This window comes from Rhinolophus sinicus, linkage group LG14 (assembly GCF_036562045.2).
Source record: "Rhinolophus sinicus isolate RSC01 linkage group LG14, ASM3656204v1, whole genome shotgun sequence".
NCBI classification, from domain to species: domain Eukaryota; kingdom Metazoa; phylum Chordata; class Mammalia; order Chiroptera; family Rhinolophidae; genus Rhinolophus; species Rhinolophus sinicus.
The window spans coordinates 42539469-42610020 of record NC_133763.1 but is presented as its reverse complement, the minus strand read 5'-3'; the positions used below and the strand labels follow the sequence as shown (position 1 = coordinate 42610020).

General features: G+C 50.9%; 2 protein-coding genes and 1 pseudogene across 2 annotated transcripts; 1 reads left to right on the top strand and 2 right to left on the bottom strand.

Moving 5' to 3' along the window:
* Positions 1-37548: 37548 nt before the first annotated feature.
* KCNA10 (potassium voltage-gated channel subfamily A member 10) lies at positions 37549-49755 on the top strand. The gene is made up of 2 exons (XM_019730567.2): positions 37549-37743; positions 44069-49755. Exon 2 carries the CDS (start codon positions 44126-44128, stop codon positions 45659-45661), a length of 1536 nt encoding a protein of 511 aa, XP_019586126.2. The 5' UTR covers positions 37549-37743; positions 44069-44125; the 3' UTR covers positions 45662-49755.
* Positions 49756-50084: 329 nt separating this feature from the next.
* On the bottom strand, positions 50085-51472 carry LOC109446794 (small ribosomal subunit protein eS27-like; annotated as a pseudogene).
* A 7964-nt stretch (positions 51473-59436) lies between these two features.
* Positions 59437-70346, bottom strand: LOC109446802 (chymosin). The gene is made up of 9 exons (XM_019730566.2): positions 70221-70346; positions 67331-67481; positions 66310-66427; positions 65333-65451; positions 62990-63189; positions 61635-61748; positions 60700-60844; positions 60443-60541; positions 59437-59680 (listed from the first exon to the last, which is right to left on the bottom strand). The coding sequence occupies exons 1-9, from the start codon at positions 70280-70282 to the stop codon at positions 59543-59545; spliced, it is 1146 nt and encodes a 381-aa protein (XP_019586125.2). The 5' UTR covers positions 70283-70346; the 3' UTR covers positions 59437-59542.
* Positions 70347-70552: the final 206 nt, after the last annotated feature.

Here is a 70552-nt window from a genome sequence, read left to right as displayed (position 1 = left end):
GGCTAGTGTGCTATTGCTTCCCAAAGCCATTAATTGCAGTTCCCGAACGTACCACCCTCGCTCGGGTTTTGAAGAACATGCCGTTTCCTAGATACCGAGGTACCCCTCACCTTCTTTATCAAGGTATTCCTTCCTCAAGACTCGGGTGTCAATCAGCTCCTCCAGAAGAGCCCCCCCGGCCCACCACCATCCCTCGGCGCTGTCTACACCATTAGTCCAAACCTATCATAGCTTTTACCAAAGTATCCTATGATCAGGCATTTCCCTTGTCTTTGCAAGTGAACCTCTTTGTCCTCTGTGTCCCATCACTCAGGACAGCGTCTGGGACACAGTGGCTTGATAAGTGAATGGATGGATGAGTGAATCCAGCACAATGGGTGCTCCCGCCGAGGCATCAAAACCTAAGGACAAATAGCCCAAGTTCTGTGGCCACATCTGCGTGTTCAGTATCTTTGGCATTAAGTCCAAGCTCTAAGAAGCTCTGCATAGTGGGTGCTTCTGAGGTTTTCTAAGCAGAGCTGAACTTTATAACCTCAGTTTGCTCAAGGGTGAAATGAGGAGATTGGGTTGACGAGTGTACAGGCTTACAGCGCCGTCATACTGGGCTCTGTGCTTGGAAGAACCCACACTTGCTTTAGAGTTCTGCTGTCCCATCTTGAAATGCTGCATTGTTGAACAAAGGACCCCACATTTTCACTTTGCACGGAGCCCTGCAAATTGTGTAGCTGGTCCTATTCATCTATGAGTATGAAAGAACCCATTTTATTTTTACTGTAAGTTTAAGCCATTTGATGAATCTTAAAATCTATGCCAACTTGCATCTAAGCTTTGCCAGTTTACTAAACAAATATAGGCCTATGCTTTGTGTCCTTTTCATCTGAAAATATATATTACTTAGCCCTTTTTCTGCTTATCATTATTTTGCATGTATGTATTTGTCCATGTCTTCACATAGTTCCCATAGTTGTCATTTTTAATAGCTCTGTCATATTCTAGAATGTAAGTACACCATGGATGTTAAGCCAACCCTGATGGCTGGGCATTTGGGTTGCTTCCAACTTCTATAAATAGAATTTCTAAGAGCAACTAAGTACAAATTACTTTCTTTTTTCTCTTTGAGGCTATTTTCTTGGAGTATATTCTCAGAAGTGGAATTATCAGGTCAAAGGGTAGAAATAATTTTGTAACTCTGAAATATTCCTGGATTGTTCTTTTTGAAAAACTGGACCAATTTATGGAGCCATCCGCAATATATATGAAACTGCTTCTCAAGGTCCGAAATAATTATTTTTCACTAGTTTAACAGGCATATAATGATATCTTAAGATGGAAAATAGCCTAAATGTTCAAATATTAAGGAGTGAGTTTTAAAAGCATGGTAAGTCTGTGTACTTCTATATGGTCAGTAAAAATCAGTTTTTTAAGGTAAGTCTACTGGCCTAGCACACGGTCAGTCCTCTCTCCCAGCCTCGGCTACTTTGCACTCTGCAAGGTGACCTCAAGCTTGGGTCCCCCAGGAGGCAGACCTGGATCACCGCAGACCTGCTACAGAGGCAGTCAGGACAACCTGGGTCCTGACACCACCATTCCTGGTTGTGTACCTCTGTGAGCCTCCAGCTTTTACCTGTGAGCTCAAGGTAATCACCACCAAGTGCCTCCAAGGTCGAGAGAGGATTCAATAAAACAATGTAGAATAGAGAGCAGGCTCTTTGAAGGCATCCAAGTTAGTTATTGGCATTCTTTTCTGGAAAAGAGAGTTGGCCATGCAGAGCCTCTTGTCAACCCTGACACTCCCATGTAACGATGCCCCAGGAAATCTCATCTATGCTTCGAGAGGAACACACAATTGTAAGTACCTACTACGTGTCATGAGCTGTGCACCTTCTGGGAAGGAGTCCAATCTCATGCCCACTCCTGCCTTCCCCCAAACGTAACAGGAATACATAGCTACCTCACACACAACTAGAAAGCAGTTACTATGTACCAGGCACTGTTCCAAGTGTTTCTCCAAATTAACCCACCGAGTCATCCTAAGTGTAGTGAGGTAGAGACTGTCCTCATTGTAGAGGTGGGGACATAGAGGCAGAAGGGGTTGAGTGACTTGCTCTTAACAAGTCATGCAGATGCGCACCCAGGCAATTTAGCTCTAGCTCCAGAATTCACACACTCGTCCTATAAGCTATACTATCTCTAAATGAATCAAGGGATGCCAGAGCCAACATCATCTGGACTCATCTACTCAACCCCCTCATTTTGAGATAAGGAAACTGAGAGTTATGAGAGAAGACAACCCACCCAAAAGCACACAGTCTGCAGTGGCCAAGCTGGATGGAAACACCGGCAGACTGACCCCCCCAGAGAAGTGCCTTCCCTGCCACATCTAACTGTGGCCCTTCTGCTGCCCCAGGGTCAGTGGCTGGGCTGAGGGGGAGATGACCCCGTACCACCCCCATCCCTGAGGGCCCACACCAGGGAACTGAGCAGTCTCAGTGCTGCTGGAAAATCAGGCTGGACAGGTCAGCTCTGGAAAAATCAAGCTGAGACCAGTGCTTTCTGGAGAAACACCAAACTTACCATTTGCCCTAGCCAACAGAGCAGTTTCTTTGAGGTTATTTCTGTCCAGAGCAGTCAAGGGCTGCAGGAGAGAGGCACATTTCTTTCAAAGAACGTAATGCAGAAGGACAGAGGAAGGAGGACTCTCCAAGGCCAACCCATCATCCCAGGAGAGGCACTTCCTGCCAGGACCTGTGCCAGCCTGAGCCCTCCCATGGCGCCGGTCTCCCAGCCTCAGGACATCTCTTGGCTCCTTCTGAGGTGGGTTTCCTCCCCCTCCTCCACCCCTGCTGACGCGCACCTTCTTTGATCTTCTACAGTTATAAATAAATGATGTCTGGATTGATTAGAGAATTGGTTTTTCCTCCAGCAACAACCCTGGCCTCTCATTTCAGAAATCTTGCTGCCAACCAGTATCTCTCAAATTTCCTTTTGCACCGAGGCATTAGCAGAAAAAGTCCTCACCTGGGAAGGCCGGAGCAGTGGCTCTGGAGTCAGGAAAAGAGGGTTCCATTCCTGGTCCTGCACCTGATTCTGTCCTTGGCGAGTTACTCAATTCTCCAAGCTGAGCCTGTTTGCTCGTCAGTAACGAGGATGGTAATTCCTGGCTGCCTTCCTTACAGAATTATTGAAAGAGGTGAATGCGACAGTGTGAAGGTACAGTGGACTGTCATGCCCAATAGGATGTCGGCTACAGATCAGTTCCATTCTGCAGCTGGCCAGCTCTGTGACCCCGAGAAGTCCCAGAAATTGCTTTGAGTGTCACTTTCCTCCTCCCCACAATAAGGCTGATCACACCTACTCTTCTCCAATGCTGTTTTGGGATCAAAAATGACATATTCATGTGAAGACACTTTTAGACAATAAAATGTCCCTCCCCACTGATTTATAAACGATGCTTATGGAGCATATTTAACGAAACAAGGAAATAATTAGGCTGTAAGTGAAAAATTCAGGATATAAAATTGTGTGCATAGCATATAAAGAAAAAACACATAGAAGAGACTAGAAGGAAAGGTGACAAACTGCTAATAGTCTGTTATTAGGATACTTTACCTGCTTTTCTATAATGAGCATATATCAATAATTAACAGGGTGGGGGAGAGATTAGAATGGTTTTTACTAAGGTTTTATAAAAGTTGTTGAGAAGTGCTGTTCTCAGGTTGCCCAGAGAGAGACATAGCACTAACAGCCAGATCAATACTGTGAAAGCTGCCGTGTACTGTGTGTTAGGGAGGGAGAGACAGAGGGGTGCGGACGGACAAACAGCCAGCCCCGGAGCCACAGAAACACCTGCCTGGGACTCCCATGGGCCGTCACAGGACAGCAGAGCCAGCAGGAAACTCAGAAATCCCTAGTCACCCACCAACCCCCATCCCCACTTTCCAGATCAAAATCTGGGGCCAAGATTGGGAAAGTGACTTATCTAAGATGCCAGGTCCCTCATCTCCTGCTTCTGCAGCCGTTCTGTGTCATCTCTGGGGGACTGTGAACTGTTGCCCCCCCTCACCTGGTGCCTTTCTGCTCTTTAGCTGATTCTCAGCCCCATCCTAAGTTAACCTGTCCACTAAGGAATCAGAGCCACTAATATGGCCTTGGGCAAACATTCAGGGTATGAATCTGCTGTGCCCCTGTCCAGAAAATAAGGCCATTGCAGATACAGCAGCTGAAACAATAAACATCACAGAGAGCTTAACACACCATCTTGATCCTACAGGCAACGAGCCTAAAGCACAAAGACCTTGAATGACTTACACAAAGTTACACAGCTGGTTTGTAGATGTGCCAAGTCACAAGCCCAGCTCATTTAATTCCTAGGTCACTGCTCTAAAACATGCCACCCCCTAAAATGAATGAATGAATTAATGAAACAAAAATTGATAACAAGTGCTGTGATTTAATAGATAATCATTACAAAAATAGAATTTCCAAAATATTTGAAACATATAATAGCCAAAGACTTAATGTCTTAATACACAAAGAATGCTTCCAAATCAATAAGAAAAAGATAACCCAATAGAAAAAAAAAGGATGATGGATACAAACAGATAACTCATAAGAAAAGAAATACAAACAGCCACCAAATATGTGTCCTACTCGTATGAGATGTGTTTGTCATAAAAAATTCAATTCACTCAAAGAAAAACTGGATGGGGAAGCTTGAGGGACTTTTATGTTTTATATTATGTATTCCTGCATTTAAATTTAAAGTTATTATTATAAACATTTTGAACTTTTCAAAAGCTGGCCCTCTGAAATATAAAAACATATCATCACATGATTTCAACGTTAGACATTTCTTTGCTGTTTGGAATTTTCTTTGCCAGGATTTGCCTTTGTCCGCCTACATCACAGACATGCTCCAACAACAAATAAATAATAGACTCACACCACTGACCAAACACAACCCAGGTAACATCCCTGAGGTCAGTATAAAGGCAAGCAGAAGCAAAATTAATTCCTGGTATGTCAAAACGCCAAAAGTGAGAAAGAACTTTAAAATATCATGTGAAAATAAAAGAGAACGTAATCTTGGGCCGAGAAAGGACTTAAGCAAAACATAATACCCAAAAGCCATAAGGAAAATAGTTGATAGATCTGACTACTTACAAATTAAAACTTTTCTATAACCGAAAAAGACAAATGAGAGGATGGAAGAAAATATTTGCAATATATACCCGTATACCACACAAAAGATTAATGACTGAACTTTAGGAAATAATCTAAAATCAATTATAAAAGACCAAACATCCAATATAAATAAAAATGGGCAGAAAATATGAATAGGCAATTCAGTGAAAAAAAAAATTTTAATCATTAATAAACAATTTTTAATATGTTCCACCTTGTTTGTAATCAGAATAACCATCAATATCCATTAAAAGTGGTTACAAATTATAATCCATACTATGGAATACTACAGAGAGATTATTTTTTAAATTAAGTCCAATTTATATGTAGAAACATGCAAAGATCTCTAAACATATTTCATAGAAAAATGTCACAGAACAATGCAAACAGTATGATCCCATTCATGCTTCAAATCTATTTTTGTATATGTACATAGACCTGTAAATGCGTGGGCAAAATTCTGAAAGAATACACACCAAACTGTTAACAGTGGTGTCCCTCTGGACAGAAGTGGAAATAAAGGAGGTAGCTTAGAAAACAAGGGGACATTCACCATTGACTTTATTTGCTAATGTGTGTATTGTTTGAATCTTTTGCAAAACTGTATTCCTCTAGGACCCACGTATTCTAGAAAGCAGTAAAATAAAACAATAGAGAGGTCCTCCTGGCTGTTTTCTCCTGAACCAGACTCACAGGAACTGCCTCGATTTTAGGAATAATCTCCTGAGATAGCAATGAGACAGCCAACTTTAGAGGCATCAGGAAATTTCTTCTCAGTGTACCCTCAGTCTTCGTGACGCATAAGCTTGTTTCTGCTGGTTCGACCCTCAGAGTCGAACAGCTGGCAAGAGGGACCTCTTCAGACCACCTCTTTCAACCCTTCTCCACCGCCCCTTCCCTCCCAAGGCAGGTACCAGTCTCTGTCTAACCAGGTCCCTTTGCCCTAGGAACCCTCCTGCAGGAAGCACAGCTCCAGGTCTTTTGCCAGGAAAGCTCAGGCTGCAGACATTTCAAGAGAATAAACTTTACAAAGTGAACTCATGTAACCCCAAAGAGAAGGTCTCTCAGAATCCCTGGTCATGTCCATGACCATCACCCAAGAAATGAGAATTTCTCCTCCACACCGTTAAAACATGGCCGACTCAGGAAGTCATTCATTCGCAGCGTGTGTGAGCATCCTCGTAAGTGCCAGATATTAGGCAGCACCTTTCATTACTGATGTTTATTTCATCCTGGCCACACCACAATCCCAAGGTGGGCACTAACTGCTTGTCTACATTTTACCAATAGGAAAAGCGAGATCTGAAAGGTGACATCACCAAAAATCCAGTTCAGTTTTACCGACATGTATAAATCAGGTGCTCCAAACACAGACACAGGTATTTGGGACTCGTGGCAAAAACAGAAGTGGTTCCCACCCTTGAGGGGTTCATAGCTCTAACAGTGAAGAAATCTTAGGGCACAGATGACAGGTACAGAGAGGCCCCCAGTGTCAGGCAAAGAGACTCATCATGAAAACTAGCTTGACAGCGTGACTCAAAATTATGTCATTTTGCCACATTGTGTTGTGTGGAGTTCAGAAATGGAGATCAGAAAGAGCTGGTGCCATGGAAATACATGTCAGGTAGCGTGGGGGTTCAGCAAAGGCTTCCCAAAAGTGGCAAGCCAGGATTTAAGCCCAAGCCTGTGTGACGCCAGGCCTCACGCCCTTTCCACTGTGCCACACTGCAAAATCTATTTCTCAACAGTGAGGAATTCTCGGGGTGCAGGTTATACTCAGCAAGACAGGTCCGTATCCGGCAAAAAGATCATAATGAAAACCTTCTCGACAGAGTTGCACTCGAACTGATGCCCCGTGATGGGCTGTGCCTTTGGGAAACTCCATCAAGGAAACCAGCTTTCTCCTTTAGCTTTGACCTTGGGAAGCACAGCCCTTCCTCACTGGACCTCAAGCGCAGTTTGGGAGCTGCAGCTACTCTCTGCCTGGACTCCATAACCCCAAATTCCGTGGTGCCATCTCCCCTTCCTTCCAGGCCCACTTACAGACATCCCCCTACACACCTCTATCTTTTCTGCTTTCAACTTTCGAGCCAATCTTAATGGCCACTTCTTGTAACCTCAATCTGTTTATCAAATAGTCTGATCTAATTTCTCCGCTCTTCATCCCCGCCTCTGGGACCACTCCCAGAATCCACACAACTAGTAGCACTCGCCACATCCTGGCCGCCCCCTCTGATATTGGCTGGGCCTGTCACATAACTCTCACTCAGCACACACATTATCCCAGCCAGGGGGCCTCCGCAGGGGCCACCATGCCACCTGTATCCTTGAGTTAACTCAGCATGACTTACTTCGCTACCAAACACATTTCTGGTTTCTCCTGGCTCGGAGTAGGCACACCTTTCCTCCATGTCAAGTTAAGGCCACCACCCCTACTGTGCACTTGCCATACCAGTGCACAGTAGGGGTGTTTCTCCAAATACAGAGCCCTCAAGAGTGGGTCCTCACCATTCTGGAGACTTATGGGATATATTTCTCTATTCCCTCTTCCTCTGCACACCTCTCAACACACATACACACAAACACACACAAAACACATGGCTGCCTCACGGACACAGCTGTTTAGATAGAGGCATTGTGCTTTAAAACAATGGAAAGCAGAGCTTCCATGGAGGTCCCCTCCCGCCAAACGCAGACACCAGCCCTTGGCTGCCTGCCCAGGAAGCTCCCACCCTCTCCAGACCCTGCCCCTGGGTCCTCCAGGAAAGGAGCACCTCAAAAGCTGACAATAGCCACAGGCCACCCCACATCCCCCTACCCAGCCCAGAAAATCCCATCCAACACAGGCAGGGCTTTTTAACAGACAATTAGTTTGAATTTTTCATTAGCTGCCTCTTCCTTTGCAGTTCCTGCCTCTGCCCCTTTCACATCGCCAAGCTATGTATAGCTGGGGAGGCCCGAGACATCACAGAGGAGAGCCCAGCGGATGTACCGTGCAAGGCTCCCGTGAACCCAACCCACCTCTGAAGTGAACCCATTATAAATTCAATCCATTTCCTCCGTGCAGCCCACGTGTGGCCTATTTCAGACAGGCATTTCCGAGTGCATCAGCAAAGCCTGCTGTGTGAACTTTTACTGTTTCCTTATGAAGAGGACGCGATGACGACAGTGATAAAGAGGGGTAGACGTCTTCCGTGTGTAGAGGTCCTCGTCTGCAGTGCTCTGCCCCATCCAGACCCTCCTTTTAACCTCCTGACAACCCTGTGAGGTCACTGTGATCATTACGGTCAGCTTCTCGTTTACAGAAAAGGAAACTAAGCGTCAGGGGCAAGTGACTTCATCCAAGGATACAAACCACAGGACTGGGTGAGGCAGGACGGGGGTTGTCTTCCGATGACAACTCTAGGCTGGAATTTCAGAACGAGGAGACCAATCCGTTCCCCTTTGCTCTCTGGGCCCAGTTCTGGGCAACATTGTCTAGATGAATGGATAGATAGATATTTGAATACTGCTGTTCACACCAGTCTTTTTGAAGATGTTTCAGGGGAAGGAGAGAAGAGAGAAGAGACCCTTTCTCAATTCCCAATTACACGCAGACAGCAAGGGAAGAGCTGCCACGCACACCCTAGGAAGTCCGCCTATGGGCCTCCGGTCGTGGCCTTTGCCACCACTGCCCAGGAGGCCTGCCACCTGCCAGGAAGACAGGGCTCCCGGGTTGTGTGCCTGTCCCTTTAGACCAGCAAGAAGGCAGAGCTCCCTAGGAGGAGGAAGAAAGGCCTCTTCAGCCCTGAGGGAAGACATCTCCCCACAACTTTCCACAACCTGAAGACAGGGCCGCCTGGCTGCTACCCTCCTGTCAGCTCTGCCTTATGCCCTGATTTAGCTTCAAGAGACTTCTGAGCCCGGGGTAGGAGCAGACGAGAAGCTGGTCATGTTTAGATTGATCTCGTTGTTCCATGGCACCCAGTGGATGTCAATAAATGACCACTGATGAATGAATGAATGAATGAATGAATGAATGAATGAATGAGTGAATGAGTGAATGAGTGAATCAATGAGTGAATGAATGAATGAATGAATGAATGAATGAATGAATGAATGAATGGGAGAAGTAGTTCACAGAGGAGGCTAAAGCATGGCCTTCCGCTCCGGACCACATGCCCTCCTCCTGCATTCACCTCTACATTACTCTAGGGCTGCCCCCGGGTGGCTGCACCCCCTGCCACCTCTCCCCAGGACCAGAGACAGCACATAGTCTGTAGAGGGTGTACAAGTCTGTAGAAGACATCCAGGTCCACAGAGGGCGTGACCCAGTACCATGTCTCCATCAGAGACAGCAGGGCTAGTTGTGTCAGTGTCTCTGCACAGCCCTCCGATTCCCCCAAGCCGGGGGCTGGGTCCTCTCCTGCCAGGGTAAGGTTGGGAGTCTCCGGGAAAGGGTGAAGTTTCCTCGAGCCCCTCCTTAGGAGCCTCTGCTGGGCCATGTCTGTCCCCTGCAGCCCGTGAAATAGTTACAGCTGGCCAAGCAGGGGAAGGGAGGTGGAGCCAGAACATGAATCATTAACAGCTTCACTTTCATCCTGGCCCAGGCTGCTGGGCCAAGCAGAGACCCAGGGGAGCCCCAAGACATCTATGGGCATTAAGCAGAGTTCTTAAGGAAGCCAAGGTTAGAGGTTCCTGACTGTCAGGGGGACCAGGGGTGGCCTGAGCAGCGTAGCCCCTGTCCTGGCCCCTTGGTGTGCCCAGTGGGTGAGGGGATAGTGAGCAGGTGATTGGTAGGGAGCCCGGTGGCCCCAGACCCCACTTCACCAAGCCCATCCAAGCCACCCCTTCTCCCTACTGGCCGCCTCCTGGACTCAGGAATATGGCTGGCTAGTGCTTCACCAAGTCCCCTGCCAGCCTCTCAGATGTCTGTCATTACAGATGTCTGCGGACCCCTCTGAGACGACTGCAGATGTTGTCCCCAGTCCTGCAGGGTACCAAACCCAGTGCCAGCCACTGGAGCAGCCCAGAAGGGCAGGCCTCCTTGGCTTACAGACTGTCTCCCCTGGGCTGCAGCAGAGGAGGCTGAGCCCTTCACACAAACCTCCACACAATGTCCCCTAGGGCAAGGTCTCCAGTGACTGTTTCTTACTCCAGTTCCCTGCCTACAAGGAAAGAGCTGGATCCTGCTGTTAAGGAGCAAACAATAGAGCAAGAGTCAGCAGACATGGGTCTGAGTCATGGCACCATTAGCCAGCCATGGACCTGAGCCTCAGTTTTTTTGTCTGAGAAATGGGTGTGAAGACGGACCCTCCCAGCCTATCTCATGGGGCTGGTAGGCATCTCCGGGAGAGTGAATGAGGAGAGTGAATGAGGATGGACTCTGCAGACAGAAGTATTGTTCTAACCAAACCCAGTCCTTCCCCCAGCCCTGGCTGCAGCCAGTGCCTCAACCTTCTCAGACAGCGAAAACCTGACAGCCAGGGTGACAGGCCACCCAGCCGTGTGATCTGTGTGATCTGGCCCCAGGACCAGAGGCTTTTTATATTTTTACATTTGTCCTTCCCGGACATGTGGTGTTGGGTGAAGCATCCTCCCTCCCTGCCTGCCTGCACATGACAACCCAGTCCTGAGGTTGTCATGGGAAGGAACAAGGTTGGGATGGGGGTGGCACATATCTGGCACCCACACTGGAACAGGCAGCAGCTGGATCGCCACCCTCCTTCATCGCTGAGCCAGGGGCTAGCCCAGCTCCTTTGGGCCTCTGATTTTCCACTGGGAGCCTCTGGAGTCCCTGAGCAAAGTACCTAGTGGAGCAGCCCCCAACCCCCGCGGCCCTGTCTTGTGTTTCCCAGAAGCCCACCTCCTCTAGCTGCCTCAGGGAGCCAGACCCACAGGCACATGGTGTATCCACTTCTCACTTGCTTGCCACCTCCCGCCCCACAGCGCATGGCACTCTAAGAACTTTCAAAGTGAGAAACATCTGTGTCTTCCAGAGGAGACGAGAAGGAAGAGAGAGTGAAAGGGTCACTAGAGGTCTGGGTGTATGGAAGGAAGCAGGGCTGGAACAAACCCTGCAAATCATTTGCGTGAAATGTTCCTTTGACTAGACACAGTATTTTCTCGAAGGGGACACTCCCGGCCTTTGGAGTGAGATCTTTCTTGGTTGTGTAGGATTATCCTCCTTTGCAGGACACCTGACCTCCCTGGCCCCGGACCCTTTATGCAACACCCACCCCTTGCAATACTATTACATACAACCAATACCCCACACACACATTTCCAACGGTCTCTGAGGGTGCAGTGCCGCCCCATTGAGAACCACTGTTAGAAGCCCCCAGAGCAGAGACTGGGCCTCTGTCTCCTCTTTCCTGACTCCCTCTGCCCACGGCACTCATCTCAGCCAGCAAGGTGCACACAGAACCTGCTCCTACCTGCTGACCCAGTGTCCCATCCAGGTGACTGTTGGACAAACTATCTCTCTTGCCAGACTGACTGACCACCTAGATTATTGCCTGATCAATTGAGCTGACCAGTTGCCTGTTCACCTGATCAATAGAAAAAAGCAAGGTTTTTCTAGAAGAATTCCCTGAAATCGGACACACATCTGCACTCAGCCATGCTCTCTGGGGTGAGCGACCCTCCACTACCCCTTTCAGGGGATTCTCACTTGCCCTAATTCCCTTCTATGGGCGTTCTCTGACCAGGCCCTTTGAGGAACAGAGGCCATTGGCCCTGGCCCCAAGTCCCCAGACTTCCTCCAATTAAGCCCATTCCCCAACAGCCCATCTCTTCGGCTGACTCAGAGCCTTGCAGCACCTCTATTCTGCCTGCCTTTATACTGACCTCAGGGATGTGTCAGAATGAGTAATGGCCCCCTAGCACCTTCCCTGCAGGCGGAAACATGCAAGAGCAGCACTTCCCCAAGCCTTACCTGGGCAAGAACAGAAAGGTCTTTCTCCTACAGCCCACCCTAATTCACACCTAGCTGGCTTGGCCCACATGAAATTCAAAAGCCCTCTCCTGCCCACCCTTCCTCCCAGCCACACTCTTCCAAGTCCTGGCCTCCTTCCACACAGGGTACCATCCATCCATTAATCCAGCTCCTCACCTTCTTCCTGCCCGACCCACACTCCATCCACTCATGCACGAAGTCATTCACTCATGGGTCAGTCCTTACTGTACAATGATGGTGCCGCACCTTGCCAGCGTCAGCTACTCTCACCCAACTAGCCGCTAATGAAAAAGACTTTAGTGTCGGTTTTCCAAGCTGTCTCCCTAGGACCCTAGTTCTTCCACTCATTTCACATGCGTTTATTGAGCACCTAGTATGTGCCAGGCACTGTATTAGCTGCTGTGGCTAAGGATATGGTACCTGCTTGCCAACAGCTAGCTTGGCACTGAGGAGACAAATAAGGAAACCAGCAGAGTGTCAAAGGAGAAGGGGAACAGCAATACCTGGCGTCTATTAGGACCCATCGTGTGTGGCGCTGTTCTGAGCACGTACAAACTCATCTAATGAGAAGGGGGCTTCCTGTTCCAGGAGGAGGCGAGGTGCAACACAGAAGGAACAGTCTGTGCAAAGGCAAGGAGGTCACAGTGCCTGCAGCATAGAAGACAAATGATCCCAGTTCCACCGCCCCTCTGCCCTACCCCCCAGAAGGGTTTCTATCCAGTGCCTTCCGCCGTAATCCTGCTGGAAGCCAAGCTCTGCCTCTGAGTCTGTTTCCTTGGGAAACTGACCTATGACAATGGGCCATGCTGAGCTGGGCCCTAGGATGGTGCTGTCCTGACAAGCCTACCATTCTTCCACCCGCCCATCTAAACTCCAGTTCCCACTTGACAGTCTCACTGAAGAGACCTGTTCACCACATCTCACACGTCATTCATGCTCTCAGTACCTCTATATGCTAGGAGCTGCTACCAAATCTCTGCCATAAAGTGATTATAAATTTAGTTGCCCTAGCCTGGACCTCCATCACCACCACCACCCACTACCCTTTTCTCTCTACTCCTTTCTTTAAAAAAATAAAATAAAATAAACAAATCAAACCCATATCTTCCTCCAAGAAGCCTTCCTAAATTACCTCCCCACCAAGTCTCATGAATCCAGAATCCTGCTGCCCTGGAACTTCCAGATGTTGGAGTTTGGAAACTTTTGTGTGTTTATAGATGGATATTTAAAACCATGCTTGTGGGTTTCTTTGAAGTCTATATTTGCACATTTCTCCGCCCTGAGGAACATGTGTTCTGCTTCTCTAATAAAGGGGGAGTGGAGATACCTTAAGATCAAGGAGGTCCTTTATCTGTGTCTCCCCCACCCCCTCTGCTTGGCAACTGCTCCGCTGCCCACAGAAACGACCAGTAAGAGTCTGAGGACAGCCCAATAACTCAACGGGCACTAGAAATAGGAGTGCAACCTACTTCTAGCCCTTTATTTCCATCAAAGGCCTGTGTGCGCAGTCTCTCCAGAACCTCGGGGTGGGGGATGGGAGGCAAGACAGCTATCATTGTCTCCAGTTTATAAATAAAGATCCTGAGGCCAGAGAGGTGGAGTGACTTGCCCAAGGACACCCAGCCAGCCAGTTGCAGTGTTCTAGGCTAGAACTCGGGCCTCTGGACTCCCAGGGCTCCTCCTGGCACACTCTGCAGGAGGGGTCAGCCCAATGTTGGGGAGACTGGCAGTGTGCGGGAGCTTGGGATCTGGTCTGCAGCTGAACAGCATGCTTCTGGCAGGCAAGATGGCCCATACCCACCCAGGAGCTGCGAAATGCTGGCAGGCGCTTGAGGCAGCACCCCAACTGCCACCCTTTTCCCAAATGGCCATGTGCAAGGAGCCCTGTCAGCAGATCCAGTCACCAAGGAGGCCTGGGGAGCCGCAGCCACAGGAGAAACCTGCAGAGGTTTGCAAGGACACAGCCAGAGGCTGAGCCCATCTGCAGGGAACAGGAGGTCCCAAATACCAAGGATTTTATCGTCAAGGCTTCTGTCCCTCCTGACCTCGCCCAGACCCTGGGGAGAGGCATCGAGAGGCACCAAGGGCTCACAGCATCATTGGAAGTGAGACCCCGAAGCCTTATTAAGCAATGAAGGGGGGCAGGAGAATGTTCTGTCAGGACCATGTTCTCTGACATGAGGCCCGGGAGCGGGTGTGCATCAGCGCTGGCTTGTGAGGGGCTCACAGCACCATCCCTGCTCAGTGAGCACCACAGCCAGCTCTGTGGCCAGCCCTGAGCTTGACTAACGGAGCCTCGCCTCGCCCTTGAGGACTTTGTATGTGCCTAGAAGGACCCTGGGGTTAATAACAACAATAATAGTTAACACTTATGTTGCCAGGCTCTGCCCTAGCACTGCACAGGTAGTGGTGACTCACTGAGGTTCACAGCCACCCCACAGCCAGGTCCCATCGTCATCCCTTGTACAGGTGAAGAGACAGGCAGCCAGACAAGTTGGGATCCCTAACCCAAGGTGACCAGCTAGAAGTGGAAAGAGCAGCGCTCAACCCCTGGTGGGTGGTAATAGAGTCTGCACTTACAGCCTCCAGGCTGTGTTCTGCGGTTCACCCTAAAATTCAATCCCTAGACCCACAGAATTGAACAGGAAGAGATGCCTCCGCTCTCTCCACCCCTTACATACATACATACACACACGCTTGGGGACGGGATTCACACAGCAATGTCCACGCCAGACTCCTGGGCAGCAGAAACCCCTCGCTGGGCGCCTCTGGCCAGGGCCGCCCTGCTGGCAGAGGCCCCGCCCGAGGAGAAAAGCCCCAGCCAGGCCACTGCAGAGCGGGCAGCGCGGCCCGCAGCACCCCCCACCCCGCGCAGTCCGGCTCTGTCTGCACCCACAGCGGCCCAGCCAACATCACCCAGCCTCCCTTCTCTTCGATGCTGAGAACCAGGACCTCCTCCAGCGGCCCAGCCCGCAGACGGCCGCGGGGAGGTACCTGTGCGAGGACGCGGGGCTGGCGGCCGCCCACGGGTTCTGCGCGGCTCTTACGCCACATTGCCACCCGAGCAGCGCCCTCTGCTGGTCGCGCTGGCTCCGTGCGGCTGGGAAGGCGCCTCCCCTGGAGCCCAGAAAGCGTCTGCACCTTCTTCTTCAAGGTAATGTTTTTTCCTGTTCCTGTGACTCCTCCGGAAAACTTAGGAAAACGGCCCCTGGTTAGCACATGTTCTTGGTTACATTCCTGAAATTCATTTCTCTTGCCTCCTTGGTAAGAGAACCCCAGTTTTGTTCAACTATCCCTTAATCAGAGAAGGTGATGGTAATTCAGTTTCATTTCACTCAATTCTGGTAATCCCGTTTCCTTACCAGTTATTTATCCAAGAAGCATAAATATGAACTAGTTTTAGCCAAAGCAATACGACTGGACATTTGTGGGGTTGAGTAGAGATTGGGAAAGGTTAGTTAAGAAGAGATACAGAAACAAACACTCCCTCTTCTTCCCCTGGATATAATCATGACTAAATGTGACGTCCGGAACGTCAGCAGCCATATTGTAATGGTGAGGGGATAGTTTGAGGACAAAACCCCCCAGGGCAGAGTGGAAAGCTTGAAAAAACCTAGTTCCTCCATTACATGGTGAATCTCCTGAATCAGCCCACTCTTTTTTCCAGCAATTAGGTTCTCTGTGACTTACAACAGAAAGCATCCTCAGATACTCAGCTCCTCTCAGCAAAGGAAAACCTTTGTACAGTGAGTACGGGGCAGGTTCCCTGTACTAGAAATCACCCTTCTTTCAACCCATCCTGTTCTCAAGGCCTGTCAATTTTATCTCCTAACTAATTCTGAAATTCATCCATGTTTCTACCTCTTCACTGCCACGATCCCTATGGGACTATCGCATGTACCTTTGAACTGGTCCCACCCTCCCCTCCTCCCACCACTGTCACACGACTCTCCTGCTTCAAACCCTTCCATGGCCCCCTTCCTCCCACAACAGAGTCCATATACTTTCCATGGCCTGTCCCTACCACTTCGGTGTCACCACCATGTTTCATTTCCCTCTCACTCTCCGCTTTCAGCTACACTGACCTTAGCACATCCGGGCTTCTCTCCACTAGGAGCCTCTCCCCACAAGGATCTCTCTGCCTGAAATTCTCTTTTCCACCGCAGTCTCATTCACCTACCTGACTGTCCCTCGCCTTCGAGCCTCCTCTCAAACATTACTCCCTCAGGAAAGGAACCCCCACACCACCCTGGTGGGCCCCCTGTTCTCCCTACTAAACCTTCTCTGAGCTTCCCAAGTTTTGCCTTTGAAACACTCATCACAGTTGGAAGTTATACGTCTGTAAGATTGTTTGGCCAAATCCTATCCCCCTGACTAGACTATAAACTGCATGGGGTCAAGGTCCGCACTTTCCTTGCTAATCATTGAGCCCCAGCACCTCACACAATGCCCAGCATCAACCAGGTGCTCAAAACATCATTGTCAGAGGAAGGAATAAACAATCTCTCACCTTCCCAGACAAGGTGATGCTAATTTTTAAACTCCACCCTCAGAGCTTTAGGAAAATAAATTCATCTTCAGAACAACTGTCTTCCGTGAAATCAGAGAATATTGGTGCTAGATGAGACCCAAAGATTTTTCAGATAAACATACCAAGGCCTCTGGCATTCACTGGACTGTGTGTCCTCTCTGCCTCGTGCTGTGCTGGGTGCTGAGAGCACAGAGTTAACTAGGACAGGGTCCCTGCCCTCCCAGAGCTCCTGTCTGGTAGATTTTCCCAATGGTTTCTCCCTTCTGTCCTCCCCTGACCTAGTTCTCCATCTGTCTTCTGAGGCACCAAAGGCAAAACAAGTATGACAACAGGACATCACGGGGCCCTGCTCCTGCCTGGGGGTGACTTAAAGACTTCCCAAAGCTCTGGTCTGGAATAGAAGACTCCTGGCCAGTCCTTACCCAGCAGCCCATGGAATAAGGTACCATCGAAGGTTTTTAATGTGCAATGGATAGCTGTAATTGCCTCGTTTCCCCAGGGTGACTTCCTCCTTCAGAAGTAAGCATTTCCGGGACACGGAAAGAGGAGAATTTCAAGCTCCATCTCAGAAGAAGATAAAAGTCCTATGGAATGCTCCTCAGCTCCCACTTTGGTGACTTTTTTGCTCCCTAAGAGGACACCAACCCCACTGACCAGGGTGGAGCTGCCAGAAGCCCTCACACCTGAAGTCAGGACTGGCAAGGAGACTAGAAAAGAGCTCAGGTTCTGGTGGGGTTGGAGAGAGATGCCAAGGTCAGAAAACTCTCATGGGGAGCACCAGGAAGTGAGTTTGCAGAGCGTTCTCCAGGCATGTGCTCAAAATGGACTCTCCAGCGGGGCACCAGTACCACCAGACGGGCATGACAGTCCAAGCTTCTGGGTCCCCCAGTGCCTCTCTTTGCCTTGCTCCCTCACCTCAGATGCCCGCATGGAAGATGCTCCATTATCAAAGAACCCTTCTACAGACTGGCAGGCATAGAGCGCTGGAACCAGAGGGAATGTGACACTGGACAGAAAGCCCCAGGCTTGTTTCTCTGAGACCGCAAGTGGCCTGTTTCAGCAAAATGGGCCGGGGGTAGCAGCAGACCAGGGAGAGAAGAAAACTGGAAGAGAAAATTCATTTAAGGAAAGAGTTGTTCTTTAATTGCTGAAATACATTCTCTCTTTGCTTTCCCTCTCCTCCCTCTCTCACTCCTTTCTCTCCCACCTCTCTCTTCCCTCTTTTCACTCTCCTCCATCTCTCCTTCCCCTTGCTTCTCTCTCGTCCTTTCTCATTCTCTCACAGCTCCTCTCTCTCTCTCTCTCTCTCTCTCTCTCTCTCTCTTCCCGCCCCCCCCCATCTTTCCCTTCCTGCACAAAAAGTCTTTATACAATTAAACTAGGACAAGAATGTTTTCCAAGGCTGTAAAATATTGTTGTTAAGGAAATTCACTGCAAGGAAAAAACTGCTTAATTTCTTGGAAAATAAAAAGCATGTGGTGGAAACCCCTGCTGTTTCCCCATCCTCCAATCCCCTCCCGAGGAAAGCACAGCTCTGGCTCACCTGTCAGGCACACCAGGCAGGTGGGGCCTGGATGGTGACAGCCAAAGCCAAATCTGCAGTCTCCCGTCTGGCTCCTGTCCTGAGCTCTGCTTGACACGTGAGTTTAGGGACCAAGAAAATGCCTTTGAACATCTGTTTGGTAGAGAAAGAAAGTCACAGCTCCTCCCATCTCCCTCGAGTGGTCCTTCTTTCCACACTGCAGGCCAGAGCTTCGGTTAACCCACATGGGCCCCCGCTGCACCCCAAATAGTCACCGCAAAGGCTCACTGTGTAGGCACAGGCCAGCTCAGCACTGTGGGGGCACACCTCAGAGATAAGGCGGCATTTCTATCCTTGTGGACTGAAAGACACACAAATGACCCAGAAAGGGCTAGTTTTGCCCAATGAGAGTAAATAGAATGGTCAGAGTGGTGGTACTTAACTTTTCTGGGTCACTTTGGAGATTTGATGAAAATGATAAAACCTCTTCCTCCCCAAAATGTACATACACACAAAGAAACGAGATTTTGCACATGATTTCAGTGAGTCCATTGAACTTAATACAGTATCACCCTTAGACCCAGGCAAGAGGGGACTCTACCCTGTGCCTCACGCTTTAGAGGGCTCCACTCTGGTCCTGCTCCATCCCTGTCCCTCTCCACAGAGCAAGAAGTTCTCACATGTGGAGCTCATGCCCCTTCTGTACCTCTCTCCACGTACCTGGGACCCTCGATCCTTTGTCCAAATAGACTCAAGACTCAAGCCCACTCCCAAGTCCTGCATGTTACCTTCCCCTGATTTGTCCTTTCAAGGATGGACCTTGCCACCTGTGTGCTGATCCCAAGGCCCCTCGAGTAGCTGTGTGCAGGGGAGCCTGGACTATTCACATGGTGTGCACAGGGGCCCTGGGGGAGGTAATAATGCCCCCCCCAAAGATGTCCACGTCCAATCCCAGAACCTGTGTATGTGTCCCCTTACATGGCAAAAGGACTCTGTAGATATGGTTAAGTTAAGGCTCTTGAGATGGGGAGATTATCCTGGATTATTCAGGTGGGTCCAGTATAATCACGAAAATCCTTCTAAGTGCAAAGGGAAGCAGGAGAGAGAGAGAGAGAGAGAGAGAGAGAGAGAGAGAGAGAGAGGAGATTGATTTGAAGATGCTATGTTGGGGCCTTGAAGAAAGAGGAAGGGCCACCAGCCAAGGGTGTGGGCAGCCTCTAGAAGCTGGAAAAGGCGAGGAGACAGATTCTCCCCTCCAGCTCCCAGAAGGGAACACAGCCCTGCCAACACCTTGGTTTTAGCCCAGTGGGGCCCAATTAGACTTCTCTCCAGAACGGTAGATAATAAATCTGTGTTGTCTTAAATGACTAGCTTTGTGGTAATCTTCTACAGCAGCAACAGAATACAGACCTGGGCGGGTTAGAGAACCAGGAGTGGGAAGAGAAGGGGAGTGGTTTGCAAGCTGGGGAGAGGGGGACAGAACATTCCACCATGTTATGACAGAACGTCGAGGAATCTGGGGTTTCTGAATTTGAACATGGCCTCCCAGGATGTGATAAAGGCTCACGTGTCAAGGTAAGACATGAACGTATTTTATGTAACAGTTCTTAGCTTGCTTTATAACTTTAAAATATTTAGACATACGGTTCATGGGCCACCATTTGCACTCCTGCCCCAGACTCTTCAATCGTTTGCAAGAGTCCCTCAGAGGAAAGGCTCAGGACTAGCTCCCTTCTGGTCATTTACATTTAGGCCACCACCTGCTGTTACAGAATAAATGCCCAGCACCAACAATGTATTATTTTCTGCAGATGACCACACGAGAGGGCTCTGTCCTACTCTGAAAGGTCCCTTTGTCTAATGCAGTAATCACACTAAACTTAAGAGTCAAGCAAAATGCGTATGCAGTGATCGTCATTACCATTGCTGGGAAACATGGGAATGAAGCACAAATGGCAGTGTTTTATTGTATTTTTCTTGTATTTATACAGCCACTCACTTCTTACAGTTCTCATCTTCTTTGATAGAGTATCTCCAAAGTTTGTAACAGGCATCAATGGAGATGTGATCGTCTCATACCACGCGTAGTGTGGCCCTCATCCTAAGATGACACGCAGCTATATGACGAGACAATGGTCCTTTCCATCTTCCCAGCAGCCATGATTGTCTGCGTCCACCAGTGCCTTTTTCCTCCCAGCTCGAACACATATTATGGCCAAGTCCTGAAGTTCCTGAGCTCCCTGTCACTCGGTCCCAATGCTGAAGTGCCTCCCTCCTCTGTCCCACAGAAGTCCACCTGCTTCCACTCTCCACCTCATACCTGGTGACCTGGCTTCTGCACAGTAGGAGGTGGGGTAAACGCTGAGCCCTCCTCGGGACTCAGAATAGCAGCAGCAACATAAGAACCAGGGGGAGAGGCAGAGCCACCCCACATCTTGCCTTCTCCTGTGTCCCACTTCTTCCCTCTTGTTGGGATGCTTTCCTCCCAGGCCCTTCCAGGTTCTTTCTCTACGGCTTTCTGCTCTTTCCACTAAACACGGCATCCGCTAATATTTATTAAGCACTTTCTATTATATATGCCAAGTGGCTTGTACGTACATTGTACCTTTTGATCAGTATAGTAAGCCTATGAAGTGCGTCTTATTCTTTCCACTCAACAGGTGAGGGAGTGCACAGGTTTGCGAAGGTTCGCGAAGTTTCTGCTCTCCCACACACAGCTAACCGAGGGCAGTCAGATTCCCACTCAGAGCTTTTGCTTTCCAGCCCAGTCAGCTTCCCACTACTTTTTATTCACTGACCAAAGACTGACCGTGGAGTTTCAGGCTACAAGCTGCCAGATGGATAAAGCACTCCCAGGGCAAAAAGGTCTCGGAGTCTCTCTGCAAAGGCGGCCTCCTCCCTCTGCTCTGTGAGGGCCTATGCAAGGTCAAGGGCGCCTGCCCAGGCTGTCTGGGAGAAGCAGACCCGTGAGAGCTCCTGGGACGGTCCAGGTAGTATTACCAGTCTCACAAATAAAAATATAGGACATCCGGTTCAATTTGAATTTCAGATAAACAAAGAATCATTTTTACTGTAAGTATTGTAGGGCATACTTAGAGTATACTATACTAAAAAAAATCTTTCCTTGTTATCTGGAGTTCAAATTTAACGGGGCATCTATATTTTATCTGGCAACCCTGGGCCGGGGCCATCCAGGTGTGGGTTTCAGCTGGGTCAAAGGAAGGGCACTTGCAGTTCCCTCCACTCACCACAGGTGGGCAAAAAAGGTCTGGAAAGGCAGGTCCAGCGGGAGCTGCCAGGAGAAGGAACCGGAAGCCCTTTTACTCTAAGCTGCCCTTTCCCTCCTGTGCTGGTTCTCTGTGCCCACCTCCTGACCCCCCTCTGGCCCTCTTCCTAGTCTCCACTCTCCCCCCACTGCTCACAAGGCTGCCTCAGCCCATTGAGCTCTTTGCTGACTCCAGCACACCCAGGTCTGTGAGCCAAAAATGCAAGTCAGCCCAGGGCCACCTTTTCTGTGACCTAAGATGGCAGCAGTGGGAGCGTGGCCAGATCCCTGGGCCGGCACAAACTCCTTCCAACACTGGAAAATCCCTCTATGGCAAACTCATTCACCAGAGCCGCTGTTCTTGTCCCTGAGCTGGGGGCTGACCCTGGTGGTAGCCGGCTTGGCTCAGAAGCCAGAGCAGGGAGGTCAGAGGACCCAACCGCTGATATTCTCACATTCTCACAACCCTGGTCCCTGGGGAACTGGGGGAGGGGAGCGAGGGAGTGGGGGGAGAGACCCAGGACATTTCCTATTTCACAAAGAAAACTGTTAGCTCATAAAGCAAGTGTTTTTCATGTTTGTCTTCATTGAATGAATCTTTCTACTGAATGCCTACTCTGTGTCAGGCACTGGGGCGGGGGTGGGGGGGTCTAGCAGACAAAACAGAAAAGAAAAATATCCCTGCCCTCATGGAGTGCAGGAAATGGACGATGAGAAGATAAATGTAATAGTTATGAGTGCTAAGGAGATACATTGAGACGAAGGCAGGGATAGGGCTGGGGTGCGGGCTGCAGTTTTGGGTAGGGAACCAGGATGGCCTGATGGAAGTGGCCCAAAGCATTCCAGAGGGAACAGCAAGTGTGAAGGCCTTGAGGTGAAAGCACGTAGCTATGTGTAAGGAACAGCAAGGAAGTTGATGTGGAACAGCATGAGTGAAGAGGGAGAGCATTGGAGCAGAGAAGTCATGTGGGGCTGGACTACTTACAGCCATTGAAAGGACTTGGACCTGAATTCTGACGTGTGAGCTCTGGAGGGTTTGGGGAAGAGGAGACATGAGTGATGTTTTCATGGGATCAGCTGATGTTTGGAGAATGTATTGTGGGGGGGGGGGGGGTGGAGAGCAAATGCAGAGAGACCAGTTGAGAAGCTACTGGAATAATCCAAGAGAAAGGTTATAATGGCTTGAACTAAGGCCAGATCAGTGGAGGTGACAAGATGAGGTCAGATACTGGATATATGTTATGGTGAAGCAATACAAGTTTGGACAATTAAGTTTGCGAACTCATGCTAGAAAAATGCTGCATACCTCATTGCTGAATATCACTGTGGTCACCTTGAAGTACTCCCTTTGGGAAGCTATGCACCAATGCCAGTGCCTAGTCTACCCTTCAAAGCAATTTTGGAACTCTTTTTCTGGAATGGCCATCAGAGCTGTCATTGTATTACCCTTGATGTCCTGAATGTCATCAAAATGTCTTCCTTTCAATATTTCCTTTATCTTCAGGTAAAGAAAGATGTCATTGGGGGCCAGGTCAGGTGAGTAGGGAGAGTGTTCCAATACAGTGATTTGTTTACTGGCTGAAAACTCCCTCTCAGACAGTGCCATGTGAGCTGGTGCATTGTCGTGATGCAAGAGCCACGAATTGTTGGCAAAAAGTTCAGGTCGTCTAACTTTTTCACGCAGCCTTTTCAGCACTTCCAAATAGTAAATTTGGCTAAATGTTTGTCCAGTTGGTACAAATTCATAATGAATAATCCCTCTGATATCAAAAAAGGTTAGCAACAGCGTTGCAACAAGTTTGCACACTTAATTGTCTGACAGCGTGTGACTTGCTGTAGATTGGATGTGGAAAGTGAGAGAATGACGTTAAGGAGAACACCAGTTTCTTCTGGGCACCTGAAAAAATGGAGTTAGCATTTCCTGAGACTGGAAATCTACCAAGAGAAGCTGATTTGATGGGAAATCTCAGGAGAGCAGTTTGGGACATGTTAGGCTGAAAATTGACATCGAGTGGAGACCCAGGGTAGGTAGTTTGATAGACAAGCCTGGAGTTCGGGAGAGAAGTCTGGGCTGGGGAGAGTGTTGGAGTCATCAGCGCATAGAGGATATTTAAAACATGAGCGTGGATGAGATCACCAAGGGAGCAAAGGCAGATAGAGAAGAGGAAATCCAAGGCCGAGTCCTGGGTTACTCCCTCAGGAAGCGCTCAGAGAGCCTGGGAGCAAACAGCAAAGGAGGGTGAGAAGGCGTAGCCAGCACTGTTAGCACAAATCCAGTGTTTGTAACTATTATTGTTTGTTGTTACTGCTGCTGCACCAACGCGGAATGAATCCTCAGGACAGAGTGATGCTGTCTAAAGTGTACAGAGGGTGCCTGAAGGATCTTAAGATTAGATAGAAATGCTCCCAGGTGCATTTTTCATCAGACCAAAAGAAGAGCAGGACTCAGCTGTATCGCGATAAAAGCTAGCGTGAGAAGGAGGAAAGATCTTGCCAGGGAAAGATGGAAACATACATAAAAGGAAAAAGGGAAGGAAGGAGGAAGTCATCCCACTTCCACCCCCTGCAGCCGCCCTCTTCCTCCTAGCCGAATGACAGAATAACAAGAGACAATGAGAAGACAGGAGAATTTTTTTTTTTTGAGTCACTGTCTTTATTTTAAAAGAGCAACTATAATCACACGATTAGGGTGCCTTGTTTGATTGAAGTATAAAAAGTCATACTTGATTAGGACAGGAAGTAATTAAAGAGGCCTCTTTAATTTCATAACTAGCTGGCCTCTTTCACTCACATCCTGAGGGCACTTAGGAAATTGTGAATCTTTGGCCAGCGCATGAGGGGTTGTTAGATGCCCAGAGGATGGCAGACATCCTAAGGACTGCTCTGCGATGGATGTTGAGACAACCCTTAGGCTGGGAGCCCAGCTAAGCCTCCAGGTACGAAGCCAACAACTCAAACTGCACCAGGTAAGATGTGGAGCAAATACCTAAGCAATTCATGTGCAACCACCTGAAAGATAATAAGATGTGACAAGATTGCTAACGTATCCTAGAGGGAAAGCAGAAACTGCAAGACCAACTTCAACAACCTCATAGCCTACGGAGGCGGGAGGGAGAGGGCAGAGCATGGATCGTAAGTTAACTTGGCAATTGATCTCACGCTAACCACACATCGTGTATACATCACATGTATGTAATAAAGAGAGCTGCCTTTTGTGAAGCGTTCACGGGCACTGAACTAAACCCTTTACCTAAACAATCTTATTTATTTCCAACAACAACCCTGTGAGGTAGGGGTGCTATTTTTACCCCCTCCCTTTTACAAATTAATGTGTTGATGCTTAGGAGGGTCCATCGCCCTCCCCAAGGGCACCCAGCTAGATATTAAGCAGCTAAGTCCGGACTTGAACCTGAGGCGGACTAGCTCTAGAGTGCAGTCATAGTCCCATACCATTGCCTCCCTTCCTGAAGTTTCCAGGCAATCCCACTCCTCTTGCCTCCCAGCCCTCCTCCACCACTTTCTTTATGGCTTCCTCCCTGCCAGGAAGCCCTCAGCTTCCACCTACCTCCTGGTCAACGCACAATGCTAGTACATGGTAATTGCTCAATAAATACTTCCTGACTTAAATATCTGGTATCCACTTTGAATTGGGTTCCCCAACATGGAGAGTGAGGGAACTCAGTTCCAAGGGAGACAGGGAACCAAAGCCTTTGAGGAAGACAGAGGCAGGTTGAGATGGGACCTTTTCCCACCGGGCTTCCAGAAGCACTCTAACCATTCCCATAGGTTGTTCTTGGGCTGTCACTGGCCTCCTGCCATTGTCCAGTTTCACCAGCATTAGGAGAGGAACTTATTAAGTGTGTGACTATCCCCATTCTGTCACTATTGTGTCAACACAGTGTCACAGCAACTGGTCAAGTAAGTGGGAACGAGAGGACGACCACCCAGGCCTTCTGGTGCTGTGTAGACACCCAGACCTCCCTTCTCTTGTGCTTTATCCCTGTTAACTCGTATGTGCTATGGTGTAGACACGACCTACTCAGAAAGGCTTATTCCTTCACCTTCTTGTCCCGAGTTGGGGAGCTCCTGTTATCACATTATACATGCCCTCTAATCACAAAATATTTTTATGGAAAAGAAGAATCCTGGCAATTCCTTATCCAGTGGCTTTACAATCTCAACATAAGAGATATCAGAGAGACGATATCTATGCCAAGGCCACATTTCAAAGCCAGAAATCTAGAAGACACGTAATTGGACAAAAGATTATTAAACTACTTCCATAACCAAGGGACCCCATGGAGATGTGGGCTAGGTGGCAAAATATTAGAATTTCAGGGACATTGCCATGATTTATGGGAACCATATGATAGCACATTTGAAATTGGGACAGTACCAGAAAATCCAGGATATATATGATCCTACCACCAAAAATACAGACTGTTCATGTAAGACATTTTGCCAAACCATTCTGGAGGCCTGGAGAATATAGATCAAATTCTACAACAACAGGTTTATGACAAATCTTCAAGCCCCAGGTCTGTAGCCTACTTATCGGAGAAATATTTTAGGATCCAAATCCTACTTGTCAAAAATTTCAATGGCACCCCCATTCTGAGAAACTGATTCTTCTTTCCTCAATCTGACCAAGAGGCAATACCCAAGACCTCGGCACCAAGGACAGAGCTCACATAATCGGGGAGACGTAGTTCCTCAACTCTGCAAACAAAAAATGTTTGTGAGTTCAAAATGAAACCACAGAATAGTAGCACTACGAACAATTAAGGAGCTGAACATTTTTATTTTACAGATAAAGAATCTGGGGCCCAAAGAAATCAAATGACCTACTTAACATCCCAGAGCCAGAGTGTTAGAACTGGGTGGTCTGACTCAGGCCGGTGCTCTTCCCCTGCCCTATACCGAGACCTGGAGTCATATTACAGAAATCTCGCTCCTCTACAGAAATCTTCCGTGAGCTGTCAGGGCGCAGTCAACTTTAGTGCTAAGAGTGAATATATGTGGGGGGAGGGAGAGAGGTAGAAAATACAGAGGAAAGAGAAAACTCCCTAACTTCTTCTTTTCTGGGAGTGCAACCAGCTGGAAAGAGAATACAGGTAATGAAGCACAAGTAATGGGTTGCACCGGCCAAGATCACAGCTTGAGAGAGAATGGATAGCAGATGGGAAGCCCCAGCCAGCCAAACCTCGGACTGAGACCATTCCCTAACCCCAAACCTCAGCAAGTCAGCAGCACATGGTGAGACCCCAACGGAAGTACACAACCCAGATTCTTCGCGTTAAACGTCACTCCTCAGAGATGCACTCACACCAGACCTCTGCTCAATCAGCCACGCCATGGAACAAATCTGTGGTTCTCCCAAATGTGAAACCTCCCGTGTGGAGGATTCATGGGGTTATGTGAATCTGGACAAGTTATATAAACTCTCTGAGCCTGAGTGTCCAATTGTATAAAGTGAGGAGGTTACACTAGACGGTCTGCATCACCACCTTCCTGAGTCACCATCCCAGGATTGTCTTTTCAAAGAGAGACATCAGGGACTGGAAAGATGCTGTTAGGTAATGAGTCTCTGAATCTACAGGTCAAGTTCAGGGCCTCCCTCCCCCAACTTCCCCTGCCAATCAGGAGTGACCATCCCTCTGATCTCACCGAGATTTGTATGTGCCTGGATAACAACATCAGCATAGAGTTGGAAGGGAAGGTGGTTATTAATGCAGAGGCTACATGAGGCCGATTGGCTGGATTGCAGAGGTGGCTTCTAGTCAGATGAGGTTGCTGCTTACAAGGTTGTAGCCCTCAGCCTTACAAATTGATAAACTAAAGTTCTATCAGGGATCCCAAATAAAGTCTGTCAGATTGGGGGGTCGTGATATGCACTAACAAACCTTACATGAAACCTAAGAAAGACCAGAATGCCAATTAAATCACCGTGAGCAATATAACTGTCTAATAGATTGGAAACTTAATCAAGCTGGCTGCCATCTCTCCATGGGAGCCAAATTATAGAAACATTGAGGGGCCAGCCAATGTGAGTTAATGAAATTATTTGATTGCTTAATGGCACTGGGCTCTCCTGCCCTACCACACCCCTCGCTACAACTGGGGTTCACCTGTCAGCAGACTAGCTGCTTCCAATACCGGCCAGACAAGCTCCATCCAGACAGGGGTTAGATGGCCTCTGCTGCTTTCACCTGACTGATTCTCCTGCCTTCCGCTTTTGTTTCTGACTGATTTTTCTTCTGCTTGATATGTTCTTTGTGTGCATATGTGAATTCATTTACTATCAAGTCTCTTCGGCCTCGTTGGCCTTCTCTTTCTTTAAGGTTGTCTCTGTTCTGATCCATCTTACATTTGGCCAAGTAGTTTGACTGTGACCTCTTTGCCAAGTTTGGGAATTAGAGGAGGGACCCTGTATCAGCCAGATATTATTACATCACAGACTACGCTTAAACTTGGGCTTAAAACCACACTCATTTAGGATTTCTCATGCATCTGTGGGGTGGCTGATCTTGGCCAGGCCTGCTCCGGTGTCTGTCTGGGGGTCTGCTGGAAATCTCGTGATCTGAGCTGGGCTCAGCTGAGGCAGCTCTGGTGTCCATGACTCCCACTCCCCTTGGACTAGCAGGTCAGCTGAGCCAAGTTGTAAGGTACTGACAGCTGAGGGAAACCAAGCAGAAATCCGTAAGACATCCTAAGGTTGAGGCTTCGCACCACCACGCTGACACTTCCACCTCCTTTCATCGGCAAAGAAGTCACATGGTTGAACCCCAATCAAGGGCCAGGAGGAACTACAAAGTCACATGACAAAGGGCATCGACATAAAGAGGGTGAAGGCCAATGGCACAACTGCCACAGGCACACGTTATAGTTTGAAAGCACTTTAATGGATTCCGTCTCGTGTGATCTTCACAGAAACCTCATAAATTAGGACTTGGTATGATCTTCCCTACTTTACAAATGAGGGAAGGAAATGCTGAAGGATTTGGGTAAATTGAGATGAAAGGGCTTGATTCCAGCTCATCTGTTCCCAGATGTGTGCTCTTCCCCTCTGCTGATCTCCTTCCTCCTGACCTGGCTGAGCGTTGATGCAGAATCAGGAGTCCCCTGTGCTTCTTGGACCCTGTGGCGGGTCCTCATGCTCTGTGCCTAACCCTAGACCCTTGCCCTCCCCAATTCTGAGTCAGCAACTCCCTCCATGACTCCTTGAGGTCCGGCATCTCTCCACCTGCCCCCCGCTGGCAGCCAGCAGCTAGCACACACACAGCTTGATCTGGGGAGAGTAATGCATTCCCTGCCTCAACCCACCATCCTGGGAGATGTCCTGGGCTGTGGGGCCCTCTGCCCTCTACTCTTGTTGCTGCTTTTTCTAAGCACAGCCAGAGCCGAAGGGGCCTTGGCATACACACCACAGACTGAGTGTCCCAAAGAGGGGCTAGGAGTGCCAAGACTGTCCTAAACAGCAGAGAATTTGGAACTGGCCTCTCAGGCTGGACTTTCAGGAGCTCCTTTCTGGTCTATCCTCTTGCTGCATGGGCATAAGTGGAGCCCAAGGGGAAGAGTTATCAGGAAATAGGGCCTTTTCCCTCTCCTGGGGTCCCACCAACAGTGGACCTTTCCTGAAACCTGAAGTGATTTATTCAACAAGAATTCATTAGATGCTTACTGTTTGCCAAACACTGTACTAGTCAGAGACAATGCAAAGATGAATAGCTACTGTCGTTGGCCATAAGAAGAGGGGACACAAGCAGTTACAACAAGACTGCTGCTACGTAGAGGAATGTACCTGGTTCTGTAGGAGCTTGTGGGAAGGTAGGCTTGAACAACCTCGTATGACCAAAAGAGAAAGCTTCAATAAAAGGGTGATGCTCTAGCTGGACCAGAAGAGTTTGCCAAGTGCACAAGCTTCAGGGGGACTGGGTGCCAAAGCATCCCAGACCAAGGGGACAACAAGGACAGAGTCCAGGGGACATCAGAGGGGTACCATGGGCAGAGCCCAGGGAGCGTGGCATCCTGGCAGTGTTGAAGGACCCACCCAGCGAGGTCGGGGAGCAAGATGAGGAGGGACTGGTCTCGTGTGCTGTAGTTGGGTTAGGTTTGACTGCAGGTGACCAAAACAAAAGTGGCTTAAACAAGATGGAATATTGTTTCTCTCTTACATAAAGGCCAGATATGTGATCCAGGGCTGGTTTGGATTCCAACGTCAGGGAGCCAGGCTCCTTCTATCTTGTTGCTTCTCTGTGCATGGACTTGACCTCCTGGTCAAGAGGGGGCATCTTATTCCAGGCAGCATGGATAAGAAAGGGACAGAGAAGAGAGCAAGGAGCACTTGAGTGCCAACTCTTAAAACAGGGCCCCCAGGAAGCTGCCAGGTAATACCTCACTTAGTCCCTCCTTAGTCACATGACCACACAGCTACAAGGGTGGCTGGGAAATGTCTTCCTTCTTGCAACCTCACACCTAGCCAAACGTGACATTATTAAGCAAGAAAGGAAAACCAATATTCAGGGCCCACAGCCCCATACACCATGAAAGGAGTTGCAGTTTTGCACCATAACAGATGGTGAGTCATTGAAGAATTTTGAGGAGGGAAGTGACAGATCTGATTTGCATATGGCACTGTCACTCAGGATGTTGTGTGGAGAGAAGACTGGAAGGAAAAAGGAGAAACCTGTACAAAGGTCACTTCAAAGCATCCATGGCCAGAGAGAGAGGCAGGAGGGGGGCAGGAAGGAGAGACGCCAGGGAGGTAAAAAATGACAGGAGTGGGTGATTACTTAGAATAGAGAATGGGGCTTGGGAGGGAGTCAAAACTGACCCCTAGTTTCTAACTTAAGACAATAATAGTGCTCAATAAATATTTGTTAAATAGTTAAATTTTAAAAACACTAACAGTCATTATGAGAATGAAAAAAAGTGCTTAGGAGAGTGTCTAGCCACAGTAAGCACTCCAAAAGTGGTCGTTAACACTCTGGTCTCAGAAAAGACCCTAGGTTAACGGTGTTTCCTACAGGGCAAGACAACGGCCTGCTAGGTAGCTCTCTGCCCTCTCCTCCAGTTCCCTCCTCCACACCCCACTGTGAGTAAAGGACCAGCCAGCCTCCTGGCCTTGATCAGGTGGGGTCCCGCCAGTGCTGAGTCACCAAAGGTAAAGAGAATGACCCAAAGGGGTCTGGCTTCTTCGGCTTGTTCACAAAGAGCTTGCCGGGCCCACCCAGAACAAGCAAGCAGTTCTCAGCATAAACCACTGGAGTGAGGAATATGGGGTCAAGGGGTTTGCTCCGTGTGTGAGCCAAGGGGTGAGCAGGTTGCCATCACTTGCTCCCAGAATGGGGGGGAGGCCTTCTCCAACCCCTACCCCAGCCAAGTCAGCCATATTTAGAACAAGAATGTTAAGAAATGGCTCAACGTGTTGAGAACATGGTAGTTGTTTTCTTTACACTCTTCCATTTTAACCAAATTTTCTGTTTGTAAACGTGTGTTTCTTTTTGAATAACAGGAAAATAAAATTTAAAAACACCGCTCTCCCCCTCCTCCCAAACAAAAAAAGCAACAGCCCAAAGTGCTGGCCTGCTGTAGTTCTAATGAAAGGGGGGGGCCCTGGCCAGAGCGGAAGCTTACAGATTCTTGTGAACTACCCAGAGCTAAGGAGAAGCCCCCTCGCCCCTACCAAACCGCTCTGCGGGAACTGACAGACTTTGCTATTGGCCGGTGGTCACACCCTTCATCCTATTGGTCAAGACTGTTAACTTCATCAACCATTTCTCAGCTGCCTCCTGTGTGCCAGGAGCTGAGGATACAACGATGACTAAGCCTTGGCCCACGGCCTGGACGTGCTCACACGGAGAGACCTATTAGGACTGGCCTGCTCTGGCGGCAGGAATCTGGCTGGAGCTGAATGTTCGCGCTCGTTTGGCAGATGGAGATGGAGGGGTCTGGGCCAGAAGGCAGCGCCTGCAGAACACAGCTGAGAAGGGAGCTCAGATTTTGTTACCACCCCCACCTTCTGGAGAAGCCGAATTAGAGATAAACAGAGTTCTGGCCCTGACTTGAGGACAGACACAAGAAGTGCTGCGCCTGTGTCTAAAGCACCCTCCCCTTTCCACCCTAGGATTCCACCCCCACCCTAGTCGGAGGTGTGAGCATTTTTCATTAGGGCGCCCCCTCCCGGACACTGAGGAGAATGCATCCAGGACACCGAGGGGAATGCACCCCCCACAGTCACACCCTCCCCATCGTAGCGCCTTCTCAGGATGCGGTCTCCCTCCTGGGTTGGAGCGGGAGGTGGAGCCTCCTGAAAGGACTGAGCTCCCATCTGCCTTCATCAGACTAGAAACTGAGCCACTCAGAACCTGATCCAGTGCGGTTCTTTTTCCAAATCAGTTTGATTAAAATCAGTATCACCTGAAACCCAAGATTAATGCATGTCCACAAGGCCTCCCAGGTGGCCCCTCAGCAGGGGCACTCGCTCTCCTTGCAGCCCCTTGGAACAAACCTCTACGGGCAGGAGGCGCCATTATCACCACAGCCCCATGCAGGGCCCCGCACTGAACAAGACCAAAACACCATTCTGAAGAGTCTCAGGGCATCAATATTTTATGCCACTGGAGCTGTCTTTGTTTTTATGCAAATTGCTCGGGCTGCCAGATGGGCAAGGGTTGGCAGCTCCATCCATCACCAGGCCATTCCCTCCTCACAACCCTGCCGGCTGCCAGGGCCCCGCAGGCTGGCCTCAGCTGTGGCCAGGCCTCTCACTCAGTCTGCACCGAGGACCACAGTCCTATCCTGGACCCTGGGGGACACAGAGAAAGCCAGAGGCCAGGTCAGCGCGCTGGGGGACTCACAGATGGAAGGACCTCATGATGAGATGGGAGGCAGCTTGTCACTTTAGTACAAGGCAGTGCAGCTTTTATTGTAACCTGCAAAGGACCTGTGAGGTGAGCAGAGCAGGGCTGTTATCCCCAGTTTGCCCCAAGTTACCCAGCAAGTTAGCAGCAGAGCTGCTGAAGGGTGTCCTTCAGTCGTCCAGTCATACCTCTAATCTGACACCATTGTGAGCCGTTATCTGGAGGCGCTGCTCTTCCTGACCCAGCCTGTCCATGGTCTGCGTGGTACCCAGTTTCTACAGCCTCCGTCTCCACAGCTAAGCCACCTGACCCTACTAGCAGCCCCCAGCCAGGCCACAAGTTAACACTTGCCCGATTCCCATGGCCTTAGCCCATGTCCACGAACTTAGCCAGTGACCACTTCCTCCAGCTTCGGGGTCTGCCTTGCTCTTGCCAGTTCTTGCCCACCCAGGATCGGGAATGAGAGATACCGCAATGCTGACTCCTGCCTGGTGGCTCCATCTGTGCCAGGATTCCATGGCGACTCTCGGCTGTACCCTGTGGGGACAGCTAACCACCTGTGCCCAGCCTCCAACACTGACTTCTTAGCGGTGTTGCATGTTCCTCGGAATTCTCAGCATGACATCCTTCCTAAAACTGCTGCCAACCTATCCCACCCCAGTTGGTGGGTTTAGTCTCACCAGCCTGCCCCAGTCTGCCCCTTTGGCCCCAGTGTCCTGTCCCTGACCGAGCAGGGACAAATCCCCAGTCACGGCACTCAGCCCTGCCTGGTCCATCCAGGGTTCCAGGGCAGTAACTGTGATATGGTGATGTGAGTGACACTCAGTGCAAGACCCTTCCCAGCCTGCATTCTTAGCTCCCAGGGCACAGCCTGCAGGCTTGGTCAGCTCTCTGTGATGCCACTAGGCTGGAGCCAGCTCAGCCAAAGGCTGCTGTAGAACAGCCCTTCCCAGGGCAATCTGGAGACCTGCCATACTCACTGGGGGACCTTGGTGTGCGTCTGTGTAACTAAGAAGTGAGGATCAGTGACTTTCAAGGCTTCCTTCTAAGTCTCTGCATCTATGAAGCAGTGGTCACGATTCCTAATCGCTCTTCCCCTTTTTCTGTCCCCTAGGACACCGCCAGAGTGAGATGCAATAAATGGCTATAGTCAGCGTTATAGTAGACAGTGACGTTCGCCCAAGCCCAAAGGTGTCAGGCAGAACCTGGATACCAGCTGGCAGTTCAGCTGGAGAAGGGCTCCCTGCCCTAAGGGGCTGCAGCAGACCCCTCCTGACACCTCCTGATTCCAGAATTCTGAGTCTCAGGCCCTGGGCCTCACAGAAGAGGCAGGAGCAAGGTCCCACAGGCCGTGCATGGCCTGGGACTGCATTGTTTTATTTCGTCCTTGCATCACAACAGTTAATCAAGGTAAACAGTAAACTCCCTTTACAGCTGAGGAACTGAGACTCAGAAAGGTTCAGAAATGGCCCCCAGACCAGACCATGCCGCTACAATTAGAACCCAGGTCTGTCTGAGTCCAGAGAGCAGTTTTCCACTATACAATGCTGCCTGGAAGGACGCTGACCTCAGGTCGGCTGGCCATTCCTGAGCTTGGGGTTTCCCAGGTAAACTAGGCTATCACAGGCGTTCGGCCTTCCTTTGCACGTTCTATTTTGCATATGCCTAGAATGCCCTTCTCTGTACCCTTTCTTCCACTCCACAAGCAAAACCTCTTCTCTGCTTTGGGAGATCCCGTTTCTCCTACAAAAGTCAGCAGCTCAGGCGGCTCCTGAGAGATCAGATCTTCCCTTCCTCCCTTTTCTCATCTCCCTCCTCCACCCCTACCTAAGCGGTCCCTCCTCTGTGCTCCCTTTCAAATACTGCTATTGTTTTCCCGGCAGCAGGCTCAGAGCTAGGTGCTTGCTGTATGTGCAGGAGGCATCCAATCCTCTCCGCGTGCTGTGAGGTGGCTCCCGATATTTCCATTTTACAGTCACAGCCCCACCTTTTTGCCCCCTCCCCCCACTACAGCTCTGTTTCCACAGCGCCAGGCACATCTGAGGGGCTTGTGTGAAGAGAACCTGCTTGCACAGCTGAGAGATAGAGCAGGTCACGCTGCGGAAATGAGCCAGAGCCATTCAGACCTGATGGGAGTTTGTTCACTGACCTGCAGAAACAGCTTCCTATTGACTTCGACACTTTGTTTCACCCTCCTCCTGCCTCTAAGCTCTCTCTCTCTCTCTCTCTCTCTCTCTCTCTCTCTCTCTCTCTCTCTCTCTCTCTCTGCCAAGTCTAGTCCCAGTGTATACAGCTGGGGTGATGAGGCTCCCCAGAGGTGAACGCAGCCAGGCTCACCCTTTTGCCCCAGAAACTGGAGTGCAGGAGTTTAGGTCAGAGGGCAAGCCCCGACCGAAGCCTGAGCGGCCCCAGAATCTGATAGGGGAGTTTGTTTTTCATGGCTTGGTGTCCAGTTGGTCAGATGGAGGCCCTAGGCCCCTGGGCCTGCTTCCAGCTGGTGGTGGTAACAGAGCCAGAGGTCAGAGTGGAGAGCAAGGAGATCAGGTTCTTGGGCAAGGACCCAATGGGCCTGCATCCCTGGGCCTGCACGCTGGGGAGAAGGGGGCCAGAGGACATGTGCAGGTGGGGTCCAGGGCGTCTGGGAGGTCAGACCTCAAGGGGAAGCATGGGAAACAGTAGGACGTTAGCCAGTGGGTGTCAGACCGTGCTCCAGGGAGTTGGAGAAGTTCCAGGGAGCAGGGAAATCCGGGGCCCAGCAGACAGGCTCAGGACCCCCACCCATTCCTAACTCAAGCATAGCAGCTCCTTTGTCTGTGTTACTATTAGACTTTCCCGCAGTTTCCTTTGAAGAAAGAAAGGGTTGTGATGATAATGAGGAGGGGAGGGGGGGTAGAGGGAGGAAGAGGAGAAGGGAAGGGGGAGGGGAGGAGGGGGGAGGGCTCGCCCTGTCTTACATGCCCTGTGTCGTGGACCTCAGCTCCTTCTTCATGTTACCTAGTGACATAAGCAAACGACCAGCAGGCTCCCCCATTGGTGAACAGTCCACATCGTCACTTGACAGCCTGTGTGGCTTGTGTAGACACGACCTAACTCAGACGCCTCTCTTCCTCAGCACACCACACTCTAGTCTTCAGGGAATCGCTCCTCTGGGCCTTCACGCCATCTCACCGAAAGGTCCTCATTTGATGGAATGCCTTCATCACCCACATGTCTTGTTTTTGTCGGCCTGGAGCACTTTTCCTTTAGCGCAAACGCTATGCCCTCTGGGAGCCCTCGCTGACTGCCTCAGGCAGGGCGAGTCCCCCAGACACCCACACGCCTCTCGCCCACCTGCTGCCTGCACGTTGTAGCACTTCCAACACAGAGGTGAAGTCTCAAATCTAGATTCACATTTCGGCTCTGCCGTGTCAGGAGGTACGTGACCTTGAGCAAGCAAACCTCCCTGTGTCTCCATTTCCCCAAACTTGAGATAATACCAGTACCTGCTACTATTGCTGAGCGCATCGAATGAGATAGCATCCGTTCCTAAAGCAATGAGCCCTGGGCCTGGCACCCCGTGAGCACTTAGAAATGGCAGCTGCTGTGAATATTCTCATGGTCCAGTGAGTTTGCGTGACCAGCCTCAAACTCCGTTTCCTGCATCTTTTCCCCACCGTGACTTTTGCACAGACCAAATACATTTCCATTTTTGTCTCAATTTACTCTTTTGACAAGAATGGGAGGGCAGGTTCCTGTGCCGATGGGAGTAGATAAGAGATGCAGTGACACGAGAAAAGAAATGAGAAAGGTGAATGTTTTTAATAGTTGCTATAAAGCAATCAGGAGAGTCATTTTTTCTACCCATAGAAAACCCTGCTTCTCAGCCAGCACTCATGGCGTTGTAGTCTTTCCTTTTTTTTTCTTTTAAGTTTTTATTAGGGAATATTGGGGAACAGTGTGTTTTTCCAGAACCCATTAGCTCCATGTCAAGTCCTTGTTTTCAATCTAGTTGTGAGAGGCACAGCTCACTGGTCCATGTGGGAATCGAACCAGAGACCTTGGTGTTATGAGCACTGCGCTCTAACCACTGAGCAACTGGCCTCCCCAGCATTGTATTCTTTAGCTGTGACCCTCATCGCCCCATCATGCCTACAGGCTGCCTCGCCAGGTCTCCATGAGAAACAGCAAAAAAATTTATTTTCCCAGGATGGACCAAAATACCCACCAGTAGAGGCCTTTGTGGAGTAAAGGCATTGTGCATCTATGGACCTCAGAAAGTAAAAGCCCTAATTTCCAGCAGCCATTTCCCCATGCCAGACACTATTCTAAGTGTTTTATACATAGGTACTAATTCAGCTAAACCTCACAGCAACCCTGTGAAGGATGTACTATTATTCTCATCCCCATGTTATAGATGAGGAAATAGAGACTCAGAGAGGTTAGGTAATTTGCCCAAGGTCACACAGCATAGAGCTGAGCCTGGATTTGGACCCAGGCAACTGGCTCCAGAGCTTGTGTTGAACCATGGTGCTGTGTTTCCTCAGAGAAATTAAGAGATATCCTCAAGGTGACCAACTAGTAAATGGTGAAAAACAACACCAATGTAGTTTTATTGCAACTCTCTGCCTCTCCAAATAGAGCCCCTCAGGATGGTGAGTGCAGAGAGTACAGGGGAGGCCCCTGTGGGAACGAGGGGTCCTCTCTCTGTGGAGGGAGTCCTCCCTGACACTAGCTCTCCAAGGCCATGGACTTCCCAGGGAGCCTGAAGGGGGTCTGGATGAAGTTGGAGAAAGGGCCCTGTCTCCAATGGGTCACGCCAAGCTTCTCTCCCCACAGGTCCAATGAGACTGAAGAAAGCCCTCAGCTGTACCCTTACCCTGCCCCTTCACATAGGCAGGTGGTGGGGAGAGCCCAGACAGAGGCGAGGGCCACGTCCTAAGAACCTCAGTGCCAGGGGTCAGTCACTGAGCAGCCCAACAAAACCAGACTTAATCACCTACTTATGGGAAAGGTCTCCTAAAAACTGGGGGTAATGATGGGAGACACAAACCCACCACCACCACCTTCGGTGCCTACACGCGATCGCCAGCTTTTAGGAACTGTCTCCTAGGTCAGCAGCTAATTCAGCATCTGGGTCAGTATCTGATGTGTGCACTTTCAGCCGTGAAGGTAGAGGGCTGTCCTCTGCTGAGTTCACTCTGCTCGTGTTCCCCTGCACCGGCACCTGTACCTGCCCACACACCCTGACTGGATCCTCTCTCTCGGGCTTCCTTCAGAAGGGTGATCCTGTTTCACAGAAGGATAGGATTTCTGAATCCCAAGCATCAGCTGGCACGCTCCTTCCTGCCAGTCCTCCTGTCTGCCCTGAGCCCAGCACAGGGGCTGTGGGGAGCCGGCCCAGCCAGAGCACCGAGGCCCACACAAGCCGACCCAGAGACACCTTCTCCTCCACTGCTCCTGCTGGTGAGTTCATGCCCACATTTTCTCTTTGACCCACACTTCAATCTCTGCAGCTGGATCTTAACCACCATCGCGAAGGGCCCCAACCATCTTTCTCCTCGAGTTCCTACATCACTCTGGGGAGATTTGGATCTTTGGATCACCGCAGTCCCTAGTATGTTGCCTTGCTCCTAGAAGAACCTCTGTAAAAATTTGTTAAAGAATTCATTGATGGGTACACAAAGGCACGAGCTAATGAAATGAAGCACCCATGGTGGGGTGGCAGGCTTCTGCCCGTGTGGGTTGGGATGGGCAGTGAAAGCTGCCTAAGGCGCCCGACAAAATGCCACAGAAGCCATCGTCTATTCTCCTGGCTGAAGCTCTGCTCCCGCCTTCTGGGCGTGGCAACAAGCATGAGTTGCCCAGATTAACTCGGTTGGTAGTATGCGGTTAGGGAGACATGCGATTCTTATGGCCACATTCGTTGCTCATGTAACTTCTAAAATACTCGTCTCAATGCCCCACCTGAGCCTGGGCCTTGTCTTTGCACCAGAAGAAAGAATATCTGTCCCCAGATCCCCACCCACTATGCCCATTTCTGGTCCAGAAATTCTGGAGTCTTCTTGGGATTAAAGGAGGCCCAGAGCCCCACTGCTTGATGCCCCCACGTAAGTGCCAATAGAAGAGAGGCTGGCATTGAGCACTATTTTGTTCGATGTTGACTGAGGCACAGGCCCTGCTTCCCCAGCCCGGGTCTGCCTGTACGGGAAAGGACGATGAGGGGAATGTGGTAGGTGACGGCCACGTGGAGCACGGCCGTGCTGGTTCTTCTCCCCCAGTCCCCTGAAGAGTATCCCCTGAAGGGCAGATACCCCAGAATTGGCTGCAGAGACTAGATGAGGCTGGGGTCCCACCACAGCATGGGACAAAAAGGGCACACCCAGTGCCAGGCTTTGATCTGGGTGTGGAGGAATCGCTGGAAATTTATGCAGGGGTCCCTGAAACCACCTGGCTGTGGGCAGGAGCGCCTGGTAACCACATGGGGAGGCCATGGCAGCAATCCAGGCAAGAGGTGAGGTCTGAACAGGCTGGCACTGGAAGAAGATGGGAGCGCAGGGGCAGGGAGATGGGACCTCCTGGGGCCAGGTCCCACGGGATTGGGAAACTCATGGGGTGTGACGGTTGGGCAGAAGGAGGCCTTTCCCTGAACAGAGAACCAGACTGAGGCACAGACAGAGAAGGAGGACAGAGAGGGCAATGTGAGCTCAGACAATCACAGGGGCACCAAAGGGAGGCCCCAGTTATGCTCTCCAACTCAGGCCAGCAAGGCAGCTATTCCTGGGGCAGCCAGACCCGGGCTCCTAAACAGACTGTAGCCCACCTTTATGTAGCACTCCCCAGGTGTCTGGTGCTGTCCTAAGGGTTTTACAAACATTCACTCCTTTAACTATCTCAACAGTCCTAAGATATAAGTAGTCTCCCCATTTTACAGGTGAAGAAACTGAGGTACAGAGATTAAATGGCTTGCACAGAGCTAGTTGGAAACCTAGGGCTGCCGGCTCCAGAGTCCATGCTTGTAACCACTGTAACAAGGCAAACAGACGGCAATATGAGACCCTGACAGTGCTCAAAATCTAGAAGCCCAGGAACAGGCCCACAAGTCCTGTGTCCCAGCTGACTTCCAGGGCAAAAGCATTTCCTGAGTGCTGGGAGGGAGCTCCGTTCCCGCCTCCATGGTTAATTGCTGTGGTTAAATCGTAAGCCCTGATCTTCCTGCTGGAAGGAATTACCCTGTGATCTTTCTTTTCACCATCACTGCTGCTGCTGCTGCTGCTCAGGTTGTAAAGGAAAGCTGTTGCCCGTGTCATTGTGTCTCTTCAGGACGACAGCTCTGTCCTTGAGCAGTCCATGCAAGGAGAGAGACAGACTGCCCCCGCAGTGCCCACCTCACTCTAATGAGGAAGAGTCCCATGTGACGGGCTTCCAGAGCCCCTGCCAACCCTCCTTGTCTTCTTTCAATTGCTCCAAGTAACAGAACATTCTCCTGTTCCAAGAGGCAGACAGACAAGATGGGGGGGTGGGGGAAGGCGGTCAGGGCATGCCAGAATCATCTGTGAACGTGGGCAGTTACTGGAGCTGCAAGTTTATGCACGGCAGCCCACTCGTGTATCTCCACAGATTTGCACACGAGTACATGTCCATCTATGTGTTGGGTAATTTATGTGCAGCAAGTATGCGTGTGTGACTATTTGTATGAAAAGGCACATGTCATCGTGTTAATGTGTGTGGGGGGGAGGTCTGTGTATGGTGTGGTGTGTATGTGTGTGTGACTGTGTATGTGTGGCCATGTGTGTATCTGTGTCTCCATGTGTGTACGTGTCCTGGGCACAGTCCCCGGATGAATGAGAATAGGTCACACACGGTGGTGAATCTTCGATTGTGGGACAAAAGGACGCCGGAAAGAATGTTGGTTTCGAAACGAGAAAACTTGGGTTTGATTCACAACTTCATAACTGAGTGATTGAAGGACCTTTGGAGGGCATGTACCTTTCTACTTCCGTTTCCTCATGTGTTAAATGAGGAATGACCCCTAGCAGGTAATGCCCCCTAGCTACCTTAGCGGCCGTGGTGAGGCTCAAATCCTGTGTGGAAATGCTTGGCCAACCTGAGAGTAAGAGACTGGAGTGGACAGAGGAAGCAACTTCGCCACAGGCAGAGGTGCTTAGAGTACAGGCAATACAAGCTGTCCCTGGCCTCCAATGGCCCCAGGGACATCTGTCCCCAGGCATCCAAGCAGGCTTAGCCTAAGCAGGGGCAGCCTCTGAAAGGGCCAGCCTGCTGTACTAGCATGGATGTGACACTCACAATTTACCAGTGCCGGGAGAGGGAATGAAGAAACGGCCATCCCACCCCAATTGCTGCCCCGTGGCCCCGCTGCTACAAGCTACCAGCATTTGCTGAGCACCTAACACCTGCTGTGTACTTTCTTTGTGGTGTCACTTCCTCACTACACATTTATGAGGCAGGTCCTAGTAAGGCCATTGATTCTGGGTCACACAGACACTAAGTGTCCAGGCACTCCCATCTGCCCCAGAGCCTGAGCTCTTAACTAGGATGGAGTCTGCTACAAATTCACTAAGGGCTGATTTCGGCAGACCCCACCCCAGCCGTCTGGCTGCCTTCACGTTCTCATCAAGTTCAGGCCTCCTGGCAGAATGCTGCTCTTGGCTTTGAGTGCTACCTGTCTGGTGCCTCCAAGGCTGCCATGTCCACCCTTGTCTTCTGCCCAGGAAGGCTGAGAGAGCTGGGTACTTGTGGTCACCTCCCCACCACGAAAGAGCTATAAGACTGCATCTTACTATTCCCCAGTCAGGGAAACTGAGGCCCCTGAAGGGTGTGGTAACAACATCCCAACCACTGGGAAATCACAGAGGAACAGAATTTATATCCTTTGGGCCCCTGAGGCTGGGCCAGTAATTCAGGATGAGGGAAGAGATGGGGCTTGGACTGAGGGCCTGGCTGAGACCCGGAAGAGGTGGGCGAGAGAGCTACCATGGAGGGTGAGTCCGTGAGACTTGAGGCCTGGCTGAGTGAAGAACAGTGTGGATGAGAGGCGGCACCCCAGATGGAAAGAAGGGGCACTGCGGGGACATCTACGCAGAGTGGATCAGGCATTGGAGCCAGTAGAACCACAGCGCCCTCTTCTGTCCAGCCCTATGCGGCTGCAAGTTTGGGCTTTCAGCCATGGTCCTCTTCCTCACTCAACAATGGGCAGTGGGAACCCACCCTATGCCAGCCCCACCTGCCCACCTTCTCTTTCCCCCACCTGCTGCCAGCCCTGTGACATCTGAGCTCACCCGCCGTGCAGCTGTGTGTCCCTGTCCCTGGGGCTCTCCAGGCCTGGGTCGCAGTGCACACGGTTGTCTGTAGGATGACTTCTTTCAGCCATCCTCTGACTCAGAGACAGCTATGAGCTCACCGAAGGTGTCAGGCTTGGGAAGCAACCAAAGGTGAGCATGAGCGAGGCCATAGGAGGCGCTCCGGGGCTCAGGACACTGACACTCAGTGCAGTTCTCCAACCTTGAGAGGCCAGACCCACAGCCTGGCGCTCCCACAGACTTCTGAGTGACATCTGCTCTGGGAGAGGCAGAGGGCTGAGCCTCCACAAGGCCCTGTGTGCAGGAAGTGCCTTGTCTAGACGGGGACGAGACCACCAGCACCACAAAGCCACGTGTGGCAAACATGAAGTGCTGCAGAGCGTGGCAGGCAGTTGGGGTCACTGTGGACTACACCAGGTGGCCAGAGGAGGCCTCCCAGGACAGACGGAAATGATAGTGGCTCCATTTGGAATGCTTGCTGTGTGCCAGGCACACTAGTCGCAACATACATTACTTCCTTCTTCCCCCAAGAACCCCGAGGGAAGGTACTGTTAGACCCATTTAAAGAGGGAGAAAGTAAAGTTCACAGAGGTGGTGATTGGTCCAAGGCCACATACCCAGTGAGCACAGAAATGAGATTCAAACCCAAGTCTGTCTTACTTTGGGGGAAGGGAAGCGAGTAAAAGTCAGAGAGGGGCAGGTATAAGATGCACTGGTACCATGAGTGGACCAGCCTGCCCCCATGTACAAAAACGACAAAGCTCTGGGGAGCTGAGACACGGATCAAATATTATTGTGCCAAAACCTTGTCTAGGGGGTTCAAAGGAAGGCAGGAACACCTTTCCCTGGTGTCCTAGGGAAAGCTTCATCTCCAGGTGAGGTGAGAAGTAGGCGTGCAGGTGGCAGGACCTGCATAAATAGTGACCTAGAGGGAATAAAACACAAGTATGTTTGGAGGGGAAAAGAGGTTATTTTAACCCCATGTGCTGTCTTGGCACTGTGCCAGGCAAGCACAGCTTATGGGTGGAATCAGACACTGTAGAAGATTCTTGAATATGATGGTCAACTACGGAGAGGATTTCATCCTTGAGTACTGATAATTTTATCGAAGCCTTAGCATACTGGGCAGAGGAAAAGATGTAGGACCCAGGGAAAGCCATCAAGGACCCCACACTCTGCAAGCCGTGCAGGCTCCAGGACCCTGCCCAGCACGATGGGTGACGACCCTCAATACCTCAGCCGGCAGCTCCACCCCCACTGGAGTGTCCCACCCTACCCAGAGTGTCCCTCGCCTCCCAGGAACCAACATGAGACAGAGGAGGGAAGCCTGGGAAAAACCAGCTCCAATCTTGGTTCACACAATTATCGTCATTTAGTCGTGAGATAAGCGAATGTGGATGCAAAATCGCTTTGAAAAGACTACAGCGCTATCCACTGCAGGCCACCCTTGTCATCTGTCCGTGAAACTGCTCCCAAGGCTGTGACCACTGCAGATTTGACCTCCTCCCACTCTCATCCCCAGCCTGCCTGGTGTCAGTGTTCTTGAGTTGAACTCAAAGCTTGAGTGACTCTGAGGAAAGATTCTTAGTCTGTTTGTGGAGATCCAAACCCATTCCTCTTAACCCCACCCCAACACACGCACACACACACACACAATTACTTCCCACTGCCTAAAATGATTTGTTTTAATGAAATCATTCCCCATAAACATCTTGGACTCAGGCCAAAAAAGAAAAAAAAATACCAGTGTCTGTTGGCTTCTAAAGTTCCTGTTATGTGGGAAGATTGGCAAACAATAGGTATAATGTAATAATCTTTCCGACAGGCACTTTACATATGCTATCTCATTTAATTACCCTCACAAGAAGCCTAGGATTCCTAGAAAGGAGGGGCTAAGGCACGGATAGCTTACTGCTGGAGGAGACACTTGTGCCCACCCAGCCTCCATCCTCTTGTTTTTCCTTCCCAACAGAATCAATTGCGTTCACGTATCCATAGCCACCCCACCACCTGGTCCAAGAGGCAGTGGTAGAGGTGATGAGAAATGGTTGAAACCTAGACATATTTTGAAGCTATAACCAAAAGGATATGAGAAGGACTGGCTGTTAAGTGTGAGAGAAAATAAAGGAGTGAAGCAGGAGATGGGGTGTGGAAAAGTGTTGGGTACACTGGAGGACTTCACGCAAATACAAAAGTATATGTTTCATTATTAAGAAACGCTAGCGTCCTCTTTCATTGCGGCCTCTATCTGCCATCGTGTACAGAGACCTCTTTTGGCTGGAGGAAGTTTTCCCCTCTCGGCCAGCCTCCTTCTTTGCCATTTCTCCAGTTAGTGTGTGAAGACCCAGGGGGATGCAAGTTGATCTCAATGTTGCCAAAACACCTATGAGTTTCCTTTCTCAAGTTAAACCTAAATCAGTTCTTTATCCAATGGTGTACCTTACGTGTATAAACAAACCTCTTCTCCACAGCTCACAGCAAGCAGGGAAGGCTGAAGGTCTTCATGCTTCTTCCCTGACTCCCCTAGAATGGATGTGTGTGGCTGGAAAGAAATGGAGGTCGCTCTGGTCAATTTTGATAACTCAGACGAAATCCAGGAACCGCAAGACTACGCCACAGACTTCGACCCAAGCAGCCGAAACGGCCAGCCTGGGAGCAGCCCCTTCTCCAACTGGGGTGTCCTCATCAGCGATAGCACCAACCACGAGACGGCCTTCTCCAAGCTCCCAGGAGACTTCATCCATTCCCCAGGGCCTGAGCCAGGGGTCATGAGTGAAGGAAACCAGCGGGTCATCATCAACATTGCTGGGCTGAGGTTCGAGACCCAGCTTAGAACCCTCAATCAGTTCCCAGAGACCCTTCTGGGAGACCGGGAGAAGAGGATGCAGTTCTTCGACTCCATGAGAAACGAGTATTTCTTCGACAGAAACCGGCCCAGTTTTGACGGAATTCTATATTATTACCAATCTGGCGGGAAAATCAGGCGCCCGGCCAATGTCCCCATTGACGTCTTTGCTGATGAGATCTCCTTCTATGAGCTAGGGGCTGAGGCCCTGGACCAGTTCCGGGAGGATGAAGGCTTCCTCAAAGACCCGGAAACACCGCTCCCCACCAATGACTTCCACCGGCAGTTCTGGCTCCTCTTCGAGTACCCCGAGAGCTCCAGTGCTGCCCGTGGCGTGGCCACGGTCTCCGTGTTGGTGGTGATCGTCTCCATCACGATCTTCTGCCTGGAGACACTCCCTGAGTTCCGGGACGACAGAGAGCTGAAGGTGATGAGAGACCCCAGCCTGAACGCGAGCAGGACCGTCCTCACCCACACCATGTTCACGGACCCTTTCTTCATGGTGGAGTCCACCTGCATCGTGTGGTTCACCTTCGAGCTGGTGCTGCGGTTCGTGGTCTGCCCCAGCAAGACCGGCTTCTTCAGAAACATCATGAATATCATCGACATCATCTCCATCATCCCCTACTTTGCAACCGTCATCACAGAGCTGGTCCAGGAGACGGAGCCCAGCGCCCAGCAGAACATGTCGCTGGCCACCCTGAGGATCATCCGGCTGGTGAGGGTCTTCCGCATCTTCAAGCTCTCCCGCCATTCCAAGGGGCTGCAGATCCTGGGGCAGACGCTGAAGGCGTCCATGCAGGAGCTGGGGCTGCTCATCTTCTTCCTCTTCGTTGGCGTCATCCTCTTCTCCAGCGCCGTCTACTTTGCCGAGGTGGACGAGCCCGAGTCCCATTTCTCCAGCATTCCTGATGGCTTCTGGTGGGCGGTGGTCACCATGACAACTGTGGGCTACGGCGACATGTGCCCGACCACCGCAGGGGGCAAGATTGTGGGCATTCTGTGTGCCATTGCAGGGGTGCTTACCATTGCCCTCCCTGTGCCTGTCATTGTCTCCAACTTTAACTACTTCTACCATCGGGAGACTGAGAATGAGGAGAAGCAAAACATCCCACGAGAAATCAACAAAATCCTCAAAAGTACGGAGTCAAGAGCGGGCAGCATCGACTCTCTTAATAAGACCAATGGTGGCTGCTGTGCAGAGAAGTCCCGGAAGTGATCTGTCCAGGGCTTCTTGGCTTCCTGTGTCTCTGTCTCTCTCCCCCTCCCACTGCAGCCTTTGCTCCCTGTTTCCAAAGACCAAAATTTATCTTTTGTGACCAACAGGCCGTCGTTGCCTGCAAGCTGTTTTAATAAACTCCTACTCCTGCTCTATTCTCTAAGCTGTTTCCTCTCACCCGACTATAGGAAGACGTGGCTGTCCTTTCCTGTGAGGGGGTAGTTCAGGTTCTTGCGACTCACCTGTGGTCCCCAAGACCAGCGGGATCGGCATCACCTCCGAGCGAGGAGCTGCACAATCCAGGCCCAGCCCGGACGCACTGACTCAGAATCTGCATTTTAACAACTTCACGGGTGATTCATTTTTCACATTAGACATGAAGAAGAACTCACTGGCGTTGGTCTCCCTTAGAAGAAGCACATTAAAAGGCCAGGGATTGCTATGAGCAATGAATAAGAGCTCAGAATTGTTTAATAATAATACCTTACCCTTGTGTGGCATTGCATCAATTTTCCAAAGCTTTCCCCCCTACATTATCTCACTGCCTCTCAGAATAACTAGTAGAAGAGACTTGATAATTATTCCCATAATAATCGTGCAGCTGAACAAACTACAGGACAGCCACTTACCTAAGGTCACCCAGAAACAGTGACCCAGTCAATGGTGGGACCCAAATCTCCTACCTACTAGTCTAGTGCTGTTTCCACTCGTAGATGTGATGGAACAGGGTGGGGAGGGAGAGCGGGGCTTGAGGGCTTCGTCTTTCCGAGGATCCAGGCAGCAAACCTCTGGGCAGGAGCACGCTTTTCTGGGGGCTCGCCTCATCTCCTCACAGCCTGGGAAGGCTCTGCAGGACCTCGGGGACAACCTCCCAGGCACAGAGCTGCCCATGTGGTGTGGAGCCACTGCTGTCCCAGACACTGCTCCCACAGGCTCCCCTGCCCTGCTATCCCAGCTTGGTCAGCAGCTCATCTCCTGATGGCACTGCCCAGCTTTCACTCTGCTCTGGATGAAGTCCCTTCCCCACGACTTGCTCAGATGCTGTCTGAGGATACACCAGCTGGTACAGGAATATGTTAGGCAGATGCTTTGGGGTAGCAGGTAGCATTGGCTCACATGATTGAGAAATGCAGGAGGAGAGCAGATGGTAGGCCCCCTGAGTCTGGGGACTCAAACATCACCTTCAAAGCTCTCGTCACCTCTGTCCATCTCCTTTCTATGCTTTCCTCCGCTGGATGGACTTTATGCCCCTTGAGCCAAAGGGCATGGAGCGTGACAGCCCCAGGGCACAGCCTAGCTTCATCTAACCAAACCAAACCAAACAAAAATACAGAGCGTGCCAAAACAATGTATACACATTTTAAGAAAGGAAAAAAACTGTATTAAAATTGTAATACCCGATATATACTGACACCAAAAGATGAATACAAGTCATGTGTATACATTTTTTGGCACTCCCAGTATATATGCATATGTATACATATGCACTCACATATATAATCACCTATGTACCTAATTGCTGCTCTATAATTCCTCACAAAAATGTTCCATCCAAAAGATAGGGACTTTTCTCTGTCTGGTCCACTGCTACATTCCCAGGGCCTATCACTGCACATAGTAGGTACTCAAAAATATTTGTTGACTTAATGAATTGTCCCTTCAAGCGCTCCTTTCCAATTACCCTAAAGAGATCAAAATAAGCCACTCTGCAGGCCTGGTGAGATTTCATTCCCCCTCACCCTCACTCTCCCCTAAACCCTAGACCTACAGGCTAAGGCCAGACACTCCTTAAGGGGAGGTATGAGTGCAGGGGACCCTTGAAGGCGTTATGGGGTAGGCTCTGAGGCCTGGGTTGCAGCTGGTGGAGGGGCATGGGGGAGGCCTGGCCTAGAGACCCTGCATGCTCCCAGTCCGTTGCCCTGGGGCTGCTCTCCCTGGTAGAGGCTTAGAGGAGGGCAAGGAGAGCAGAACCCTCCTCTGAAACCCCCACTCCGAAGGCCTTGTCTCAGACCCCTTCACGAGATTTCCAGGGAAATATCTGAGCCCACAAAAGGCAGCCCTCCTCAACAAGCATCCTGGAAGTCCCATCTCCCGAGGCAGTTTGGACTTCTCCTTCGTGTCTTGACTCTGCCGAGACCATGCCCTGACCCAGCCTGGCTCCACCTCAGCAGATCCCTGTTCCCAGGGGAACCTGCTCAGGCCACCTCCACTGCAGCTGCCAAGGAAAGAGTGTGGTCCCTCCCCTAGGGACAAGGCCCACCCCAGCCCTTTCTCCATGCCCACCCTTTACCCCCTATTCCCTCCTTAGTAGGTCCTGGAAATGGAAGGGAAGGAGACACCCAAGGTGCCCCTGCCCCCCTCCGCAGCTGATTCCAGCCTCCTAAAAAATAAAATGCATTCACCCCTGGAGTGGAGTACTCCAAAGGCCCTTTGAAGCTGGAGGAAGAAAGCCACCCTGATCTCCCCAGAGACCAGTGTGTCGCACATCCGACAGACAGGAGAAGTCTGCCCTCAAATGCAGAGATGAAAAAGAACAGGGGGTGGTAGGGAGCTGGGGAGATGGGAAAAGGGAAGATCAGACAAACTTTTGTTATTGCATCTCAGGGGAAGCGGAGGTAAAATGCCGCCTGCGAAATGTCACCAGATAATGAATGCTATTTCACTCCCCGTTGCTGAGGTGTCTGTCAGATGCATGGGGAGAGAGTGACAGCGAACCTCATTAGGAATTTTGGGTGGATCTTCTGCTCTTCTGAACCAGAAGGGCCATGGCTGAGCCCCCTCCTTCCCACCACCACTGTCCTGTCTTATTGCTAAGAGAAATAACACGTAAAAATATAGCATAATAATAAACAACTCCAAGCTCCCAAGATTATTGTGGAAATTAAATGAGATAATATGTGAAATTCCTTAGCAAAGGTAAAACATGCTGTACAAAATGGGTTGCAGGTAGCTGACGCCTAGGATAAGAACTCCTCAGCAGGTGGTAAACCGTTCAAGAGCCGTGGCTGTGCCTTTTTGATGCTATAATCTCAGCCCAGTGTCTGGTGCATAGCAGGTGCTCAGCCAATGAAGGAAGGAAAAGAGTAACAGAAAGAAAGAGAGATGATGCAAAGATCACATCGTGTCCCTTGAAAAGAGACAATAACTTACGTCTATTGCATGCCCTGCACTATTCCAAGATGCTCAATGTAAATGACACGCTAAGGCTCATGACACCCTATAAGATAGAACCTACTATGAGCCCGGTCTTATAGATGAGGGAATGCAGTCACAGAACAGTCTAGTAACTTGCCTAAGATGCTACAGCTAGCAAGTGGCTGAGCCAGGATTCGAACTCAGAGGCTTGGCTGCCCGTCTCAATGTTTCTCCTCTGCCTCAAGCCACCTCTCCGCACAATGCTGCCTCAGGAGAACCACCATGGCTGAGCCTGGGAGGCAGGTAGAGGTTGTGGAGTCCTTACTCCAACCCCACCTCCCGTACGCCACAGATCCCACGATCACCTGACGATTCTGTTCTGTCACTGTTGCTAGGAAGCTGTGTGGAGATGCACGCACCCTCCAATTTTGCCTAGTGCTAACCCCATCCAGAAGACAGGAGCCAAATCGGTCCAAACTTTTCTCCTCTGTGGTCAGCTCAGTGTCACTTGTTGGAAAACATGTCACCTCTGATCCTTCCCCCATGCAATATTCTCACCTTATTTCTGCCTTTTGAAATCCTCTCCGTCCCTCCACACACCCCTTCCTCCATGAAGCTGGTTCCGATCTCACCTTACCTGTGCCTCGTCTGCCTGCTCCCTCCACTGTGAGCTCCTGGAGTGGGGGGTCTTGCCTGGCTCATCACCAAAGCCTCAGAACCCTGATACTATGTGCCCCACACAGAGTCGATGTTCAGTTATAAATTAAAAGTGTGATGACACTGTGATTCTTTAGTGTTGAATGAGACTTTACAGCGTGCATTAGCTATCTATTGCCACATAACAAATTACCCTGAAACTTAGCAGCTTAAGACAACACGCAATTATTATCTCACAGTTTCTGTGGGTCAGGAATCCAGGCAGCTTCTCCGGGCCCTGACTCAGGGTTTCTCATGAGGCTGCAATCAAGGTATTAGCTAGCGCTGCCGTCACCTTAAGGCTCAACCAGGACCTTGCAGGGACCCTCCTGTCATCAGCAGTTGCAGGTTTTGGAGGTCGTTCCTTTTTTCTCTTCCCAACAAGTGTGCGCTCTCTCCAACTTACACATCTGTAAGCCAAATACTTCCCTTCCATTTGTAGAAACCATTCTCAATAAAGAAGATAGTGAGGCTTGGTGGGCAAGGCATCGGATTGGGGGGCGGGGTGGGGACACATGTGGGGACACATGTCTGACCGTGATGTCTTAGCCTCAGTCCTCGGCTCTCTGAGTATGTTAAGGAGATCATCCTGCTATGGTTTGGAGGGAGGGGTACCGATGTTGGGGGTACTGGATGGGATTCTAATGGCCTTGTCCTGCAGCAGACCTAGAGAAAGGTCACCCACTGAGGATGAGGGCAAGGTGTGTGCTGAAGGAAGATGATTCTTGGTGTCGTTATCCAAGGGGAGGGTCTCGGGCAGGTGGAGGGAAGCCCCCACCCCGACTAGGGCCCCCCTCTCTTCCATCTAGACCTCAAGGAGGGAAACTGTCTGGATGTGAGCTTCAAGAGCAAAGGGCAATAAATTGATGTGAGAGGCAGAATAGCCCCCCCCCAAAGATGTCTACATCCTAATCCCCAAAACCTTTGAATATGTTACCTTAGCCTGGACGAAGGGACTTTGCAGATGGGATTACATTAAGGACCTTGAAGTGGAGATGACCCTGGGTGATGGGCATGGGCCCAAGGTCATCACAAGGGGCCGATAAGAGGGAGGCAGGAGCTCAGAGATGAGAGATGGTGCCAATGGACGCAGAGGTCGGAGCCTCGGAATGTGGGCAGCCTGTAGAAACAGGGGAAGGCAATGAAATAGATTCTCCCCGAGGGCCCCCGGAAAGAATGCAGCCCTGCTGAGATAATAAATTTGCCTTGCTTCAGGCCACTGCATTTGTGGTAATTTGTTGCTACAGCAATAGAAAACTAATACAGCTGGTAGCTGTTATAAAGAAATCAGCCAGAAGACTGAGTGGGTCACCATGATAGCTCTCAAACCTGACCACCTGGGTACCTGTCACTTTTCTTTTTTTGCCTGTAATTAAAACTGTATTGAAAAAATGACACCAAAATAGGAGAGATCACACTGTTGTGTACTTACAAAATTACATCACTTTTGTACATGAACTAGAATTACTGAATCCATAGGGCTTTCTGTGATATAACAAATTCAGGAAGTTGTGTGGCTCATTAGCATTGCTTTCTTCTAAACCAGGGGAGTCCAAACTGCAGCTGGCGGGCCAACTGCGGCCCGCGATCCATTTCTTATTGGCCCGCAGCAAATTCCAAAAATATATTTAGTTTACTTAAATAAACCAGGTGAGGCAATACGTACTTCACCTCGAGTGAGTGGTCCGGCTGTTTGTATATTTTACCGCATATGGCCCTTGGTGAAAAACGTTGAAAAAAAGTTTGGACACCCCTGTTCTAAACGAACACCCTTCTGTGAGTCTCGCCTTTCCTCTTATCGGCAGGCACAACACTGTCGAACAACCTACACAAAGAACCACTGTGGGAGCGTGGCGGAAAACCATGGCCATCTTGTAGTTACCTGGGCATTTTACATCCAGAAAATAAGAATTTGGACTTTCTATGTTTTTCCTTTTCCTCTTCCAAGGACGGATGTAGTAAATGTCTAGCCAGAGGCATGTTACTCTTTCGCAAGCCCAGCCCAAAAAGATCTCTCCATACATGTCACTCTTGCAAAGTCCCCTTTGAGTCATCCCGGGCGGCCCCGTGCACTAGCGTCGTGTACCCATACTTGGGCCACAGAGTTAACAGGAGCAGCACCCTTCACGGAACCATGTGGGGAGGGCAGTAGCGATTACTAGAGACCCCCGAAAAGGCGGTGACTTGCCTGTGAGATGCAGCCTCTGCTGTCCAATGAGAGAGCCTCTGAAAGCCCACCCTGGAGGATCAGGTCCTGTTTTACCAAGGAAAGAAGTCCTTGCTTTTAAGGTCCCCTCCCCCACATCCCCTGCAGGGGCCAGGGGGCCCGATGTGAGAGTCCTCGGCTCCAGGGCCTTAGACATGGGGGGCTGCAAACTGTTAAAAGATAAACTGAGGCATAGTCAACATTTTAAGAGTTTGTGTGAGCAAAAATCGATTCAAATCGAGCAGCATCCGATCGCTAGAAAGGAGCCCCAAGGAGCTGTACAAAATGAGAGACTTATAGGCAGAAGCGAGCAGGAATAAGGAAGTTATAATAGAAAAAAAGGGGGTTGGTTATTGCAAAGTTCCTTTCCTTCAGGGAATGGCAGGGGTCAGGCAGATTCTCTAGTCTGATCAGGTGAGTCCGGATGGATGGGTTTAAGATTCCATTTCTCGGAGAACCAAAACTGTAATTAAGTCACCTTGCTCACCATGGTGGCTTTAGTACCCAGTGCTAGGTGTATGCCCAGTATATTTGAGGTGCGGCTCCCCATAAGCAACTTTATTTGGGGCCTGTTGTCTTGTTTTTAACACCACCAATGGACCTAAAGAGACAGTCAAAGCTGCCAAAAGCCTCAAGGGCCAATCCTCCGAAAGGCGCCCCTCTCTCCCCCAGCCAATCCAGTTTGGGCCCCGGTGCCCTGCTGAGACTGCGTTGCAGCCAGCTCACAGCAACGCCCCCATCCTAGCAGTCCCCAGCTCTCTGCTGCCCTCTGGCTTCAGCTCTCTGATCGTCCAGCGAACCCTGCTGGGACTATACGGGTCACATCTCATGGGAGGAGGGGGAGCTACGTAGGTTGTCCAGAGACTGGGAAGTCCAAAGAGCCATCTAGAGCAGCAGAGCGCGCGGGGGCGGGGGGATGGTCCTAGGCAGATGGTTCCAGCACCTGCTTCCCTTTCCTCCATTCATATCCCTGCCCCATGTCAAGGGCTCAGAAACACAAGCTGAATGGGCACCATACCTTCTGGACTAAAAACTAGGACAATCATTGGTGTAAGAAACAATCTGGCAGTGGCGTTTGATGTCAGAATGAGCAGCTTGCTTAGGACACGGCAGTCAGCTGAGAGAACAATGGGACAGAATGTTTTGGACATGTGGCCCTTCCTGGTAGGTCTCACCATAATAAAGCTCCTGATAAGGCTCGCCCCTACACAGCTCTGGTCGTGGTTTGCTCACCATGGTGGCTTTAGTACCTAGTGCTCGGTGGACTCCATGAATAGTATTTGATGGGAGAGAAAGAGAGAGCATTCACTTTGACAAGGCCCAAGAAAATGCCCCGCATGTTTGTCGCCCAGCCCTCAGGCCAGGGCAGCCAGCTGTGTGGGAAAGACTATAGTCCCCTGTGTCTCCCTTTTTCACCTCTCTAGCTCAGGTACCTCCAGCAGGGTAGGTGATTTTCCAGTGACCCTCTATCACTGTTGGGAAGACGTGCGGGATCCCACCAGGTACCTGCACCCTTTGGGGTCTGACAGTCCCAGAATGAGCTGGGGTGGTGCCGAGAAGGTCAGGGCAGCTTTAGCTCTGGGGGAGGGGCTACTTCTCAGGGCTGGAAGGGAAAGGACTGGGGAGCAGCAGGTTGGTGTGGGGCTGACAGACACCGTGGGGAGAGGAGAACATCCCTCCGAGGATGCAGGACTACATTATGTCCCTCAAAACTCCCTATGGTCAATCCCCAGCCCCCACTGTGACTGAATTTGGAGCCAGGGTCTTTAAAGAGGCAATTAAGGTTAAATGAGCTCATAAAGGTGAGGCCCTAATCCCATATGTCCTTAGGAAGAAGAGACACCAGGGATACGCAGGCACAGAGGAAAGGCCATATGAGGACGCAGCGAGAAGGAGGCCGTCTGTAAGCCAAGGGAAGAGGCCTCGGGAGAAACCAACCCTACCGATGCCTCGATCTGGAGCTTCCAGCCTCCAGAACGGCGAGAAATAAATGTCTGTTGTTTAAACCACCCAGTCAATGGTATTTTTCATGGCAGCCCGAGCCGACTAACATCCCACTGGAGACGAGGAAGAAGACACGGAAGTTGGAGTGGTCAGAGGAGAGAAAGGGGCCTGAGAGACGCACACACAAATGCCCAGTGGTCTTCGCCAGAGAGCAGGCCCCGGGCAGTAGAAAGCCCTTCCTCTCCCTCCTGGGTCTAAATAAATCCTTAGAATCTAGGCCAAGCCCACAGCCCAGCTGCCACCAAGTAACCAGAACATCAGCATGGCACCTCCTGTACCAGCATGTCAGTGGGTCCATTTGCCTGACTCTCAGGGCAAAGACAATGATTTCTGAAGCTTCCCAGATCCCAGCCCATTCTTTCCCTAACTGCTCCTGGGTATCTCTGGAAATGTGTGGACTCAGGAAAGTGTTTGGAGAGTCTCTGCTTATTGCATGTTATCCAAACCCACCAGGGCCACAGGTCCCGGTACTGGAGCTCTGGCCCAAGCGTCCCTTCAGCTTGGGGTATCACTGTCTCAGGAGCGGAGGCTGAGAGATTGGCCACCAGAGAGACTCAGGGAGTCCCAGGGACACAGGCTTAGGTATTTGGACGGCCGGTCTGCCCACAGTGCACTTTTCTGCTTGTGAATGACACTCTCTCAATGAGAAAAGCCCTCCAGGGAGCTGGTATGGGGACAGTGGATGAGATTTGGGGCTGGGTTTGCAGGACGCCCCAGGCCACAGTTCAGAGCTGTGGGACGTGTGTTTGGCACCCGCCCACCACAGTCCTCAGCACAGGACAGGTCTGTCTCCAGAGGTTCCTTGTTCCCTCTCAGGCCCTAAAAATAAAGCTCCAAGGACACAGTTATTCTGGTCTCAGTGCTAAACGGAGCCCTGGGAAAGAAAGGGGCTCTCAAGTTTCGTGGCTGGAGCCAGAGGAGACGGCAAGGACAAAAGTGGGGGAGGCTCAGAACCTACAGATGGAGCTTCAGCGTTGGCCCTGAGGAAACCAAGGCCGCCAGCTCAGAGGAGGTGGCAGGGCCATGAGCAGTCTCTGAAAAGGAGGCAAAATTCCACCAGCCAGAATGGGGAGACAACTTTGGTCTGCATCTTAACCAGCCCCAGGCCCAGCCCTAAAACTGCACGGGGTGTCTAGGGCACTAGATTCTGGCTGCTTTCCAAGCTCCCCAGAACGATAACTCTAGGGTGAAGGGCTGGCTGTTCCACTGATCCAGAAGGGCTAATGGCCTGTCCCCAAGCCCCTTGGGCACACACTGCAGGCACATCGTCGCCTGGTCAGCTATAGCCCAAACTGTAATTTTGGTATTACAGACGATCCAGAAAAATCAGCGAGGGAGGACAGCAGAAGGGCACTGAGAAGGAAAAGGCTAGCCAGAGAGAGGTCTGGTGAGTGAGGGGTTTGAGGGAAGACACCACGTCTCCTGTATCTGTGTCTCCTGCAGAAGCTGGTACTGTGCCTTGTGCACAGTAGTCACTTAGTAAATTCTGTTGTTTGGTTGGCCACTGCCCTGGGGACCTGGGATGGGGAGAGGAAAAGTTGCAGATATAAAACAAGGTGTACAAAGCTGGCATTTGAGATTAGGACACTAGAGGGCGCTCCAGGACAAAAGCTGAGTCCCAGCAGCCCTTGCCCTGTTGAGGAGCTTAGAGGACAGTTCCGAGTTTGTGTATTCATTCAACATACATCCACCGAACAATTTACTCTGTGAAATACTAAATGCTGTGAAGGATACAAAAATGATTGAACTGTGACATCTGCCCTCAAAGATGGGGTCATCTCATTAGAAAGATAAGAGGCACAAATTAACGTATCCATATTTACCTCCTGGTAACTTCTATGTATTAAGTGCTGATTAATCTTCACACACTGTTCTTTTTACCCATAATGCATCCCTCCCTAATATCTGCATGCCTTACTCTCTGTCACATCTTTGCTCAAATTCACCTTCTCGTGAAGCTTACCTTCCCACTTCATTTTAAAGCATAAATGTCACATCATTCTCAGTCATCTTCACCCCCTCGGCTTTTTCCCAGACACTTAAAACCATCTGCTATGCTACACGGCTTACACATTCATTATCTCCATTATCTGTGGCCCCCACAGAACTCCATGAGGCTGGAGGGGTCCATCTGTTGTGTTCACTGATGCACAAAGCATAGAACAGTGCTTCATAAAGTAGGCACTCAAAACATGCTTTTTAATAAATAAGACCGCTGACAATTCTAATTAGTCCCCAGTAAACCAAGGGGCCGGGGGTCAGCTAGCGAGTACTCCTGTGGTTTGGAGGCTTTGGGTGAAATGGTCGTCATGTGCAGTTGGGGTCTTCTCAGAAGAGGTAACCCTTAAGTAGGCCTTGAAGCAATTCACAGGTGAGAAAAAGTGGAAAGGGGCTTCAGACAAAGGGATGGGCATGAGCAAAGGCCCAGAGGCCAGCCCTGCAGGGGGCTGGGTGTGACCATGACAGAAGGACAGACCAGATGTCCCTCAGCAGGAAACTGAGCATGCCCTGGCCACTCTGGGCCCCCAGCCATGACCAGGGCTACTGGGCAGTAGCCAGGCCACGTCCCTTACTCACATTCCCACTCCCTGCTTCCTGCTCTTTTCTCTTGCCTTTCTGGCTGTCCAGGGCTTTCTGACAGGGGGCAACCTCTACCACTCCTGTCTCAGCTATATTCTCCCTTCTGCTGCAAGCAAGAAACAAACTGTGCAGCTCAGAAAACAATCCATCATTTTGTCACAACATTTCCATTTCAAAGGCTTCTTTTCCAAGCTTCCTTTGGCCGAGTGCTTCCTCTAATTAGCGTGAGAAGAACTGGCAGGAAAATTGAGTGACAAGGAAGGAAAGGAAGTAGAAATGGGGCTGTAGGGCCTGAGGACCCTGCCTGAGGCCAGCAGGGGCAGGAAGGGGCACTGGCCTGGGCAGGTACTCTAGGGAGAGGTGCTGTGTACGCATGCGTGTTTGTGTGTGTATGTGTGTCTGTGTCTATCGGTGTACGTGTGTGTCTGTGTGTGTATACTCATGTCTTTGTGAGCTCACGTTTCTCAGCATTCATGATTCCTGCCAGCCGGGCAGAGATTTGCCCGCTCCTGGCACCAACATAAGCCCCTCTCTGGCACTTGCTCAGCCTCCACGGTGTGCCAGGAACTCCCCTGGGTGCTAAGGAGTCAGAGAAAAGACTCAGGTGCTATCTGTCGGAGACACAGCAGAGAGACCAACCAGTGAGTCACTACAACAGGATAAATTCAGCAAGTCGGAAGTGGGAAGATGGGAGTCGGGTGGAGAGGGATGTCACCCCAGAGGACACCACATAAGCTGGTCTGGAAGGATGAGGAGCAGGTCCCAGGCTGCAGAGAGTGGAAAGGGCATAGCAGGGAAAGAGAAGGGCATGAGCCAGGCCCAGAGGCCAGCCCTGCAGTGTGTTGGATGCGGCCGACCGTGGCAGCAGGCACATGGCAGCAAATGCACGGCGGGTGGATATGAGTGGCCACGAGGCTTCCTCAGCTGCCCTCTCCCTGCCCTGGTTCTCATCAGCAGGCAGAGATGGTGGGAGACCAGGTAGTGGGTCAGCCCGGCCCTGCTCCCACAGGCCTCCAGGTTGCCCCTCTTCACAAGCAAATAGCAAATGTGCTGACGGCCCCTCCCAAGACTCCTTCATCCTCTCACAGGCCCCACAGAGATCTGGGCCTGGTGCAGAGCCCAAAGTGGGCCTCTTGGTAGAATCTGAAAACCCTGGAGGCGGCTTGGCCACCTTCTCTTTCACATGCACTGAGCCATTCCCCAGAAACAGCAAAGGACTGGGAGTGTTCCAGGCTCAGGAATGGGAGGGAGAAGATGCAGAGCGGGCATGAGGTGGAGGTGGGGAAAAAGGAAAAAGCACAGCAGCAGCAAGCGGTGTGATTCTTGAGGACCTCGCTGATGGAATCATTCATTCATTCATTCCTTCCTTCCTTCAACAGTACTTGATGGGGACATTCCATGAGTTAGGCACCCAAGGTATCAGAATGAGAAGAGCACAGTGTGTCCTCGGGGAGCCCACAGTCCCTGATGGAGACAGACAAGGAAATAAGTGTTAGAATACAAAGCATGACACTGAGGAGAGTGGGAGCACAGAGGACAGCACCACCCCACCCCAGGAGCATCGGGAAGAGATTTGGACTGAGATGAAATTTGAAAGACAATTAAAGCCATCAAAGGGGCTGGAGTGTAGAGAATATTCCAGGCAGAGCAGAATGTGGGGCTGCCCACACCCTGTTAGCCCCAGGAGGAAGCTGCCTCACTGTATGGTCACTTTCAGGAGAGGGATGGCCCCTGGGCCAGGTGGGCCGGGGTGCGGTGGGGGACCATTTGGTCCAAGCTTCCCATTTAGGGAAGTTGTCGTATTTAGACTTTCTACATTATCTCCAGTTGAGATCTGGATTCTTCAAGTACAAGTTGTTAAGCATAAACCATTGGAATATAACACCATTTTTGTGAGCTTGTTTGGCACTTTTTTTTTTAACTTACAAGAAGCCTAAAAATAATGAAAATGGCCCAGTTCTGTCTCATTCTTGGCAAACAGACAGTATTGGTTCTAGATAAGAAAAGCGAGGCTTAGAGAAGTCTCCCAATGCCAGCACTTACTCCTCCCACGCTCACCTCCCTGACCCTGTGAGCCTCAGCCATCAAGGCCCGCTGCTCACTGTGCTCGAAGTCCTAGAACGTTCGATGGAAACCTCTGCCCCAAACCCTCCCCCGGCTCCTCAAGTCACCACAGATTGCAGCCTGAACCCTCTTTCCACGTCACACCCTCCACAGCCAGGCCTGCTCCTTCCCTGCCAGAGGTCACCAGTCCCTCTGTGACCAGAGCTGGCTGCTCAGCCACAGATGCAAACAAGCCCTGCGGACAGCATCTCCACTGCCTGGGTCCTTCTTCTTGTTTGTCTTTGGGTATAGCTGAGAAAGACCCCACGAGAGGGGCCTGTCAACAGGACCACATCCACGGCTCTTGCTGGGAGCCCCCCCACCACACACAGTCCTCTTTATAAAAGACCGTCTCCTTTGCGAAGTGCCGTGGACAAACCTGCTATACCTTCAGGATCTCTGAGACTGCTGCAGGACTCACCTGCTCCTCAGTGGGTATCGGGGCAAGTGTGGTCAGGGTAAGGTGGGACAGGGGTCAAGAGTAACATGACCCCGGAAGCCTAATCAATTGTTCTGTCCCCTGTTGGGGAAAAGACTAGCCTTTTCGATGAAGTGAAGGAGCCACCCTCCAGGCAGTAGCAAGTCAGGTTTGGAGCCCCTAAAACTGAGGGTGGAACTCTGGGCTGTGGGTCTTCCCCAAGGTCACGGCAACCTCAGGACCCTCAGACTTTCCCAGATGCCTTCTGCCTATTCCCAAACTGTTTCTAGTGATAGCCCAGAACCTTTCTCTCCCTGGGTCAGTGTTCTCTGCTCAGTGTTCTCATACCCCAAGCCCTTGCTCCCCAGGTACAAGACTCATCCTGCCATGGTCTCCCCAACTGTACCCTTTCCTTAGAAAGATCTAGAGTGGGAGAACAGGAAGGCAAGACGTACCCTGATTTTACCTGACCTGAGCTTGAAATGACCCATTCCCTTGGGAAAGTCTCCACCCACCAGCAATGTCCCCAACCCTCCCCAACCTGTGCGGCCCCAGCTCTGCCAGACACACCATGTGACAATCACGCCCCACCCCCGTAACGGCACAGGGCTTCAGCCCCAAGAAAAACCAGGCTTTGCAGGGAAGTGGTATTTATTGAGAACCATCTGCCTGAAAACCCGATGCACGTGTGTGCACGCGTGTGTGTTTGGGGCAGCGTGGTCCGTGGTCAGCCGTGCAGTCAGATGGCCTTGGCCAGCCCCACGCGGTTGTTGGCTCTGTCAAAGACGCTGAAATACTCCCGGATGAAAACATCCCCCAGGATCCACTGCTCGGAGCTGTCGTCGCCCTGGAAGCCACTGGTGCAGAAGCCCTGTTCCTGGGAGAGGCAAGACTGAGATGGAGCCGGTTCTAACCCCAGGCGCTGTGCCTACAGGTAGGCCTTCCCCTAACCCGCCCCACCCCCAATTGCTTTCTCCTCTAGCATTTCCTTTCATCCTTGAAATCACCTTCCAAGGTAGGCAAACAAGCATCAGAGTCTTCTCACTCAACAGATGAAGAAATTGATGTTAAAAAAATATAGTCACTTAATCCAAGATCACCTGGTGAGGACCCGTCACCCCATTTCTCACTTGTCCTCTCCAGCCCCCCGCCTTCCAGTCTCATTACCTGCCGCCCTGATGACCGGCCAGAACAGGCTTGGGGGCCGAAGGCCTTGCTAGTTTGGGGTGCTTAGGTTTAGGTCAAAGCTGAGGCCAGCAGATCAGTGGGGATGAGAGTTGGGTCCCCACAAAGCTCAGGCCATCTAAGAAAATTCCAGGCAGTGCTCAAGCTCCCTGGGCTTAGCAGCTAGAGCAGTGTGTGGAGGTTCCCACGGGGGGCTGAGGTCCTGCCTACCCTGTCCCCCTCAAGCTACTGGACTCTATCCTTCCCATCTGCCCCATTTCTCCTAGAACGAGCCCGTAGCAGCCACAAACAAGGGCCAAGGCCAACAGGGCCCGACTCAGAGGAAACAGTTGGTTTAAACATACATCCTGCGGGCTCCACCTAGGACCTGCTGCTTACCACCCACTTCGGTGACTTGCCAGCAGGGAGAAGGAGGGGGCTGGGCGAGCCAGGCTCCCTGGCTTGAGACTCATACCTGGCTAGTGTAGGCGGAGGGGGGCAGTGGGTACTTCTTGCCGTTGATCTCAAAGACCACCGTGGGCATGCTGCTCAGGCTCCCGCAGTTGATGTCAAACTAACAAGCGAATAAATAAAACAAAACAGAAACAGACTCACAGACTCAGAGAATAAACTGACAGCTGCCCGATGGAGAGAGGTCGGGGGTTGGGTGGAAAAGAGGAAGGGAATTGAGAGGCACCAACTTCCAGGTATAAAATAAAGGCCTGGCCTCACCATGCCAAACTGGTCCTGTGTGGCTCCAATGGCCTTCTGGATGTTGAGGATGTCGCTGCTGGGCCCGACCAGCATGGAGGTGCCCGTGTCCAGGATGGCCTGACAGCCACCATCACAGGCCACGACCACACCATCAACGGTGACACTGCAGAGGCAGAAAGGACGGCCTTACAGCACATCCAAGTATCTAGCCCTTCCTCCCTGGGCCCCTCCTAGCCTCTCTGACAGGGTCCTCAGACAGAGAAGGAAGCCCCAAAACCCAGACCGTTTCCCTTGGACCCCTTCTCGTAGTCCCCACTACTTCCCAAGCTCAGAGAAAAGACTAACACCATTTTCTCCCAGTTCAGTGGCTAAATGAAGCCTGCCCCACCTTCTATGGAACAGAAACTGCAATAAAACAGCAGTCACGTGCATTAGGGGCGGGATGAATACTGTACTAGTTGCCTGAAGATCTGGTTTCACGTTTTCTCCCTGCCATTTACTTGCTACACGTCTTAGGCAAGTTGCTCAACCTTCATGCCCTCAGCCTTCTCATCCACAAAATGGGTACAGTAACAACCCCTTTCTTGACTTCCTCAAGGGATGGTCATGTGGTTCAAACTCGATGGTAGTAAATTATAAAATGAGGAGAATAATGGCACCCACCTCTTAGGGTTTTAGTGAGGACTAAACGAGAGTCATATTATCACCCAGCATAACAGCCAGTAGGTAGCAAGTTCTCCATAAACTCAGCTCATCTTATTAGTAAACAACAGGTTGAAGGTGCAACATTCTCACTGTCAAAGTCCCTGGCCATTCAGACTCTGATGTGACAGTCTGAAGCACTACCGGGCTGCAGTCCTTCTCAGAGCCTCGTGGGCTGACACCAGGGTCCTCAATGTCCCCACGGCTGGCATCAGCCTCTCTGGGGGGGCCCACAGCTGCTGACCACCTACCTGTCCACAGTGAACTGCCAGTACTCCTGTACAGTCACGGGGATCCAATGCAGGGAACCTGTGTAATAGGACGAGTCGATGGCCCCCAGCGTGAGCATGCTTCCTTGGCCGTTCCTGAAAACAAGGGCAGGATTGCTGTGGCACCCCAACACCCTGGCTGCCGCTCTGAGCTCGGTAGCCCCCCAGGTTGAGGCAACACTGGCTGCTGTGTGAGGGGGGTCAGGAGGCCACCTGCCATGCAGGTCACATGACTGCCAGGACATCCTTGGGTATTCCAGCTGTTGCCTTGGGTCCCTGCCTCCTGCCACCCAAGGCTTTCTGCCTCCAGCCCTTTGGCCTCGAGTAGGAGAGGGTGTCCTCAGCAAGGTCCCTCCCACCGCCGGGCTCTAGCACATGCTGTCGCCGTTGCCTAACTTGCCCTGTCCCTCTGTCTCCCCTCGATAGCTCCCACTCATGCCTCAGCAAGGCTTCCCCTGCCTCCTCCACACACACCCACCTCGGTTAGGCTGGGCTTCCCTGCTATTATTAAGCCTGTAACACACGCAGCTCTCTCCTGCAGTCAGTGCCCTTTCCACGCATAATCGCAATCATGTGTGTCATTGTGTGTTGTCTGTTTCCCCTGCTAAGGAGTGAACTCCCACTTTGTCTTGTTTGCTGACCTACCCCCATCTCCTGGCACAGCCCCTGCACATAGTAAGGGCCCACAGACATCTATTGAGTGAGTGAATGAATGAATGAATGAATCAATCAATCAATCGATCACTTACCCTTTACCTAGGTTCCCCTGACCTCAGCCACCCAGCCCCATCTCCTACACGTCCCCTTCTCCCGTCCTGTCTCTGCCCCTGTGTCCCACTGACTTGCACATCAGAGGGACAGGCAGGGAGAACAGGGACCACTAAACTGCAGTCAGAAGCCCTGGGCTCCCAGTGTGTCTCAGCCACCAGCTCCCAGGGTGATCGTCTCTCCCGGCCTCAGTTTCCCACATTGTAAAAGGAGAAGGTAGGACTCAGTTGGAGACTGCTCTAAAAGTGTATAAATCTCATTGACATCAGCAAATCATTCCTGAGGCCTGCCACTTCGGGAAAAGGGTAAAAAACCCCTATGCAGCGATGGGATCAGGCTTCAATTTCTAAATGCCAGAAATGAAAGTCAAATTTCAGCCCAGTAGACTCTGGCAACATTGATGGCTATGTTGGGGAACGTTGGACATGAGGTCGAATGTGACTGGAAACAAGGAGAGGGTTGGCCTGGATACCCTGAAGTTTCAGTGTCCCGAAGGAGTGGACCCTATCCTCAGCTGACGGTCCTTGCCAGGCCGTGGAAGTCTGGCCCTGGCTGGGGGCAGCTCCTACCTGCTCATGTAAACCGAGAACAGGTCTTGGGCCACCAGGTGCTGTTTCATCATGTTGTCAAACACGGGCACGGAGTACTCGGAGGCAAGAGATGGGTAGGCCAGCCCCAGGATGCCGTCGAACTGGGAGTAGGTGAAGACGGTCCCAGGCTCCCGGGTGCTCAGGCCCACAGTCTGGTGGGAGTCCACAATGTTGGAGATCTGCAAGAGAAGCCGTGTGTCCTCCACCCGGGCCCTTTTGGCCAGAGGAGGAAGGTCCGGGTCACCCTGTGCGGGGCCGCCCTCCCTCGGCCAGGCAGCAGTTACGTGAGCTTAGCCAGGAAAGCCCTCCTTTCCCAGCTCTGTGCCATGGTTTGGAGGGAATTGGCTCTGTGGGTGGGGAAGAAGAGAGAAAGAGGTCACCGTGGAGGGTATAGACAGCAGGGCTCATGGCGCAGGAGCTGGGGGACGAGCCAAAGGCGAGGGAGGGAGGAGGGCTGCTCCAGGGCCCTCTGCCAGCCTGCTGCCCTCCCGTTGGCTGCCCGTGGGGCATTTCCCAGGGAATAGCTATGGATGGACAGAAAGAACACACATGCATTTTCCATCTAAAGGACCCAGAGGTGTGTCCTTGCATCCTTTGCCTCTAGAAGCCCTCCTGTACTGACCATGCGACCAGGGACAAGTGTCTCTCTGAGCCTCAGTCTCCTAATCTGTTTAATGGAATAATAACACCTGCACCTCAGGGCAGTGCTTAGGCGAAACACTAATGCTGAACATTTATCCAGCACTAACTAAATGTCATTGGTCATTGAACATTTATTGGCACTCTGCCAAGGAGATGCCAACTCCAAAATAGCCTGTTAATATGTTCACATCTCAGGAAAGCCCACATGTTCACCAGCTTAGTGTGAACCACCAGTGTCTCACTGGGCCTCCTGCTGCCACTCTGTCCCCAGTGACCCACCCTCCATACAGGCAGCCAAAGCGATCTTTAACAATGGACATCCTGTCATGTCACCCCTCCAGAGGCTCCCGATGGCAGTCAGGATGGAACAGGCCTCTGTCCTAGAGTCCCCTGTACTCTGGTCCTGTTTCTTACACCTCCTCTCACGACTCTGGCGCCTAAACTCATTCCTCTCCACCCACACCGATCTTCTTTCTCTCCTTCAGAGGCCCCAACTTGCCCTCACTTCCGCGGCTAAGCAGGCCTGGCCCCTGGGCTCTCGCTCCCAGCCCCCGCCCATGGTGGGTGAGTGAAGACAGCCAGAGGTACCCCAGTCTAGGCCAACAGGCAAGGGCGAGATCCCCAGTGAAGATGGATGCTTTTCCTGGGAACCCAAAAGAGCAGAAAAGAAAGCAAATGGCCCCAAGCAGCACAGGATGTGAGACACCTGGGCAAGGGACTTAGCCTTCCAGAGGCCTGTCTGCTGGGCCACCTCCGCCGGTGGCTCTGGGGCCTCTGCTGTCTGCTGCTGACTCTCGGGCAGCCTGAGCTGGGCGGGCACCTGCTCAGCCAAGGGAAGAGGCTGAGGGGAGGGCTGTCAGCAGAGATAGGCTGTGTCCTTTTAGGCTCAAAGCCAAAAAGACGTTAGCCAGACCCAAGAAAGAACACCAGGAAGATGAAGGTGATAAATACCAAGGGCTGTTCCTGCATTTTTCATCTTGGATGGTGGATAAAAGGAAAGGAAGAAGCCGGCATGCACCGGGCGCTCACTTTGCACTACATTAGGGACTTCAGGAGCCAAACAGGTGAGAGACTGGGGACCTCTTGTCCAGAGGGCACAGACGTTCTCTGGCTTGAAAGGACACGCTGCTCTAGGACTTACAAAGAGTGAGCTCCAGCCAAAAGCAGTGCTCAGGGGGTGGGAGACGCGGGTCTGACACGCAACTCCCACAGTCACCAGCTGTGTGACTTCAGGCAAGGTATCGATTCATCTGAGCCTCAGTTCCCTCATCTGAACAAATGGGGATGATATTCTAATACCTTCCTCAACAGGCTTTTGGAAGAACTGGATTTAAAATGAGATCACATATGTGACACTGAAGAGTTCAATGCTAGCACCGTCTCAGGATTCTGAACTAACCACGGCAAGGACAAATGAAAGAAACGATTGGGAAGGTGGAAACTGAATTTGAGGAAGCCTCTGAAGACTGACATGGGCAGGAGAGGAGGGAGAGACGACCCACAGCTGCTGACGGCTAAAATACTTCCCATGTTCCTTACCCACCAGGTCCCCTAGAGGGGGGACCCCAGCGCCCTTCTGCACCGGCAGGACTGCAGCCTCCCAGAGCCAGGGTGTCTGAGCAGGAAAGCAGCTGGTGGGGAGGGAAAGGGGAGCCCTGGCTGGCCCAAAGCCCAACTCACAGTAACGGTGTCGGTGCCCAGGATGCCCTCCATGCTGCCTGTGCCGTACTGGATGCTCAGGGGCTCGTTCAGGTTCCGGAAGGTGGAGGACTTGGACGGGTTGAAGCGGTGGTGGTTTTCTGGAACACAGACCCAGGGTGAGTGGGGCCCGTCAGCTCTTCTCACCACTCAACAGTGCCAGCCAGAGCTGACACCCTCACCAGGCCTTGTAAGAACATGGTCTAAATACTAACCATTCGCTCTACTGAAAATAAGAACCAGTTCTCTCTTGAGCCCACAGTGTTTAATAAAGAAAATTATTCTTTGCTGCTTGACCCACCTCTCTGACCCCCGTGCTATCTGTGAGCTTCCAAAACAAACAAAAAAAAGGAAGGAAAGAAGGAAGGAAGAGAGAGAGAGAGAGAGAGAGAGAGAGAGAGAGAGAGAGAGAAAGAAGCCATCCTGTGGTTTCCTGGGACATTTCACTTTTATCAGCTTTGTAATCTTAGGCCGTCTCTTTTTTTCTCTGAACTTGGTTTCCTCATCTGGTAAACGGGGATGGAAAAAAACACCAACCTCCCAGGATTATTGGGAAATACATTGTAACATGTATTAAATGTTTTCTCATCATTAGTAATAGGTCCTCTCCCTGTATTCACCCAGCACCTTCTGGCATGTCATAGCCCCATTCTATAGAAAGGAAAACTGAGGACCCAGGAGCGTAAGCTTGCCCTGGCTCCTGATAGAGACACAACAAAAACCCAAACTTCCCTCATTTCCAGCTGGTGTTCTATACATTAGACCCAGAACTGGCACACCTTCCCAGTCTGTGATCATGTGGAAGGGTTGAGCAAGGAGATGAGCACAACTGGGGGGGTGGGAATGTCCGAGGAAGCTCTCCTGCAACCTCACGTTTCATCCCGGCCATCCTGACCACTGCCGGCAGAGTGGCCCTGGGCCTGGCTGTGGAGGGGTGGGTGGGGAAGGGAGTCACTCACGGCAGGCATCGCTCTTGCAGTAGACAGAAGGCACCCAGAGGTCCGAGGAGCCCGTGTCGAACACCACAGTGAACTCCTGGGGTGGGGTCCCAATGTGGATCTTCCCAAAGTACTGACACTGAGGACAGATGGCACAGGGTCAGGGGCATGCAGAACAGTGTGTGGGTGAGAGTTGATGCTGGGCGTGGAGCCTGTTCAGTTTCGTGGGGCCCGTGCTTTCTGCCCAGAGACCTGGCATGTCGGAAGCCCACTGGGAAGGATTCTCCATGCTGGGTGCCCGCCCCTGGCCACACCTGGTGTGCCCCTCCCACGAGGGGCAGCCCCTGCCGGAATCAACCCTAGGAGCAGACATTAGACCAAAGCATAAGCCCTGCCTGGTGGGGAGATTGGGCCACCCTGCCAGGGGCAGGCACAGAGAGGTGGGCACCGGCTAGGTACAGGCCCCAAATCCCAACCAAGCTGGCCCTGCCACACCTCCTCGCCAGCTCTGCCCATGTGTCAGAAGTAGGGCTTGGGGGTGGGGGCGGGGGGTGAAGATGACCTCGATAAGGAAACAAGAGCACAGAAGAGAAAAAAGCCTGGTTGTTGTTTACTGCCAAGAGTGACAGATGAGAGAGACGGGCTCCAGAAAGGAAGAGGGCACAAGGGACCTTCCTTCCTGCCATGTCCTGGGCAGCCGCAGTGTCCACACACAGCCCCACCCCTGTCCAGCCAGAATGAGACATGGGTTCCCTGGGCCAGGACAGGCAGGTGTAAGGTTGCATCTGGGAGCAGACGATGTACCCACAAGGGGTGTTTTCTACAGGAAGGTCGTCTGAGCTCAGACCCTTCCAGCGGTGACATTTAGAGCCTCGAAGGCAGGAACACAGGTACTGTGGGGCTGACTAAGTGGCAGGGAGCTGGCCTCCACACCCCACAGGGCTGTGTGATTCCTGAAAGAGGTGGCGGCTTGGGGGCGGTAGGGGGCATCCATCACACCCTGTGTGAGCGTCATTACTGGAAGGCTGACAGAGCCACTCACGTCCAGGTAGTTGAACAGGGGCTCTCTGGCCACCTCCCCGAAGTTGGAGAACCTCCTGCTCTTGGCATAGGGGTGTGACTTCAGGAAGTCCTCCAGGAGCCCTTGCTCCTTCAGGGCCTTTCTCATCGACTTGCCTTTGTGCAGCGGGATCCTGAGGAAATAGGGAAGAGTTTATGAGGAGAGTGGGCGTCTCCCCAGGGCTGCCAGCCTCTGAGACGTGTCCAGATGCCCTGGGCTCTGTAAACCACCCCTTTACATTTTTATCACAGCCCAAAGTAAAAAACGTATTTTACACCAGCTCGTAAGTCCATGCCTACCCTTACTAAATGCAATGCACTCTGATATTTTTAACTTCTCTTTTTTTAATGCTGGTGGAGACTCAACAGATGTATTTTATAACCCACGAATGAGTTTTGCAACTCTGAGGTTTCATTCAGCCTCCAAAATCTTGCTGTGCACCTACTATGTGCCAGACACTCTGTGGCGCACAGGGGACCCGACAGTGAACAGGGTACCGTCTCTACCCTCCAGAATACACTGTCTGGAGAGGAAAACTTACTTTGTCCCCCACACGAATAAATGCTGTGACAACACTCCCACCCTTTGTGACCCCTCCTTTCTTCAGCTCTCTGGGGAGCCTAAGGTGGGTGGAAACTCTTCAAAGGCTTTCAGCACAGAGCAGGGTCCCCTTGGACATCTTGACAGAGTTCAGGTATTGGATGACAAAGGCAGATTAACAAGAAGAGACTCAAGAGGGGAAAAAGAAGATGTGGTATGTATACACAATGGAATATTATTCTGCCATAGAAAAGATGAAATAGTGCCATTTGCAACAACGTGGATGGATCTTGAGATTATTATGCTGAGCGAAATAAGTCAGACAGATAACGTCGAGAACCATATGATTTCACTGATATATGGTATATAAAACTGAAAACAACAAAGGAACAAGACAAATGAAGAAACAAAAACTCATAGGCACCGACAATAGTTTAGTGGTTACCAGAGGGTAAGGAGGGACGGGGGTGGTAGATGAGGGTAAAAGGGATCAAATTATGGAAGATGGAAGAACTGACTCTGGGTGGTGAACACATAATGGGATTTATAGATGATGTATTACAGAATTGTACACCTGAAATCTATGTAACTTTACTAACAATTGTCACCCCGATAAACTTTAATGAAAGAAAGAAACAAAGAAAGAAACAAAGAAAAAAGAAAGAACGATAGAGAGAATATTTGTAAACGTAGTATAAAATGTATCAGGGAATTTAACTAAATTTGTAAAAAGGGCTCATCATTTATGGAAGTTTAATCTAAAAACCCTATGAATGCATGTACATTTCATGACTAAATACGTTACACCAGTAATCTTAAATTCATCAACAAAAAGCAGAAGCTGGTCTGTGGCACTCGGTGGCTCCCAAAGCCCTCTGAGCTTCAGCCCCCTCCTCTGCACACTGGGTTACCTCCTTCCTTTCCAGCCAGTCTCCCTGCCCCGCCTTTGACCCCCAAGTGGCTTAACCTCTCTGGCCCTTAGTCTCCTCTCCTGGGGGTTGAAGGAATGGAGATGATGATTCCCAGTGTCCTTTCCAGCCCCAAGAGTCAGGTGGTCCTTCTGTGTGGGGCCAACTTACGGACAACGGGAAACTACAGATGTGAAAGTACTTTGAAAGTAATAAAATGGCAGCAGTTTTAAGACCCATAAAGAGGACGTTTTCTCTTGTGTTGCTCATGTCCCAAGTGGATCCCATATGGAACAGCCTTGTGTGTGAATTATGGTCTGTGCTCTGGTGCCCCCCACCCACAGCCCTCGTGTGTGACTTCAGCCAGGAACTGACTTACAAATGAAAGGTTCTCAAGACATTGCTCAGCCGTTGTCTCTGATGGTAGAAGAGGTCTTAAGCCCTAAAGGAAGGAGGTTGGGCAGAGCTCCTGCAGCCAAGCCCACAGCTGCCCTTTCCTGTGTCCTCACATCCAGGCCCCCAGTGCTTCCGGCTTGCTCCACTCTGGTTCCCAACTGACTCTGGGTCTCCTGGCTGAATGCTTGGCGACTCCCACCATAGTAGCTGTGGCTCTGCTGAGCTGTCCTATCCCAGCACAAAGCCCCAGAGAGCTTCCCTCAAAGGGAGCTCAAACCTGGCAACCAGAAGTAGTGTGATGTCCTGGCAACATGCAAGTCCATTTGGGACCAAGTTCTAGCTTCTCTATTACTAACCATGTGGCTTTGGGCAGCTCAGTGACCCTCTCTAAACAACACTTTCCTCAGAGGTAAAATGCAAATAATATCTCCCTAGCCCACAAGGACTAATGACAGCATTGGTAAGACCTAGTTAAGGGTCTGGCCTCTGGTGGCAGGCAGCTCAGTAAATGTCAGATGTTATTTTGGGAGGAGAAACTGGTACCTTCATCCACAAATGCCGTGGTAGAACATAGAACTTCATTTTGTTTGACAAATGCATACACGGCTCTTACAAGGGGCCAGGCACTGTTTGAAGCATTTTACAACTACCTGTATTAACTCATCTGCTCCTCCTGACAATCCTCTGAGATGGATGCTTCTGTCATCCTAATGTGACAACAAAATGAGGAAAATGGGCACAGAGAGTTAAGTTCGTGATGGAGCTGGGGATCAAATCACAGGCAGCTTGGCTCCAGAAGCCATATCCTTAATCTCCCAGGCTGCCCCCACACCCTGAAATGTAGGGGCACACTTAGAGGAAAAGGTCCCTAAATGCAATGGCAAGACTGACGGGGGCAATTATCCCAGGAACCTGCCGCATTTCTTCTTAAGACTCCCCACGGGAATGATGGCTGGAAGACCAGGGAGAGACCAGCCCAGAAGGATGCATGAGATGCCCTTCCCCTCCCCTGAAGCTTGACACCTTACCTGACAATCCCACTGCACTGGGCCAAAGTGAAGACAGCAAGTAACGCCACGAGAGACCTCATCCTGGATGGTGAGCTGGCCACTGCTTGAGCCAGTGCCGATTCCCACAGCCTTTATAGAAGGAGCGAGGTTCCCTCTGGCTGCAAGCCCAGGCTGCAGAGATAGCCCCTGACCTCAGACCACTTTTCAAACACATTAAGATAGCACCCGGACTCCCCAACACCCTCCTGATAAGGGCCACGCGTTCCACCAGTCCAGAGACTTCAAAGGTGAAGTGTACGTATACCGAGAAATGTCACACAGGCCTCCCTGATCTGATTTCCCCTTCTAAA

Bases quoted from the DNA above. Each gene is read 5' to 3' on its own strand.
- KCNA10 (XM_019730567.2), top strand. From the start codon at position 44,126: ATGGATGTGTGTGGCTGGAAAGAAATGGAGGTCGCTCTGGTCAATTTT.
- LOC109446802 (XM_019730566.2), bottom strand. From the start codon at position 70,282: ATGAGGTCTCTCGTGGCGTTACTTGCTGTCTTCACTTTGGCCCAGTGC. The intron at 67,482-70,220 runs GTAAGGTGTCAA...CTATTTCCTCAG, and splicing joins CAGTGCAGTGGGATTGTCAG to GATCCCGCTGCACAAAGGCA. The intron at 60,845-61,634 runs GTAGGTGGTCAG...CTGCCTCTGCAG, and splicing joins TGGCAGTTCACTGTGGACAG to TGTCACCGTTGATGGTGTGG.